The sequence below is a fragment of the Cajanus cajan genome, chromosome 10, assembly GCF_000230855.2.
Source record: "Cajanus cajan strain Asha chromosome 10, NIPB_CcT2T_4, whole genome shotgun sequence".
In the NCBI taxonomy this organism is placed as follows: domain Eukaryota; kingdom Viridiplantae; phylum Streptophyta; class Magnoliopsida; order Fabales; family Fabaceae; genus Cajanus; species Cajanus cajan.
The window spans coordinates 49,936,369-50,000,148 of NC_138526.1; the positions used below are offsets into that span (position 1 = coordinate 49,936,369).

General features: G+C 32.4%; 5 protein-coding genes across 5 annotated transcripts; 1 reads left to right on the forward strand and 4 right to left on the reverse strand.

The window, feature by feature from the left end:
• Nucleotides 1-23,393: 23,393 nt before the first annotated feature.
• Nucleotides 23,394-25,271, reverse strand: LOC109806647 (Protein kinase superfamily protein). Its single transcript, XM_020369118.3, has one exon. It carries the CDS (start codon nt 24,969-24,971, stop codon nt 23,541-23,543), a length of 1,431 nt encoding a protein of 476 aa, XP_020224707.1. The 5' UTR covers nt 24,972-25,271; the 3' UTR covers nt 23,394-23,540.
• Nucleotides 25,272-25,284: 13 nt separating this feature from the next.
• LOC109806646 (Pentatricopeptide repeat (PPR-like) superfamily protein) lies at nt 25,285-28,163 on the reverse strand. Its single transcript, XM_020369117.3, has one exon. It carries the CDS (start codon nt 27,572-27,574, stop codon nt 25,391-25,393), a length of 2,184 nt encoding a protein of 727 aa, XP_020224706.1. The 5' UTR covers nt 27,575-28,163; the 3' UTR covers nt 25,285-25,390.
• Nucleotides 28,164-29,413: 1,250 nt separating this feature from the next.
• On the reverse strand, nt 29,414-30,728 carry LOC109806053 (Late embryogenesis abundant (LEA) hydroxyproline-rich glycoprotein family). Its single transcript, XM_020368397.3, has one exon. It carries the CDS (start codon nt 30,415-30,417, stop codon nt 29,650-29,652), a length of 768 nt encoding a protein of 255 aa, XP_020223986.1. The 5' UTR covers nt 30,418-30,728; the 3' UTR covers nt 29,414-29,649.
• A 14,606-nt stretch (nt 30,729-45,334) lies between these two features.
• LOC145952533 (uncharacterized) lies at nt 45,335-48,037 on the reverse strand. Its single transcript, XM_083064916.1, has one exon. The coding sequence runs from the start codon at nt 48,035-48,037 to the stop codon at nt 45,335-45,337; it is 2,703 nt and encodes a 900-aa protein (XP_082921042.1).
• A 9,520-nt stretch (nt 48,038-57,557) lies between these two features.
• Nucleotides 57,558-62,521, forward strand: LOC109805433 (receptor-like serine/threonine-protein kinase ALE2). The gene is made up of 9 exons (XM_020367500.3): nt 57,558-58,070; nt 58,852-59,169; nt 59,277-59,384; nt 59,504-59,611; nt 59,724-60,098; nt 60,204-60,488; nt 60,663-61,064; nt 61,164-61,407; nt 61,580-62,521. The coding sequence occupies exons 1-9, from the start codon at nt 57,995-57,997 to the stop codon at nt 62,076-62,078; spliced, it is 2,415 nt and encodes an 804-aa protein (XP_020223089.2). The 5' UTR covers nt 57,558-57,994; the 3' UTR covers nt 62,079-62,521.
• The last annotated feature ends 1,259 nt before the right edge of the window (nt 62,522-63,780 follow it).

Genomic DNA, 63,780 nt, shown 5'->3' on the forward strand with positions numbered 1-63,780 from the left:
TTCTTTGATATATGGCCTCCAATATTGTTAATTTTTCATCTGTCCCTTTACCAGTTTTTACTGGTGAAAATTTTGATCTTTGGAAGCTCAAACTAAAGACATACTTTATCTCATAAAAACTGTAGGATATTGTTCAATCTGGTTATACAAAACCAGATAATACTATCACTCTGTCCACGGAGGAGCAGAAGAAGTTAGAAGATTGTGAACAAAAGGATGCCCAAGCATTATTTGTTCTTCAACAAGCTGTGGGAGAAACTATCGCTAGAAGGATCATGGACGCAGATACTGCAAAAAAGGCATGGGATATTTTGGAAGAAGAATTTGAAGGCAATGAACAGGTACGCTCCGTCAAGCTACACTATCTAAGAAGAGAATTTGAGACCATTAAAATGAAGGAATCTGAGACCATTGAAGAATACTATGGAAGAATAAAAGAAATAGTTAATAAAATGAAATTATATGGAAAAGAAATTAAGGAGAAGAGAGTGGTAGAAAAAATTCTTATCACTCTCACGGAAAAATATGATTCCATTGTAGCTTCCATAGAAACTTCCTCGGATCCATCTTCTCTATCAGTGAATAAATTAATTGGTCTCCTCGGAGTGCACGAAGCAAGATTAAATAGTCGTGCCGATACAAATTCATTTGAAAATGCATTTCAATCAAAGCTTAAATTACAGTCTAGAAATAAAGAAGATGGAGGAAAGAAAAATGTTGGAGAATATTCTAGAAACAAAGATTCTAGAAATTTCTCTAGAAACAAAAAAGATAAATACCTTTCATGTGGTATTTGTAATAAGCCGGGACATGCAGAAAAAGATTGTTGGCATCGTGGAAAGCCAATATGTCACTATTACAATAAACCCGGTCACGTGGAGAAGTACTGTCGTAACAAAAATAAACATCAAGCAAATTTTGCCGAAAAACATAATCAAGAGCAACGTCTGTTCTATGCTAACCAAGAATCTTGTGACAACGGAGATGGAAGCTGGTACTTGGATAGTGGATGCAGCAATCACATGGCCAAGGACCAAAGCATCTTCAAAGACATTGATAACTCCGTCAAAGTCAAAGTTCGACTGGGAAACGGCACCATGGTGGAGTCTCAAGGCAAAGGAACTGTCATGGTGGAGACAAAGAAAGGTACGAGACTCATCAAGGACATGTTACTAGTTCCCAATCTTAAAGAAAATCTTTTAAGCATTGGTCAAATGATGGAAAATGGGTATTCTCTTCATTTTGAAAGAGATATATGCAAAATTTATGATAGTAAAAGGGTAGAGATTGGCCAAGTAAAAATGGAGAAGAGAAATAGAAGTTTTCCTCTAAGCTTCAACCATGGCACTAATATTGCCATGAAGGTAGAAGTTGATGACTCATGGCTCTGGCATCGGAGATTTGGCCATTTCAATATTCATGCCTTAAAGCTTCTACATCAGAAAGGTATGATGAGAGATCTACCCAACCTAAAAGAAAATATTGAAGCTTGTGAAGGATGCCTTCTCGGCAAGCAACACCGATTGTCGTTCTCAACAAGCAAAGCATGGAGAGCCAAGGACTCGTTGGAGCTAATTCATACAGATGTTTGTGGATCGATGAGGACACCATCACACACCAACAACAGGTATTTCATCCTCTTCATTGATAATTTTTCTAGAATGACGTGGGTCTATTTTCTGAAGACAAAGTCAGAAGTCTTTGGAATATTTAAGAAATTCAAGGCCCTTATCGAAAAGCAAAGTGGAAAACAAACAAAAGTACTTAGAAGTGATCGTGGCAAGGAGTATACATCTCGCAAGTTTGACAAATTTTGTGAAGATGAAGGCATAGAGCGACAACTTACAGTCGCATATACTCCATAACAAAATGGTGTGTCAGAGAGGAAGAATCGCACAGTCATGGAGATGGCAAGATCGATGTTGAAGGAGAAAGGACTGCCAAATACATTCTGGGCTGAAGCAGTCTACACTGCAGTCTACCTACTCAACAGACGTCCTACTAAGGCAGTTCGGGACAAGACTCCAATAGAAGCTTGGAGTGGGAAGAAGCCATCAGCTAAGCACCTAAGGATCTTTGGATCTATTTGCTACATTCATGTTCCAGATGAAAAAAGGCATAAGTTAGAAGACAAGACCGTACGAGGCATATTCTTGGGATACATCTCACAATCAAAAGGCTATCGAGTCTACAATCTTCAGACAAAAAAGCTAACAATCAGTAGAGATATTGAAGTAGATGAAAATGCTACTTGGAACTGGGAAGAAGAACGAATTGAAAAGAAGACTATATACATGCCCATCAATCAACCAACTACATCAAGTCTGGAAGACAACAATCAAGACATTGTTATCTCTCCAGAATCTTCAATAATAGTTCCACTACAAGAAGAATCATCACCTGAGTCTACTCCAAGACGAGTTAGATCACTAGTAGATATATATGAAACCTACAACTTGGCCATACTTGAACCAGGAAGCTTTGAAGAGGCAACAAACCAAGAAGTATGGGTCAAGGCTATGGAAGAAGAGATTAAAATGATTGAGAAGAATAATACATGGGAGCTCGTAGATTGCCCTCATGGAAAAGATATCATTGGAGTAAAATGGGTATATAAAACAAAGCTTAATCTTGATGGGACTATACAAAAACACAAAGCAAGATTGGTCGCTAAGGGATACTTACAACAACCAGGAGTGGACTACAATGAGACATTTGCTCCAGTCGCACGCCTAGAAACAATAAGAGCTCTAATAGCTCTTGCAGCACATAAAGGATGGAACATCTATCAACTGAATGTCAAGTCTGCATTCCTCAATGGCGTACTCGAAGAAGAAATCTATGTGGAGCAACCACCAGGATTTGTGATGAAAGGCCATGAAGGCAAAGTGTTGAGACTGAAGAAAGCTTCATATGGCCTGAAGCAAGCTCCTCGAGCATGGTATAGAAAGATCGACCAGTACTTCACTGATCATGGATTCAGGAGGAGTAAGAGTGAGCCTACACTATACATCAAGACTCAAGGTCAGCATACTCTCTTACTCTCTCTGTATGTAGATGATCTTATTTATACTGGAACCAATACAAACATGATGATGGAGTTTAAAAAAGACATGATGAAGACCTTTGAGATGACTGATCTTGGCTTGATGAGTTACTTCCTCGGTATAGAGGTAAGTCAGAGAAATGATGGAATATTCATCTTAAAAAAGAAATATACAGAAGCTTTACTAAAGAAATTTAATATGTACGGATGCAAACCTGTAAGTACGCCGCTAGTGACGAATGAGAAATTACAAAAGGTGGATGGAGCACCAGAAGCTGATGCATCCCAATATAGGAGTCTAGTTGGAAGTTTACTTTATTTGACAGCTATACGACCAGACATCATGTTTGCTACAAGTCTTCTATCAAGATTCATGCAAAAGCCAAGTCAAATTCACTATGGAACAGGAAAAAGAATATTGAGATATCTACAAGGCACAAGGGAGTTTGGTATATGGTATAAAACCATGACCAAATCAAGGATGATTGGCTATACCGACAGTGATTGGGCAGGATCAATAGATGACATGAAGAGTACATCAGGATATGCCTTCTCACTAGGATCTAGATTTTTCTCTTGGGCATCAAAGAAGCAACCAACAGTTGCACAATCAACAGTAGAAGCAGAGTACATAGCAGCTGCTGAAACTACAAGTCAAGCAATATGGCTACGAAGAATACTTGAAGAAATGAGTGAACAACAAGATGGACCGACAATTATATACTGTGACAACAAATCAGCAATAACAATGGCAAAGAATCCAGTTCATCATCAAAGAACGAAACACATAGCCATCAAATATCACTTCATCAGAGAAGCAGAGACAACTAAGCAAATTCAACTTGAATACTACTCAACAGAAGATCAAGTTGCAGAAATATTTACAAAGGCACTACCAAGAGCAAAGTTTGAACAACTACGAACTATGCTTGGAATTACTGAAATTTGCATCAAGGAGGAGTGTTAAATTATGATGCAAATTCTAGAAAAGAAAAGAGTATTCTAGAAACATAAGATAATTTGTATAAGAAAGAAGAAGAAAAATCTAGAAAGATAAAGATAAGATGTATAAGTCTCTAGAAAAAACTAAAAGAGTGTAGAGACTTAAATAGTATAGAAAATTCTAGATATTTCCACCATCATCTAGAGATGGAGCACCATGCCTATAAATAGGCAAATTGGGACTTCATTATAATAACAACAACATCAACAACAATTACCACAACTACTACTACTCTCTAAATACAAATAAGTTTCTATTATTCCTCCAACTATTCCCTTGACAACTATCATATACTAACATTATCTAGTATCTGCACTTTGGGAAAGAAAAAGAGAAAAAAAAATTATATTTGTAAAGAATAATAGCATAGTGTGAAAAGTGTAAAGTAAGTTGAATTTTATTAGGTTGACCACACATTTTTGTAATTGGGTCACCATGTTTGTAATTATCATTTAATAACATAATTTTGTTTCCTTTAGAAAAAAAATTGAATTTTTTTGTAAAATTACATATTCACTTGTATATATCAATGATAGTCCCATTTTAACTTGTGTTGAAAATGTAATCACACTTATCATTATGCAATAAATGTAATGGAAATGTGTAAATGTGGTTTGATGTTGTGTTTGGTGAGAGTGAAATAGGATGGAAGATAAGATAAATTTGTGAAACTTATTATACATTCATGATGTGTTTAGATGAGAAGAAGCAATGAAATGTAAAGTTGAGTCGAATCTTGTTCAATAAATTTCTTTTAAAACATCATAGATTCAAAAAGAAAAAACACTAGATATATTTGATTCAAAAAAAATTGAATTTTTTTGTAAAATTACATATTCACTTGTATATATCAATGATAGTCCCATTTTAACTTGTGTTGAAAATGTAATCGCACTTATCATTATGCAATAAATGTAATGGAAATGTGTAAATGTGGTTTGATGTTGTGTTTGGTGAGAGTGAAATAGGATGGAAGATAAGATAAATTTGTGAAACTTATTATACATTCATGATGTGTTTAGATGAGAAGAAGCAATGAAATGTAAAGTTGAGTCGAATCTTGTTCAATAAATTTCTTTTAAAACATCATAGATTCAAAAAGAAAAAACACTAGATATATTTGATTCAAAAAAAATTGAATTTTTTTGTAAAATTACATATTCACTTGTATATATCAATGATAGTCCCATTTTAACTTGTGTTGAAAATGTAATCGCACTTATCATTATGCAATAAATGTAATGGAAATGTGTAAATGTGGTTTGATGTTGTGTTTGGTGAGAGTGAAATAGGATGGAAGATAAGATAAATTTGTGAAACTTATTATACATTCATGATGTGTTTAGATGAGAAGAAGCAATGAAATGTAAAGTTGAGTCGAATCTTGTTCAATAAATTTCTTTTAAAACATCATAGATTTAAAAAAGAAAGAACACTAGATATATTTGATTGCGGGATATTACTTTTAAAAACTTTCACTTTTTTAAAAGTAAAGGTGTCAATTTGAGCTAGTCCATTATGAGTCAACATATTTTTGGATTGGATTAAACTAATTAATTTGACATTGGACTAAAATAATTTTGATATAGTCCTACCTATAACAAGTTGTAAGACAAATATCAACTTATGAATTAGTCAATTTTCAAAATATATAAATAAATTAGTTTTTTATAATAAGCTAATAAAATATTTTTAAATCACTATAAACTAAAATAAAAAAATATGAATTTTTGTTTATACCATAAAATAACAAAAGATAATACATGATAATAAAAATAAAATAAAATATATTAATTGAAGCAATACGTGAATGTCAAATGTTACTCCCTCTAAACCTATATATAAGCAAAAAAAAATATCATACACATTAAAAAAAAGTAGTTAAATGTATTTAATTTTCAAATTTTCATATAAAATATATATTACATTTACTAAAATATCACTAATCTCATTTATTGTATATATTTCTCATTTATTGTATTAAAAATATTTTTTAATTAAGAGCATTAAATAAAGTTAATTTTGTTGAAATTTACTTATATTTAAATATAAAAAATCCAATATTTTTTATTTATATATAGATTTAGAAGGAGTATAATAAAGTATATTAATATGTAATAATACATAAATTTATAGTCTAAACTATAAATTGGAGTGCATCCTTATCAATCTCTTAGTCATGCGTATAGAGGAGCTATAAAGTAACTAATTTCCTACCTGTTCATTGGGTGCTTAATCCTCAACCACTTTGTACTTTTGAGAATTTTATTCTCCTCACCTAGAGAATCTCCTTCTCAAGGATAGCATAGGGTAGTTTGTCTTTTTATTCTTCTAGAGAATTAAAAAATATATATGCTAAAAATTAATAATTAAAAATAAAATTTAATATGCATATAATGTTAACTTTAAAATGGATATTAAAATTATATATAATATTAAATATATAATTTATTATCTTAATAATTATTAAAAAAAATTGTTATAAAGTGAATTTTGAAGTTTAATGAAAACACACAGAAGGGGGGTTGAATGTGTGTGAACGAAAGATTTTAAAATCGTTTTCACAAACGTGCTTCTTTCCGTCTGAAAGTAAGGTTATAAATGCTTTGACGAGAATGCAGAATTGGTTAACAGAAGCCTTGCGTCTAAAGATCTATCTTCTGCTCAAGAATGGTTTCTTGAACTCAACAAATATAACTTGGTTTATATATGATTTAAAAATTAAGAAGTAATAAACAAATTTTGATAGATCAGTATAAGCAAAAACTACGGTTTTTTTTAACATAGATAATAATGCACAGTTTTTATACTGGTTCACTCGTTCTGAGCTACGTCCAGTCTCATTCAACTGAAGGGTTCCACTAATCACAACGGATTACAAGTATTCTTAATCACTTCTGATTCGTCAACATCACTTACTGACGCTAGTATTCTTAAACCACTTCTGGTTACACAAGTATTCTCAACCACTCTTGGTTCGTCAACTTCACTTGCTGACGCTAGTATTCTTAAACCACTTCTAGTTACCCAAATATTCTTTCGCTAGCCTCTTCAGGCTTTACAGACGATAATTATTTTGAGTTTGTTTGTAACTCTCACAAAGAGAATGAAATAGTTTCAACACTCACTAAGGTTTTCAACCCTAGTTTTACAAAAATGTGTTTAAAGTGTGTATGTAACTCTCACAGAGAGGATAAAATGATTTCTACACTCACTAAGATAGACTATCTTAGTTTTACACTAATATTCAACTTTTTCATAAGAAGAGAAGTAAGGTTGTTTTGACACTTGTTTTGCCCCCTTTTTTTTGTTTGTTGTTGCTCTCTTCTACTTCTTTTCTTTTCGAGTCTTGATATTTATAGCCTTGTGATAGATCTGCCCGTTATTTGAATTTGAATGTGTTCATTGAGGCAGTGCTTTCCGTTGGTGCAGATAAGCATTCGTTCATGGCTACAAAGATCTTCTTCATTTAATGCATTTGATTTTGCATTAAATGCTTTGCTTGTTTAATCTGTGTCACGTGAAGTTCTTTGCATAATTTGTTTCCTTTTATTTCTGACTTCAATCATGACCTAAGTATGTTTGTCATTTTTTTTGTCGTTGTAGTTGTGGAGGCGTTGCCTTTCTCTGAAAAGTAGGTGTACTTGCCCTGACACACACAACTTTGACTTGTGAATTCACGCTCTTGTATTTTTCTTCTTTCTTTTTATATCTTTGATAACTCCATGCACTTTTCTTATAATTGGAGATGATGTATGATCTTCCTCGTTGTGACTAGCGAATTCTAGATGCTTTTCATCATGCTTCGTTTGCGTCTGGGAGAATGAGTCTCCGTCTAAGATTTAGACTTTAACTTTTTCATTTCGTCTAATTAGTCTTGAGGATGAACAACTCTTATTCTGTCTTAAATGCTTCTTTGTCTTGGATTATCCAACAACTGATGCTTGTTTTGTTGACTTGAGTATGTATGATTGACCTTTTAACTTCGTCTGATGTTTATTTTTGTTGTTTTAGCCAATTTTGTCTTGGTCTTTCTTTGCTCTTGTTTTTGATTTATACTGCGCTCTGGATTGTTCTTGACGTATCTTCGTATGGTATGTATTACCGTCTGATATTGATCCTTCTATTATTTGGCTTTGTTTTGTCGGATCCTTATTTTGCTCGACTCTACTTTATGCTTTAGTTTTGCATGTTCTATATCTGAAACACTACTTCACAGATTAGTAATAACAATATGTATTATATTTGTCATATTTAAAACCTTGCTAGGAATTGTTTCGTCTGACTTAACAAATTTGGTCTAGCCCACTTCCAAAAAGTAAAAATTCGAGTGGCTTAGGCCAAAATGACACGTCTGTCACTTTTCTTTTACCTCATAATTCATAATAAATTAGTGATATGAGTTTGTTTATTATACAATTCTATTTTAAGGAAACAAATTTATAAGTTAATTATAATGACTTATTAAAAATACTGCGCATACAATTATGATAAAATAATAATCTTAATTTTTCACACTCTAGCTTTAATATTTATCTTATGTAATCCAACCATAACTAGATCATCGTTTTCACAAGAAATCGTATTGCCACAACATATTTAAGATATAATAATTTAGATCTATTAAAATAATTTAACAAATAATTATTTTTAGGATAAATATTTTTACTATCATCTAATTTAACTAAACTACCAATTGATTATTTGACAATCAATGCTACATCAAATAAATAAGAATGCATTAATCTAATCAATGCTAAAAGATTATTTGGTACCAATGGGCTTTCATAAATTGAATCTCATTAAAAGAGTAAGAATAAAAATTTAAAAATAAAAAGGTAGGTTGATTTATGCTAATTTGGAGATTAATTCTATTGAATATTATTAATAAATATTTTCTAAAATATTAGGTTATGTTAATTTAACACCATTAACCTTGGGCTCAAAAGAAGGCTTTGAAGCCCAATGTCTTATGAGATAAAACTGAACAAGAATGGGCTGAATAAGGCTCAACCCAACTTGTATTGGGTCTATACAACAAAAGAAGATATTGTTATAGGTTGTTATTATTCTTGATCATAAAATAAGTATAAGAGTGATGGGTTGGGTTAAAGTATGAATCATAAATTTCACTCTAAAGTCTTGTAGGAGGTCACTACTCACTACATCTTCACGTTCTTGGAAGCAAAAAAGGTTTTGACTTCACCTTTTCCTTCGGTGTCTTGCTTCTTTCTAACATAAATTTGTGTTCTAAGAAGCAGGCACCGAAGGAAAATGTAATGTCTAATCTTTCCAAATATCAAAGATCATCATGCGCAGTGATATGTTCACACCTTGGTGCCACATTACGTATGTAGAAACATTAAGTTTTTTTCTTTCTTGTGATTTTGTTGGCAATGAATCTGGTTTATCTTTTCTTTTCATCTTTTATTTTGTTCGCTAATCCATATCATGATTTTAGTCATGTCTTCATTAAGTTCCTCTTCGTTGCATAATAACTTTGATTTATGGACAAAACTTTTACATTTTTCAGTCCATGAAATTGTTGATCATTCTAATTTGATTTTAAACAACCCAATCTCCATTTATTAAAGGTAAGTATTTATGACCAAAGCAAAAAAAATTTCAAGAATTCTTTTCTTTTTCTTGTACGTGGTATCTCTCATGTTATTCTTTTGTATTTTTTTATTTTCAAACATTATTATTATTCAAATTCAGACCATTCTAATTAGACATTAAATTACAGTTTTAAAATGCTTATTTTTGTACATTTTAATAAAATTTTAAATTATCAATTACTTTTAAATTTTGCGTTTAAACTTTTCTTTTTTATATCTCAAATCTTAATTATCTCAAATTACTTATAACTTTTTTATATTAACAGTTTATTTCTTATTTAAATCATTCTTTACTTATTATTTAAATTAATTTTTTTATTTTCATAAAGAACACTTTTAAATGTAAGTATTTACAGCCAAAGCAAAAAGAATTTCAAGATTTATTTTCTTTTTCTTGCACGTTGTATCTCACATGTTATTTTTTTTTATATTTTTTATTATTTTCAAACATTACTATTGAAATTCAAACCATCCTATTTTGACTTTAAATTAAAATTTTAAAATACTTATTTTAGTATTTTTTTAAAATAAATTATATATTACTTTCAAATTTTATGTTTAAACATTTTTTTTATCTCAAATCCTAATTTTCTCAAATTACTTTTTTATATTAATTTTTTATTTTTTTATTTAAATATTCTTTACTTATTATTTTAAATTAGATTTTATTTTTGATTGGATAAACTTAAATAAATAAATAATATAATTAAATTGAATTTGACATAACTTACACTATATATTATCATATAATAAAAGTGAATTTGAGAATTCAAGTTGTTAACTTATTTGATTGTTGTTAAAATAAAAGTAATTTTTAATATTATTTTTTAATTATTTAAATATTTAAGAGTAAATAAAGATTTATTATAATGTGTGTTAAAATAATAGTAGGATTTGTGATATTTCGTATTTCTATGTAGTTTGTTTAAAAATATTATAATATAAAAAATAAAAATAATAAAAGTTAAAAAATGTAAATCGAGATAATATATAATTGAAAAAGAGAAAATAATTTTAAATAAAATTAGAAAGCAAATGTGATTACAAAATAGTTATTATTGATAGAGTTAGTAATTAATTTTTTTCATACATTATTTTTTTCTTCTATTTTACTATGATAGTAGGAGAATATATATATATATATATATATATATATATATATATATATAAAAAATAAAAAGATATAAATATTTTTAAAAATGTGAAAATCAAATGGATGTATCCCTTGTATATATAGTATAAACTAGTAGGGTTACACTTTATATTTATATTTAATAGTTACATAGGAAGTTAGATTTTTTTTTATATAAATAATTTTTTTTTTCATTTTATTTTATGCAAATACATTGTTAAATAGAAGTTGTTGTATAATTGAGTGGGTAAAAAAATTAAAGAAAAATAAAGACAAAAGTGATTATTAAGAAGAGTATTCACTTTATTATTATTATTATTATTTTATAATCATTATATTAATACAAAATATCTATCATCGTTAATAATAATTAATCTTTGTTAAGGATCATAAGTACATATGAGGATTTCCCTTTTAACATTATTTTACTTCATACCTAAGATCAAGATTCAAATGCTAAATATTTTTATTAATACTCATTATTAATTGTTAGTTGGTATTGTTTTAAAATTACTAAAATCAAGTCTTTCTCTTCTCTTTGACATTAAAAGAGGGAAAAAAGGGTTTGAAAGGAGTTATCAAATAAGTTGGCATTCTTTTTTCTTAGAAAAGATAGTCCCACCCTCTATGTAACACACTCTTTGAAAACTCTTTCACATAAAAATAAACATTGGAGAACAAAAAGAAAAGGCCAGGAAATTATCAAAGATTTCTACGCCACCATAGAATCAAGGAAGGGAAGGAGAGGAGAGAAGAAAAGAGAGGATTGATTAAAGGAACCTTCAAGGTTGTATTATTGATACAAGTAAGTTTCCAAATTCTCATTGAAATTATAGAAATTAAATACAAATTATATTATCTAAAATTTCTTGTATGATGAACCTTAGTAATTGTTTATAATAGTGTATCTGGCTTATAGAACAAACTTGAATACAAAAATAGATGCAAAGTAGTAAAGGGGTTGTTTTATTGGGGATACGAAGACACCTTGTTTCATACATGCTATCAATATGTCTATCTAGTATCTACACTTTAGGTAAGAAAAAGAAAATAATAAAAAATGTATTTGTGAAGAATAATAGCATAGTGTGAAAAATGTAACGTAAGTTGAATTTTATTAGGTGGCGCATGGTTGACCACACATTTTGTAATTGGGTCACCATGTTTGTAATTATCATTTAGTAACATACTTTTGCTTCCTTTAGGTAAAAAAAACTTAAAATTTTTTTTTTGTGGGATTACATATTCACTTGTATATTTATCAATGATAGTCCCATGTTGATTTGTGGTGAAAATATGATCACACTCTTATCATTATGCAATAAATGGAAATGTGTAAATGTGATTTGACATTGTGTTTGGTGAGAGTGAAATAGGATGGAAGATAAGATAAATTTGTGAAACTTATTATACATTTATGGTGTGTTAGATGAGAAGAAGCGATGAAATGTCCAGATGAGTCAAATCTTGTTTAATAATTTTTTTTTAAAACATCATAGATTTAGAAAAAAAAAAATACTAGATATATTTGATTGTGAGATATTAATTTAAAAAAAAAATAACATTCTCAAAAGTAGAGCTTTGAATTTGGATTAACCCATTATGAGTCAACACATTTTTGGAGGTTCATGATATATACACTTCTTTTTTTCTATAAGTACACCTCCTTTCAAAAAAAAATAATTAATTTTTTAAAATATTTCTAATTTTTTTAAACTTTTTAATTTTACACTCACAACATTTAGTTTTAGTACTTTTTTTCACACATTATTCCTCTTTTTTTCAATTTTTTCATGCACCTCCTTTACTTTTTTTTCACCCCACCTATTTTGGTAGCATGTGAAAACTAAAAGAGAAAAAAAAATGTGTGAAATAAAAGAAGAAAGTAAAAAATTAAAAGTTGGAGGTGTAAAATTAAAAAAACTAAAAAAATTATAATATTTTATAATTTAAAAAAAATAAAGGAGGTGTACTTATAAAAAAAAAGGTGTATATATCATGAGCCTTTTTGGATTGGATTGTATCAACAAATTTGACATTGAACAAAAATAATTTTGATATAATCCAGCTCATAAAAAGTTGTGAGTCAAATATACCAATTTATGAATTAGTCAATTTTAAAAATATAAAAATAAATAGTTTTTTATAATAAGTTAATAAATTATTTTTTAATCACTATAAACTAAAATAAGAAAATATGTATTTTTGTTTATACCGTAAAATAACAAAAGATAATACATGATAGTAAAAATAAAATAAAGTATATTAATTGAAGAAGTACGTGAATGTCAAATGTTACTCCCTCTAAATCATAAGCAAAAAAGAATCATACACATTAAAAAAATAGTGAAATATATTTAATTTTCACAATTTCATATAAAATATATATTACATTTACTAAAATATCATTAATGTCATACACGGTATATGATATTCTCATTTATTGTGTTAAAAATATTTTTAAATTAAGAGTATTAAATAAAGTTAACTTTGTTAAAATTTATTTATATTTAAATAAAATAATAATATTTTTTATTTATATATAGATTCAGAGGAGTAGAATAAAGTATATTAATTTGTAATAATACATAAATTTATAGTTCAAACTATAAATTCGAGTGCATCTTTGTCAATCTCTTAGTTATGAGTATAGAGGAGTTATAGGGTAACTAATTTTCTTCTTGTTAATTGGGTGCTAAATCCTCGACAGCTTTGTATTTTTTTAGAATTTCCTTCTCCTCACCTAGAGACTCTCTTTCTCAAGGATAGCAAAGGGTAGTTTGTCTTTTTATTTCTCTCTCTCTATATATATATATATTATTTTATTTTTTATTTTTTTGTGTACTCGTGTATGCTAAAAATTAATAATTAGAAAAAATTCAATATGCATATAATGTTAACTTTAAAATGGATATTAACAATATATAATATTAAAAATATCATTTATTATCTTAATAATTATAAAAAAATGTTATAAAATGAAGGTTTAAATATATTTTTAGTCCCGCAAATTTAAGACAAATTTGACTTTGTTCCCTCAAATTTAAAATTGTTAATTTTAGTCTCTGTAATTTTTAAAAATCTTGTTTTAATTCTTATATTCAAATTTTGTTAAGAAATTTATCAAACATTATTGCATAAAATATACCTATTAGTGTCTTTATTAGTAAAAATATTACCTTAAATCTAGTTGATATTGTATAACCGTCTTAATTTGTCACTTTCAAATATGTTATTGGTGATCTGAGGGACTAAAATAAGATTTTTTAAAATTATAAAGATTAAAAATAATAGTTTTAAATTTGAGGAACCAAAAACAAATTTCACTTAAATTTGTGGACTAAAAACATATTTAAGCCTAAAATGAATTTGGTCTGACCCACTTCAAACAAGTAAAACTTAGGGTGACTTGGACCAAAATGACACGTTTGTCACTTTTTCTTTTACCTCATAATTTATAATAAATTAGTAATATGAGTTTGTTTATTATACAATTTTATTTTAAGGAAACAAAGTTATAAGTTAATTAAATGACTTATTAAAAATACTGCTCATATAATTATGGAAAAATAATTTTAATTTTTCACACTCTAGCTTTAATATTTATCTTATGTACTCTAACCATAAGTGATCTCTATATCATCATTTTCACAAGAAATCGTATCGTCATAACATATTTAAGATATAATAATTTAGATCTATTAAAATAATTTAACAAATAATTATTTTTAGAATAAATATTTTTACTATCATCTAATTTAACTAAACTACCAATTTATTATTTAACAATCAATGCTACAACAAATAAATCAGAATGCATGAATCTGATCAATGCTAAAAGATTATTTGGTACCAATGGGCTTTCATAAATTGAATCTCAATAGAAGAGTAAGAATAAGAGTTTAAAAATAAAAAGGTAGCTTGATTTAGGCTAATTTAGAGATTAATTCTATTGAATATTATTAATAAGTATTTTCTAAAATATTAGGTTAGGTTAATTTAACACTATTAATCTTGGGCTCAAAAGAAGGCTTTGAAGCCCAATGTCTAATGAGATAAAATTGAACAAGAATGGGCTGAATAAGGCTCAACCCAACCTGTATTGGGTCTATACAATACAGGTTTAATATTTATCTTATGTACTCTAACCATAAGTGATCTCTATATCATCATTTTCACAAGAAATCGTATCGTCATAACATATTTAAGATATAATAATTTAGATCTATTAAAATAATTTAACAAATAATTATTTTTAGAATAAATATTTTTACTATCATCTAATTTAACTAAACTACCAATTTATTATTTAACAATCAATGCTACAACAAATAAATCAGAATGCATGAATCTGATCAATGCTAAAAGATTATTTGGTACCAATGGGCTTTCATAAATTGAATCTCAATAGAAGAGTAAGAATAAGAGTTTAAAAATAAAAAGGTAGCTTGATTTAGGCTAATTTAGAGATTAATTCTATTGAATATTATTAATAAGTATTTTCTAAAATATTAGGTTAGGTTAATTTAACACTATTAATCTTGGGCTCAAAAGAAGGCTTTGAAGCCCAATGTCTAATGAGATAAAATTGAACAAGAATGGGCTGAATAAGGCTCAACCCAACCTGTATTGGGTCTATACAATACAGGTTTAATATTTATCTTATGTACTCTAACCATAAGTGATCTCTATATCATCATTTTCACAAGAAATCGTATCGTCATAACATATTTAAGATATAATAATTTAGATCTATTAAAATAATTTAACAAATAATTATTTTTAGAATAAATATTTTTACTATCATCTAATTTAACTAAACTACCAATTTATTATTTAACAATCAATGCTACAACAAATAAATCAGAATGCATGAATCTGATCAATGCTAAAAGATTATTTGGTACCAATGGGCTTTCATAAATTGAATCTCAATAGAAGAGTAAGAATAAGAGTTTAAAAATAAAATGGTAGCTTGATTTAGGCTAATTTAGAGATTAATTCTATTGAATATTATTAATAAGTATTTTCTAAAATATTAGGTTAGGTTAATTTAACACTATTAATCTTGGGCTCAAAAGAAGGCTTTGAAGCCCAATGTCTAATGAGATAAAATTGAACAAGAATGGGCTGAATAAGGCTCAACCCAACCTGTATTGGGTCTATACAATAAAAGAAGATATTATTATAGGTTGTTATTGTTCTTGATCATAAAATAAGTATAAGAGTGATGGATTGGGTTAAAGTATGAATCATAAATTTCACTCTAAAGTCTTGTAGGAGGTCACTACTACGTTTTTGGAAACAGAAAAGGTTTTGACTTCACCTTTTCCTTCGGTGTCTTGCTTCTTTCTAACATAAATTTGTGTTCTAAGAAGCAGACACCGAAGGAAAATGTAATGTCTAATCTTTCTAAATATCAAAGATCATCATGCGAAGCGATAACCTATGTTCACACCTTGGTGCCACGTTACGTAGGTAGAAACATTAAGTTTTTTTCTTTCTTTCGATTTTGATGGCAATAAATTTGGTTTGTCTTTTCTTTTCATCTCTTATTTGTTCGCTGATCCATATCATGATTTTAGTCATGTTTTCATTAATTCCTCTTTGTTTCATAATAATTTTGATTTATGGACAAATCTTTTACGTTTTTAAGTCAATAAAATTGTTGATCATTCTAATTTGATTTTTAAAAAGTCAATCTCCATTCATTAAACATAAGTATTTACACCCAAAGTAAAAAGAATTTCAAGATTTATTTTCTTTTTGTTGTACGTAGTATCTCTCATGATATTCTTTTGTAATTTTTATTATTTTCAAATTTTATTGTTCAAATTCATACCATTCTAATTAGACATTAAATAACAGTTTTAAAATACTTATTTTTGTATATTTTTACGAAATTTCAAATTAATTACTTTCAAATTTTGCGTTTAAGCTTTTCTTTTTTATATCTCAAATCTTATTCATCTCAAATCTTATAACTTTTTTATATTAACAGTTTATTTTTTATTTAAATCTTCTTTACTTATTATTTAAATTCATTTTCTTATTTTCATAAAGAACACTTTTAAAATGTAAGTATTTACAGCCAAAGCAAAAAGAATTTCAAGATTTATTTTCTTTTTCTTGTACGTGGTATCTCACATATTATTCTTTTATATTTTTATTATTTTCAAACATTACTATTGAAATTGAAACAATTCTAATTCGACTTTAACTTAAAATTTTAAAATACTTATTTTTGTATTTTTTTTAAAATAAATTTACAATTACTTTCAAATTTTATGTTTAAACATTTTTTTTTATCTCAAATCCTAATTTTCTCAAATTACTTGTAATTTTTTATATTGATTTTTTTATTTAAATATTCTTTACTTATTATTTTAAATTATTTTTTATTTTCATAAGGAACACTGTTAAATAGTTAGAATATATTTAGTATGAACTACACAAAAAGGACGTGTTCGCATTTGATTGGACAAACTTAAATAAATAAATAATATAATTAAAGTGAATTTGACATAAATTATACGATATATTATTGTATAATATAATAAAAGTGAATTTGAGAATTCGAATCGTTAACTTATTTGATTGTTGTTAAAATAATAGTAGGATTTGTAATATTTTGTATTTCTATGTAGTTTGTTTAAAAATAATATAAAATAAAAAATAATAATAATAATAATAAATGTAAATCGAGATAATATATAATTGAAAAAAGGAAAATAATTTTAAATGAAATTAGAGATCAAATGAAATTACAAAATAAGCGAGTAGTTAGTATTGATAGAGTTGGTTAATTTTTTCATACATATTTTTTACTTCTATTTTACTATGATAGTAGAAAGAAAGAAAAAAAAAATATATATATATATAATAAAAAGATATAAATATTTTTAAAAATGTAAAAATCAAAGGGATGTATCCCTTTTATATATAGTATAAATTAGTAGATTACACCTTATATCTGTATGTAATAGTTACATATGAAGTTAGATTCTTTTTTATATAAATAATTTTTTTCATTTTATTCTCTGCAAATATATTGTTAAAAAGAAGTTGTTGTATAATTGAGTGGGTAAAAAAGTTAAAGAAAAATAAAGACAAAAGTGATTATTAAGAAGAGTATTCTCTTTATTATTATTACATTTTTGATAATCATGATATTGATATGAAATATCTATCATCATAAGTAGCGGTTAATGTTTGTTAGGGCTCATAAATGCACACAAGATAAAGATTTTCCTTTTAACATTAGTTTACTTCATAGCTAAGATTAAGATTAAAATTCTAAATATTTTAGTTAATTATCATTAATAATAGTTATAGAAATATAGAAGTATAAATATTAAAAAAATATAAAATAAATAAATAAAATATATTAGGTTATGTTAATTTAACACCATTAACTTTGGGCTTAAAAGAAGGCTTTGAAGCCCAATGTCTTATGAGATAAAACTGAACAAGAATGGGCTAAGGCTCAACCCAACTTGTATTGGGTCTATATAACAAAAGAAGATATTGTTATAAGTTGTTATTGTTCTTGGTCATAAAATAAGTATAAGAGTGATGGGTTGGGTTAAAGTATGAATCATAAATTTCACTCTAAAGTCTTGTAGGAGGTCACTACTCACTACATATTCACGTTCTTGGAAAAAAAAAAAGGTTTTGACTTCACCTTTTCCTTTGGTGTCTTGCTTCTTTCTAACATAAATTTGTGTTATATGAAGCAGACACCGAAGGAAAATGTAATGTCTAATCTTTCCAAATATCAAAGATAATCAAGCGCAACGACAACCTATGTTCACACCTTGGTGCCATGTTACGTACGTATAAACATCAAGTTTTTTTCTTTCTTTTGATTTTGTTGGCAATGAATCTGGTTTGTCTTTTCTTTTCATCTCTTATTTTGTTCGTTGATCCATATCATGATTTTAATCATGTCTTCATTAAGTTCCTATTCGTTGCATAATAATTTTGATTTATGGACAAATCTTTTATGTTTTTAAGTCAAGAAAATTGTTGATCATTCTAATTTGATTTTAAATAAGTCAATCTCCATTTATTAATGGTAAGTATTTACAATCAAAGAAAAAGAATTTCAAGATTTATTTTCTTTTTCTTGTACGTAGTATCTCTCATGTTATTCTTTTGTATTTTTTATTTTCAAATTTTATTGTTCAAATTCAGACCATTCTAATTAGACATTAAATTACAATTTTAAAATACTTATTTTTGTATATTTTTACGAAATTTCAAATTATCAATTACTTTCAAATTTTGCGTTTAAGCTTTTCTTTTTTATATCTCAAATCTTATAACTTTTTTATATTAACAGTTTATTTTTTATTTAAATCTTCTTTACATATTATTTAAATTCATTTTCTTATTTTCATAAAGAACACTTTTAAAATGTAAGTATTTACAGCCAAAGCAAAAAGAATTTCAAGATTTATTTTCTTTTTCTTGTACGTGATATCTCACATATTATTCTTTTATATTTTTATTATTTTCAAACATTACTATTGAAATTGAAACAATTCTAATTCGACTTTAAATTAAAATTTTAAAATATTTATTTTTGTATTTTTTAAAAAATAAATTTACAATTACTTTCAAATTTTATGTTTAAACATTTTTTTTTATCTCAAATCCTAATTTTCTCAAATTACTTGTAATTTTTTATATTGATTTTTTTATTTAAATATTCTTTACTTATTATTTTAAATTATTTTTTATTTTCATAAGGAACACTGTTAAATAGTTAGAATATATTTAGTATGAACTACACAGAAAGGACGTGTTCGCATTTGATTGGACAAACTTAAATAAATAAATAATATAATTAAAGTGAATTTGACATAAATTACACGGTATATTATCGTATAATAAAAGTGAATTTGAGAATTCGAATCGGTGACTTATTTGATTGTTGTTAAAATAATAGTAGGATTTGTGATATTTCGTATTTCCATGTAGTTTGTTTAAAAATAATAAAAAATAAAAAATAATAATAATAAAAGTTAAAAAATATAAATCGAGATAATATATAATTGAAAAAAGTAAAATAATTTTAAATAAAATTAGAGATCAAATGAAATTACAAAATAAGCAAGTAGTTAGTATTGATAGAAATCATACATATTTTTTACTTCTATTTTACTATGATAGTAGAAAGAAAGAAAAAAAAAATATATATATATATATATATATAATAAAAAGATATAAATATTTTTAAAATGTAAAAATCGAAGGGATGTATCCCTTTTATATATAGTATAAATTAGTAGATTACACCTTATATCTATATGTAATAGTTACATATGAAGTTAGATTCTTTTTTATATAAATAATTTTTTTCATTTTATTCTCTGCAAATATATTGTTAAAAAGAAGTTGTTGTATAATTGAGTGGGTAAAAAAGTTAAAGAAAAATAAAGACAAAAGTGATTATTAAGAAGAGTATTCTCTTTATTATTATTACATTTTTGATAATCATGATATTGATATGAAATATCTATCATCATAAGTAGCGGTTAATCTTTGTTAGGGCTCATAAACGCACACAAGATAAAGATTTTCCTTTTAACATTAGTTTACTTCATAGCTAAGATTAAGATTCAAATTCTAAATATTTTAGTTAATTATCATTAATAATAGTTATAGAAATATAGAAGTATAAATATTAAAAAAATATAAAAAATAAATAAATAAATAAAATATATTAGGTTATGTTAATTTAACACCATTAACCTTTGGCTCAAAAGAAGGCTTTGAAGCCCAATGTCTTATGAGATAAAACTGAACAAGAATGGGTTGAATAAGGCTCAACCCAACTTGTATTGGGTCTATACAACAAAAGAATATATTGTTATAGGTTGTTATTGTTCTTGATCATAAAATAAGTATAAGAGTGATGGGTTGGGTTAAAGTATGAATCATAAATTTCACTCTAAAGTCTTGTAGGAGGTCACTACTCACTACATCTTCACGTTCTTGGAAGAAAAAAGGTTTTGACTTCACCTTTTCCTTCGGTGTCTTGCTTCTTTCTAACATAAATTTGTGTTATATGAAGCAGACACCGAAGGAAAATATAATGTCTAATCTATCCAAATATCAAAGATCATTATGCGCAGCGACAACCTATGTTCACACATTGGTGCCATGTTTTAAGTTTTTTTCTTTCTTTTGATTTTGTTGGCAATGAATCTGGTTTGTCTTTTCTTTTCATCTCTTATTTTGTTCGTTGATCCATATCATGATTTTAATCATGTCTTCATTAAGTTCCTATTCGTTGCATAATAATTTTGATTTATGGACAAATCTTTTATGTTTTTAAGTCAAGAAAATTGTTGATCATTCTAATTTGATTTTAAATAAGTCAATCTCCATTCATTAATGGTAAGTATTTACGATCAAAGAAAAAATAATTTCAAGATTTATTTTCTTTTTCTTGTATGTAGTATCTCTCATGTTATTCTTTTGTATTTTTTATTATTTTCAAATTTTATTGTTCAAATTCAGACCATTCTAATTAGACATTAAATTACAGTTTTAAAATACTTATTTTTGTATATTTTTACGAAATTTTAAATTATCAATTACTTTCAAATTTTGCGTTTAAACTTTTCTTTTTTATATCTCAAATCTTTAATTATTTCAAATTACTTATAACTTTTTTTATATTAAAAGTTTCTTTTTTATTTAAATCTTATTTAATTATTATTTAAATTAATTTTTTTTTTCATAAAGAACACTTTTAAATATAAGTATTTACAGCCAAAGCAAAAAGAATTTCAAGATTTATTTTCTTTTTCTTGCATGTGGTATCATACATGTTATTCTTTTGTATTTTTATTATTTTCAAACATCACTATTAAAATTCAAACCATTCTAATTCGACTTTAAATTAAAATTTTAAAATACTTATTTTTGTATTTTTTTAAAATAAATTATCAATTACTTTCAAATTTTATGTTTAAACATTTTTTTATCTCAAATCCTAATTTTCTCAAATTACTTGTAATTTTTTATATTAACTTTTTATTTTTTATTTAAGTATTCTTTACTTGTTATTTTAAATTAGTTTTATTTTCATAAGGAACACTGTTAAATAATATAAATATATTTAGTATAAACTACACACAAAGAACGTGTTCGAATTTGATTGGATAAACTTAAATAAATAAATAATATAATTAAAGTGAATTTGACATAAATTACACGGTATATTATCAAATATATTGTTAAAAAGATGTTGTTCTGTAATTGAGTGGGTAAAAAAGTTAAAGAAAAATAAAGACAAAAGTGGTTGTTAAGAAGAGTATTCTCTTTATTATTATTACTTTTTTGATAATCATGATATTGATATGAAATATCTATCATCATAAGTAGCGGTTAATCTTTGTGAGGAATCATAAACACCCACAAGATAAAGATTTTCCTTTTAACATTAGTTTTACGTCATACCTAAGATCAATATTCAAATGCTAAACATTTTAGTTAATTATCATTAATAATAGTTATAGAAATATAGAAGTATAAATATTAAAAAAAACAAATAAATAAATAAATAAAATATATAAGATTAAGTAATAAAATGAGTGGTTAATAATTTGAAGATTTGAATAATTAACTTATTGAGTGGTTAAAATAGAAATAACTTTCAAAATCATTTTTTTATTATTTAAAGATTTAAATATAAAATCATCAAAAATAAAAGTGAAGATAAAAATCGATCATAAACTAATTTATCTCCATCATGCATATAATAAGATATATATAAATTTAAAATTTAAAATTCAATAAAAGAATAGAAGTAATAAAATAAATGGTTAACAATTTAAGAATTTGAATAATTAACCTATTTGAACAATCAAAATAAATGTAACTTTCAATATTAATTTTTATTATTTAAAGATTTGAAGATAATATTTTTTTTTAAATAGAGATAATTTAAAGATAATATTGTTTAAAAAACAGAGATAAAAAAGTTATAAATTCATCAATCCTCTTTATATATAAACATAAATTATGTATAGGTACATATGTTTGAAATTTATACGTATATTAATTATTTCACTCGTAACATAAATTTGTCTTAATTTTAAATAATTTTTTAATCTAATTAATTAACAATCTGAATTATATTTTCTGTAAAAAAAATATTAAAAAAGTAGCTTTGAATGTATGACTATTTCTCTCCTTTATTTCTTTTTACAGAGAATATATTGTTATCTAATTAATTGATTACAATTATTTTATCTATTAATCACTCGACTGTGTGATCAGCCATTTTAATCACTTATTACCTAAGGTCAAATCATATATATTATTGACCCGTATTATTTATCTTATTTTCTCTTTTATCTCACTTTTATTTCCATCATTATCACCCATTACTTTATCATTTTTTTTCCTTTATTAATTTCTTTATTTTCACCTCAATTCATTCTAAATTAAGATGAGTATAATAAAAGAGGAATATCATAATACACCCTATCCGTCACAAATTTAATCCTTTCATTAGAGTAAATATATTCATGTTTATATTTTATAAAATTTAGAGTAAGATGATTACTAAGGTGATAAAAAGAAAAAATACTATATAAATTTTATTGCAAGAATAATATTAAAATTCTTTAAATAATCTTGTACCACCCTAGCATGAGCAACAAGCAAGTACATAAGAACAAGTACACGAGCATAAGAAAAGTTGAGAAGTTGAATCAGATTTTACTTGGAAGTACTAAGAGAAGAAAGGTGGAGCTTGCAGGTGTGGAGCTGCAACTCCAACTGCGTGTTCTTCCTCCTCTCATTCTCCAACTCAGCCCTCAGCCTAGAAATTTCTTGCTCCTCGCTATGATCACCACCAACCACTTGAACTTGATGATGAGTCTCCTCTCCTTGTATCGTGCTCACCAGAAACTTAACTTGCCACAGCTCTTGCTCCAAACTCCCCTTCAACACATTCAGAGTCGCCAACATTCCTTCCCTGTTCACAACATGCTCCCCCGTTTGTTGGACAACCGTTTCCCCTCCAAACCGAACCTCTTTAACCTCATCATTCGGGAACACAGGCTCAAGCTCCAACCCCTCTTCGTTGAAGTTCCACCCACTTATCCTTCTCTGCTTCCCCTGCACGGAAGGGTCATCATCATCACCATCACCATCATTATCACCACCTTTCTCCCCATCTTCATGCACACTACAAACCTTGCTCTCCTTATACCTCTTCTCCACACTGGGCAACCCTTGGAGCACATTCTTCACCAAACACTCAGAGCCCTTGCAGTTCTTAAAGAAGGGGTGTTTGAGCAACTTGTCAGCAGTAGGTCTCTTAGAAGGGTCTTGGTCGAGGCAAGAAGCAACCATGTCCTTGAAAGCCTTGGAGAATTTCTTCCCATTTCCCTTCCTATACTTGTCAAAATCAGAAAAACGAAAGCGTTTTGTGATCTTGAGCATCATGGACTTGGAAGGTGGGAGGTGAGAGAGAGGAGGCCTTCCATGTGCAAGCTCCAAAGCTGTTATCCCAAAGGACCATATATCAGCCTTGAAACTGTACCCCGTGTGGGAATGGATCACCTCAGGAGCCATCCAATAGGGAGTGCCTGCAACATCAGTGAACTTGAGAGAGGAACATGTGGACTCGTAGATGGAAGCAGAGACACCAAAATCTGCAAGCTTGACTTGGCCGTTTGAGTCAACGAGAATGTTGCCAGCTTTTATGTCTCTGTGCAGATGGCCCTGAGCGTGGAGGTAAGAGAGTGCGTTGAGGGAATCTTTGAGAACTACTGCAATGCAGGGTTCGATTAGGCCGTTGGGGAAGGAGTGAGAGATGATGGATTGCAGTGATCCTGCAGCCATGAATGGCATCACCACCCAGAGGCGGCGGTCAACAGTGAAGGAACAGTGTGCTTTGAGAATGTTAGGGTGAGAAAGGAGGGATAGGGTCTTGGCTTCGCGCCGAACATCGTCCAAGTCGAGCCGGGAACGGTCAAGGTCTATGGATTTGATTGCTACGGCGGTGGAGTTCATGGGGATGCACAGTGCTTTGTAGACGACGGCACTCACGCCGGCACCGATCTCGTTGAGTAGCTTGTAGGAGGAAGAGTCCAGGGGGTATTGGACCCTTTTGGCTGCTTCTTCTGCTTCGGTGGTTGCCATGGAAGGAAGGGAGGATGGTGATAGAGTGTGAGCTGGTTGGAGTGATATATAAGTGATGATGAATATAGAGATGGAGGAATTAATATTGGAGAAGAAAGGGTATGGTTTAAAGCGGTTTTCTTGTGAGGGTTGAAGGAAAAGAAAGTGTCGTCGTGATATATCCGTGCATGCATGTGAATCAACACAATGTATAAGGCTGCATGGCCAATCACCTTTTTCTTAGCAAAAAGGAAATTAATTACTGCTTTCTTTTCATGTCCTTCAATCAGTTGGAATCACGTGAATGGGTGGAGGAACTCCTAAAAGCCAGGTATCTTTCCATATATGATACTATTACATGTGATGCGTGATAATGAATTACAATTTTGTTTTTTTTAGTTTTCTTGATAACTCGGATTCAGAGTTATCAAAGAAATAAGTCATGGCATGACATAATATCTAGCCTCTCGGGTCTCAGTTTGCAACAAGTGCTTTGATTGGTCGTAAACAAATTCTTGACTAAAGCAACTATTGAGTTTATAATTTTCACTCCCCATGTGAAGTGCCAATTCTTCAAGGATCGTATAAACTTCTTCCAGACCCAAATGGACTAGATTCCCTGCCGAGAATGTGTAAACTTTCTTTCTCACCTCAATCCAACTTTGACCAGGTATTTTTTTCAGACCTTTTGTCCTTGCCGACACTCTCACTCTTGCAGAATCATCCCATCTTCCATTAGCAGCATAAATATTGGACAGCAGCATGAAGCTCCCAGTTATTTTTGACTTCAGGCTTAGAATTTGTGATGCTGTTTCTTCTACATTGTCTGTGTGTCTGTACATTCTACATGAGTTTAGAAGAGCCCCCCAAACATATTCATTAGGTTCAATTGGCATGTTTCGCACGATATCAGTTGCTTCTTTCAAAAGTCCCGCACGACCAAGGAGATCAACCATGCACGCGTAGTGCTCTACATTAGATTCAATCCTAAACTCTCTGACCATCTTGTCAAAAAGGTTTCGACCAGCGGCAACAAGTCCAGCATGACTGCAAGCAGATAGAATAGCAACGAAAGTGATGTTGTCTGGCTTCATTCCGGCTCTAATCATCTCATCAAAAGTTCTTAAAGCGTTCTCACCAAGCCCATGCATTCCATAACCCCCAATTAATGAGTTCCATGAGATTAAATCTCTACCCTTTATGTTATCAAACACCAAGTGTCCTTCCCTGAAATCCCCACACTTCATATACATGTTTATCAGACCATTGCCCACCAAAATATTGTCAACCATCAAATTCCTAACGGCAAAACCATGGAGCTCCCTGCCAAGGTTCAATGCTGCTAACTCTGCACAAACTGATAAAACGCTGGAAATTGTCACACAATTGGCCATTACTTTTGCAAGCTGCATTTGCCTAAAAAGTTCCAGTGACTTCTCACCATGCCCCTTACAAGCAAAACCACCGATCACTGCACTCCAACTTATGACATTGGGCCTCACAGGGGACTGACCATCTGAACCTGATTTCTCCATCTGTAAAAATGCTGCATAGGCCTCCTCACATAACCCAGATTCAGCATATGACGATATCAAAGCATTCCAACTTACCATATTCTTGTTCTTTATTTCCAAAAACACTTTATGAGCATCCCCCAGATGCCGGTGCTTCCCATAAGTACCTATCAGTGCATTTTTCACAAACAAATAATCTTCATATCCACCTTTAACAACAAAACCATGGATTTCTTTACCCCAGTCGACTTCAGCCATATCAGCACAAACCGATAACACCACAGCCACTGCTTCAGCACTGATTTCAACTCTCCTTTTCCTCATCCTCTTAAACATCTCAAGAGTCTCATCATAAAGCCCACATCTAGCATGGCTCGACAAGAGCGAGGTCCACGTCACAGAGTTCGGCTGCAAACCTTCCAACTCCATCCGCTTAAAAACCCCAGAAGCACCAAGAGAATCACAGTTGAAGGCATAACCCGAAACCATAGTATTCCACGACACGACACTTCTCACAAACATTCCATCAAACAGTTGGCGCGCATCCTCCATTCGCCCAAGCTTCCCATACATCCCCACGAGCTCGTTCACAATATGAAGATGATTCCGAAACCCCATTTGCAGAGCATGACAATGGACAACCCTGCAGAGGTCAGCGCCACCCAGATTCGAGCAAGCGCGAATTATCAACGGAAGAGTGAACCCATCGGGCAAAAATCCAAGCTTTCGCATTTCAACATAAAGTTGAAGCGCGTGTTCGTGGTAAGCGTGAGAGACATTGGCTCTGATAATTGAATTCCACAAAAGAAGATGGTGGAGCCCCTCAATTGGTATTGCATCAAACACTTTCCGAGCGTCGGAGAGAAAGCCAAATCGAGCGTAAACCGCTATGAGCCTGGCGGCCAAGAAGGGTAAACGGTGCGCGGCGGTGAGAACCAATTGGGAGTGAAGTTGGCGAGCTTGTTGGAGAGTGAAGCAACGTTGAAAAAAGGCGTCGAAGGAATCAAGAAAGTCGTCATTGTGGACGCGGCAGATTGAACGAGAGATGAGAAAAAAGGGTTGGAATCGTGAAGAGAGAAAGCGGAAGCGCTCAGAGGCTGCATTGAGCATGAATGAAGCTTTTGAACTCTGTTACTCTCTCACACTACACAGATCAACCACTTTGAAGGCTCAGAGGCTGCATTGAGCATGAATGAAGCTTTTGAACTCTGTTACTCTCTCACACTACACAGATCAACCACTTTGAAGGCGGGGTTTTCACTTTTCAGGGAATAGGAGGTGCTTGTTTGGGTTCTCTCTGGCCCATTTACAAGGCCCAATACACAAGTCTCACTGTAGATTCATTTATTTAATAAATGAGTTAAAATATTATCATATTATTGTTTCGATATTTCATGATGGTGCAGAATAGTTTCCATTCCTTTATTTGGAATGACAATGATATCAGCAATGAGTTTATTTCATTCCATATTTTAGGAATTAGGATGGATGGCTTCGAAACACCTAAAGCATTAGTGTTCTTTTAGACCTAAAGCCTTTTCTCTTGCTCTAGATTAAAATGCCTCATTCCTCTTAAATTTCCCACCAAAAAAATTTAAAAGCTTTTTCTCCAATCATGGATAATCCATAAGTTAGTAACAAAGCATTTGGTTGGAAGAGCAGTACAGTTATTGCCTTTTAGTACGACGAGAATACAGTTTGTCGATTTTATACCACCTGTACGACGAGATTTGTAAATTGGATCATTCATCCATTTCCGTTTCTTTTGGCAGGGTTGTAAATGTTTACTATCATCCAATATTAGATGAGATTCTCATATTAGGTAGATAAGGCTGTCTTTATATTCAATAAGAAGTTTCCGTTAACTAAATACTAAAAATGCGATAATCTAATTTTTATTTGTGAACTCTCATTATATTTTATCTAAGTTAAAACAGTCTCCTGCTAGTTAAGAATATTCTTTAAAAAAAATGAGTTCTTGATATTTTACTTAGAACCTCTTTGAGTTTTTGATATTTTAATTAGAGCATTCAATATCAAAAAATATGAAATAAAACAATTTTACTTTTGTTGAAATGTGAAATAAAATAGAAGAGATAGATAATTACATCTTTGCACTTTGTGTACATGCTAATTTTAAAGAATTTTGTAAAGTTAGTGGCGCGGAAGGAAAAGGGCACCTGAATGGGAAGGTGGTCCCGTTTGGAATTAGGTAGGAAGACGATGAAGAGGTCAATAATTGAAGCCCGATAAAGAGGGAAAGAGTGTATGTAGCGACAACCATGTAAAATACAACAAAATTATGCGGAAATTTATGAAGTAAGTTGAACACAATAATCAGCGCACCCACCATTCGCGCTTTTCAAAGCGAAAGCGATTTCCATTATTTGTATTTCGTGGCATCGCCATACAACACGACGTGACCACACACCTCACCCACTCAAATCACTTCTCATTTTATTCCAATTTAAATTACTACTGTACTTAGCTAATCAAAATGATCAATCTTTAAGTCAGTAAAAAAAAAACATGGTTACTCAGTCCTTTTCTGTCTATTCCTTCCTACCATCTTAAATCAATCTTGTTTATTTCGGGTCAACATAATTACACTCTTCGTATAAAAGCCAAGATCCAAGTAACAAGTGTACGCCGGAATACCACTACACAATTAAAATTAATTTTGTCAAGATCAAACTTCATTGTCGGTACAAGCCACGTAAGTAAACAAACAAGTCGTTGAAAAACAAAAGAACAAAAAAATGTAAATTTCTACCCGCTTCAAGTATTAAACCCGTCCTTTTTATTAAACAATAACTTGTGCGATCCCCCTAGAAATATATAATAATTACAACCAGTGCGTACCCTTTTAACATTATATAAATGCAGCAGATTAAAATAATGGTGCCATCAGCCATCATGCAATGCAAAAGAATAAAAGTGCAGAGAAAATAGAATAGAAAAATACAACTGTGTCTAGCAAAAAAAGATATATAGTATACAAAAGATGGTAACAACTGTCACCGACTGAAACCCCGGCAGCCCTCGTTGCCATTTACATGCATTCAAGTAATTATGATTTATGAGTATGGACAAATTCTCCAAAAATATACCAAAATTAAAATTAAAATTAAAACCAAAGCCAAGAAAGAACAGAACACACCTAAGTTCTGTAAAGTGGATGAAATTCAAACGGTCCACTTCCAGATCTTGAAGCGAACATCGACGTGACACTTGGCGTTAGAAGTGGAGGCCGTCGCCGGTTTCTTGCCGGCGGGGAGGGTGACTCTGATTCCGTCGCAGGAGACTCTGATTCCGACCTTGGGGGTTTTCAACTTCCCCATGGTGGCCTTCACCTTCGTTTCCAAATTCACCTTCAGAGCCAAACCCTTCTTGCTCTTCATTGAGCCCTTCAGGGTCGAGGCCTCGTCGCCGCTGAGGGCGTGCCCGGCGGCCACCATGGAGGTCTTGATCAGCGTCGTGTTCTTCTTCGGGTGGCGGAAGGCGGGGACGGTGGCGTCGCCGATGTCGACGTCGCCGGAGAGGACGGTGACGGCGGTGGGGTCGTAGGCGAAGAGGATGTTCTTGTTGGGGTTGGTGGCGGAGACGGCGAGGTCGAAGCGGGAGTTGAGGGTGGAGGAGGATGTGAGGTTCAGGTACGACAGTTTCAGGGAGGTGACGGTGAAGGAGGGGCGGTGGGGGCGGTACAGGAGGTAGAAGACGGTGCCGGCGACACCCGCCAGAAGGAGGAGGACGAGGATGGTGAGGGTCAGCCAGAAGAAGAAGGTGCAGCAGCAGCCGCGGCGGCTCCGGCGACGGTGGTGGGGCTGGGGGCGGTAGGTGGGGCGGGTGGCGCCGTAGAGCTGGGCCTTGGTCGCCGGGAAAGATGGGTTGGCGGTGGCGGCAGCGTTGGCGTTGGGGAGGGGCTTGGCGGAAGGGTAGACTCTGTCGGTCATGGCGGTGTTAGTGTGTTTTGGTTTGTTTAGCTTACGTTGTTGTCGGTGAGGGTTGTGTTGTGAGAGAGAATGAGGGAAAACTTAAAAGGGGGTTGCTTTTTTGTTTTGTTTACTAGAGAGAGAAAGTGGTGGAGCAGTTTGTGTGTGTCTGTGTGAGTTTATTAGGTTATTATGAGGTTTTGTATTTGTATGGAATCAACAGTGATTAGAAGTTGGAGAGATTTCAGATGCTAACCTTCTAACCGCTGCGTTTAGCTGTATCCAGCTCTATGCTCTCCCCTACGTACAAAATCCCCAAATTTCTCCTCATGCTCCAATTCTCACTCTCATTTATCATGCTTTAAGACTTTAAGTTTAAGGTCAACTTGTTTTTTCTTCCAACCAAATAAATATTTCAATTCGTCTTTGACAAAACAAACCAACTACTTCCTAAATGTATTCTTCCATTCTAGTATTTTTCTTTTAATCCAGTTTAAGAGAATTTGTTGTTTATGATGAGTCGAAATAATGTTAATATTCTGAATTTAACTTGTATTGTTTTTATAGGCCAAAATTTTAAATATTGTAAAGTTACTTGTTTCGGACATAAAATCTCTTTAGGTGATAACTAAGATTATTTGCATATAAAATAATTTAATTAAATATATTTATAAAATGGTTACAATAATGATTATAATGATTAAGATTTATGGATCATTAATATCATTAAAGACACAATATATTGAGATAAGAAACAATATATCTTTGTTTAAAAGATGAAATTAATATATGTTATCCGAAAAGGTTCTAAGAATATAGGTTAACCCTAGTGAATATTCTACATCAAAATAATAATTAAGTTTCATCGAAATTCTTAAGTGACCGTTATATTTACCAGATAATTAAAATATTTCACTCTCTCTCTCTTGAATGATAATATGAAATAAGAAATTTAAATGAGTAATTTTTTAATATTATAAATTATAATAAATAGTCTTTCAAGTGATAAAAAATATTATTTTATCACTTAACTTGTATTGTTAATATTACAAATTTAACTTGTATTATTCTCATCTCTTATATATTAGGTCAAAATTTTAAATTATAGTAGAGTTGCTTGTTTCGAACATCAAGCCTTTTCAAATGATAACGAAGATTATTTGTATGTAAGATAATCTAATTAAATATATTTACAAAACAATTACAATAACAATCATATTGACTAAGATTTATGGGTCATTAATATAATTAAAGACACAACATAATTTATAGAATTAAGATAAGAAACAATATATCTTTGTTTAGAAAATGAAATTAATATATGTAATCTTAAAAAGGTTTTAAGAATACTAAATATTCTAGGTTAGAATAATAATTAAGTTTCATCGGGATTCTTAAGTGATCATTCCATCTACTAGATCACTAAAATATTTCACTCTCTCTTAAATGGTAATATGAAATAAAAAATTTAAAATAAGTAATTTTTTAACATTATAAATTATAATAAATAGTCTTTCAATAGATAAAAAAAATAGTGAAATATACTAATTTAGAGACTTAGACTAGTAAATATCAAATACCTGAAGAAATAATTATATAATTTTATTATTTTAAAAACTAAATAGAACAGAAAAAAAAAACTAAATTGATAATTTATTCAGTTGGAAATTAAACTCCTGCATTATAGTTTTAAAAAAAATGGGTTATCTACTGACTAGTATACTCCTTAGTATTTCTAACATCCAAATTAAATGACATTTACGAATTAGTTTATTACAGATCGATTTCCATTTTTAAATTACTCACCCACTTGCCAATCGAGCATGAAGTTGGTAGCTAGTTCAATAAATATTAAATGTATATAAATTTAACATTCATTTGCGAATTCATCACTTAATCTTTTAATTATTTGGAAATAATTTAGGATCTTTAACCTAATTTTATTAGGAGAATTGTCCTTTGCGAGGGACGTGAGTTGTATACTCGTATTCATAATATAATAACTTTTATAAGTGTGGATGATTGACTTGTGATTACAGCTAGAAGAATGAACACACCTCCACAATAATGGGTTTTATATATTAGTTGAAGTGAAGGAACGCGCGTATGTTGAGAGTGGATCTATCAGTGTATATGTGATGTGAGATGCTACCTCTTCTCCTACTCCGAACATGTGTATGCCGGTGACTTCATTAACTTAATTATCTTTCTCTCAGTTAATTACAATTTACAACACTTATCTTCACACCCGGAATTCCTCTTTAGGACTATGCGCTACTTCCTATACTACCAAATCATTCTATCCATTACTCAAATATACAAAAACGTCATAATTTTATCTGCAACCCTCTTTCAATTCAATTCTATTACTTTTTCTAAAATTAATTAATAATATTAATAATATTCAATTTATCAATAATTCAATTTTTTAAAAAATATCCTAAAAAACTTATATATAGAATTTGTACCTGTATAAGGATACACCAATGATCTTCTTGTATTCTGAAGGTCGAACGAGTGTTCTGAACGAGTATTCCGATCCAACGTGAGTAGACGGGTTTGTACCTGCAAAAGGCACTCCGATGCTCAAGTCAGCACAAGCACGGAAATCTAGAGTAATTAATGAACAGTGACGTTACCTTTTGACCTGAGCTATTTATACTGACAATCGTGGGCCCTGGACCTTATGGGCTCTGTAACATACTTACCGTATTAGGTAATATTTCTTAATCAGCTAATTAACCCTTAATCATTTATTAAAGATAATTAATAAAGATAAGCCGAACCAGGTGACCGATTGGCAATCGGCCACCTGGTTCGGCCATTCGGCGGCCGATAAGAGGGTGGCTGAACGCCCCTACCCGTACACTGCCCCCCAGCCTTGAAGAAAGGCGAAACTTTCTTTAAGGGTAAATTGGAGATGGCGGTTAGGGCAAGATGAAGAGGCGCGCGTTTATAACCGTTGGATCTCGGAAATCCAACGGTTACAATTTTCCAACACTTTAAATTTTCCCGCTTCTCTTCGATTCTATAAATAGGTTAGATGGTAGGGCCATTCGCATGTATTATTCTAATCCGACTTGTGCTAGTCCGAACGCTTAGAGGCCGATCCGATTATCCATTGTGCTTTTGTGAAGAAATTGGTAAGTTTCTATTACCATGGTTGATACTTCTTCAAGTTCTTCGGCTGGCAGCTCTCGGTCATCGTCCTCCGAGGGGTCCTCGTCCAGTACATCAAGTCACTCCAAATTGTTTCAGTCCCCTATTGATGCCGAAAGGCCAGATGAAGGTGACGATTTTTCAGAAGAAACCTCTACTAGTGGAAGTGAAGTCGAAGAAAAAACAAAACGGGTAGCAACTCGTCAACGACACGGTCCCTCTGATGTGCCTGGATACGAGTGGGTGAACGGGGAAGTCACTTCCTATTATTCTCGGTATCAGGATACACAAATGATCACTAATCTTCTGGACTACACTAACTGTCTGAACTTTAACACCCACGAAAATCCCTACCCGATTGGGATTCGGTCATGCCGAAATAATGCCTTTCCAAATCCTGACATGGTCTGCCTTGATCAAAGTGGTGGGAAGATGGAATCATTTTACATGTATGACTGTCTTCTTCGGGATCTCAAAGTCAAATTGCCATTTGATGAGTTTACTATAGGAGTGCTGAGAGTGTTGAACGTGGCCCCTACTCAATTGCATCCTAACAGCTGGGCGCAATTACAGGGCTTTAAACACTTGTGTAAATGTCTCCATATTAAGCCTTCTCCACTTCTCTTTCTATACTTCTATTCGTCCCGGCCGACTATTTTGGCAAAATGGCACTCCTTAAGCCGAGTAAGTGATCGACTATTGTTGGATAGTTTTACTTCATCATACAAGAATTTCAAGGCCGGATTCTTCCGAGTGACCATACGGCCGAACGGGCGACGCTTCTTCTTTGATAAGGATGGGAAGAGTTTATTCCCTTTATACTGGACCCGTACCCCTCGGCCCTACGACGTAGTACCGAAAAAGATGCTGACAGCCGAAGAACGAACAAATTTAAAATTATTAATGTGCCTTCCTCGGCGTTTGCCAACTAGATCTGTTATCAATTTGATAGTGTCTCCTCATTGGTGGGCCGACCTGATAGGTATGCTGTCTATCCTATCTCCTTTACCATCTTAATTCCTATTGATGTTTACTTAACCTTTTTTGCAGGAATCATGGTTAAGAGTGGTGTTGATGACTTGAACATTCGCCATCTTCTTGCTGCAAGAGTGAAGGAGGCTCGGCAATCGGGGGAAATGGGCACTTTGGCTGTTGCATCCTCCCCTTGTCCCAACACTAATAGTCGTCTGCCCCCTCCTCCAGAACGCAAAAAGAAGAAAGGCAAAAAAGGGAAAGAAACTAACCAAGAGCACACCAAAAGGAAGAGCTCTGATGATCAACCAGAGCAATCAAAGAAAGCCAAGTCAATGCCTGAGTCATCCCCCAATCGTACCATTATAGTGGTGCCTCCTCAACTGATGTCTCGGGCCTTTCTCAGTGAAGATGCTCCGGCGGAATCGATGATTCGGCCTGATATTGTTTCTCCATTCGGGCAAGAATTTTTGGCCAGCTTAGATGTGAGAGCTAAATGGAGGTTATTCTGCGAGGTACAAACTCGCTCATTGGCTTTAGCTCATCACCTTGCCATGGAGCCTCTCGGCGAGGTCATGAATTTGAAGCAAAGTCTCGAGGAAGCCGAGAAGACTGCAGCCGAAGCAATTTCGGCCAATGAAGAGGTGATTGCTAAAAATAAGGATATAGCTGCCGAGTTAGATGTCGTTCAGCGAGACAATGATACTCTGCGCTTGGATCTTCAAAAAATGACTAATGAAGGACGTCGCCGGGTGGAAGAAGCTGAGGCTGCGTATAATGCCCTCAAAGAGCAAGCTAAAGAGAAGATAATTTCTCAACATGAAGCGGGGTTTAAACAGGTCGTTCGGCAGGCTAAGCACTTCGGCCAATTTGAAGAAGGTTTTGAGTTTGACATGACTCAAGATTTCTATCAAGGGTCCCTCATGTCTTTTGCTGATATGCCTGAGGAAGGTGAGCCTGACGATGCTGACCCAGGTGTTGCCCCCGAGCAGAGGATGATGCTGAAACCTCTAAAGAGAACACGATGGACGAAGAGAACCCTGGGCCCGATAATGAAATCGAGGGAAATCCCAAAACCGTCATCCAAGCTGATTCAACCCACACTCCTGAAGAGTAGCGTTTAGGTTTTTCGTTAATGCAATTTTTAAACTTCTGTAATTTGGAGGCTGTTGAGATTTCCGTTGAAACACTTTTGTTAATATTTATAAATTCGTTTAATTCTATCAACGGTCTCAAACACGGCAAGTATACCGGCCGTTCAAGTAGTAAAAATATCGTATCCACAGGGATTAGAAGGTAATATAAGCATTTATTGACTATTCGTGACTAAAGAATAATTCCAATTTCATAGTTTGTGCAGTGAATGCAAAGTTGTGACTATTGGAATGAAAGCTGTAAATAAATATTGTTTTGTGAGTGGAAAAGGTAAGGAATGGTATTGTGGTATTGTGAGGTTGTGGGGGTCAGATTTCACCAAACGTAACACTAATGTATCCTTAATCTCTTGTTGAATTCATTGCTTAGTCAACCCAAGAGTTTACTCAAACCTAATCCCTTAGAGAAAGAGCCTAGGTGCGGATATTGAATATCAATCCCTTGAGTACCCAATATCTACACCCGCATTACGGGCTAGGGTTTAAGACTACTAATGGGTCAAGCTCTATCCCTAGATACAATCACCACTAGGCATATGTTTCAGAACTAGTTTCAAAGGTTATTTTCCAATACCCATGGAACCTTAAATCATGCAAAGGGTGATCAATCCAAAGCAAGCATTACGAATAGAAACAAACACAACAAAGAATAAAACAACATGTATATATATCATTAAAACCGTAAAGATTACAATAGAGTACGTTGGTTACATCTAACCCCACAAAATGGGTGAAACCACTCAACAAAGAGGGCAAATACAAAATAGAGATGAAAGGAGGATGAAGAACCGAAGGAAAGATCCGCACACGGACGATCCCAAGCCCTGGGAATCCCTTTCGCAGCTCCTAGAGACGCCCAATGTGAGAATCGAGAGAAAGATCCCCGAAAATGGCTTCAAATACGAGCCTGGGAGACCAGATTAGGGTTCCGCGCCCGGCGCACAATTCTTCGCGCCCGGCGCAAGTTCTTCCAGAGAAGTCAAGCACTCTCTGTCTCAACACAAGCCCGGCGCAATTCTTTTTGCGCCCGGCTTAATTCCTTTTGCGCCCGGCTTAATTCCTTTTGCGCCCGGCGCAATATAACTGGCAGAGATGAAATACTATGTTTTTGTCACGCCCAGCGCAGGTTATATTGAGCCCGGCGCAGAACCTCTTCTCTGCTCCTTAGCTTCTTAGGTTTCCAATCCTAAGAGTCTTCAATCCTCAAGTCACTAGCTCAATACCTGCACAAAAAATGAGGTGTATTAAGGTATTGTTAGCTGAATTTGGGTTAGTTATATCTGCACACAAAATGAACCAAAAAGAGAACAATTATATTGCAATGGTTCAAAGGATGAGTGGAATTTGTTCAATAAGTCTCATCCAAAAAGAGGTAAAATTGAGACTTAACAACTCCCCCAAACTTAGAACCTTGCTTGTCCTCAAGCAAAAGGTAATTAATCTAGCAGATAACAAGCAATGCAAGTGAGTCAATTTCTACATCCTAGTTCACTTGTATCTTCTTTTCGCAAGCATGAACCTCAGATGAATTTTCAATCACAATTATTGCAATAGAACATGACAAGGTGCAAACAAAGGTTTCAAAAGAGATCAAAGAGCTGAGAAGAGTAATGACTATCTGTGTATGCATCCTCACTAGGAAAATGTTTTTCTCTATGCACACTAGTGTATCAGGGTGAGTGTTTCTCTCTAGTCTACTACTCACGCCACATAATTCAACTTTGCTCTTCGTTTCCAAATGAAACCAGTGGTAAAACAATTGCAGACACTTATCACAAGGTCTTTATTAGGGCAATCTGGGTCAAGCAGGGTCAAGCGGTAGCAGTTTTATGGTTTTTCAAGGATTGAAGGTGCTATAGCTTAAGAGAGCAAATAAGATTTTACAATGATGTCCCTCTCCATACCCCATTACAACAATTTGGCATATGCCCTTTACCTGATCCAAGCCATTAGCCTTTATGAGATGCATATTTATATTTTTGCATCTTAATATTTTTGTTTTTGTTTTGCTTTGTTTTTCTCTTTTTTTTTTTCTTTTTTTTTTGTTTTGTAATGGCTGACCACATACTTTCTTCTTCCCAAAATTCCCCATTCTTCAACTCCCCCAAACTTATTTGATGTCATCAGTTTGCTCTCTTAACCAAAGCAAGGGTTATGGTTAATTTTTCATGGTTTGGGACAAGTGGAAGGTGTGGTGTTTAGGCTTAGAAAGGTATGGGTCAAGTGAAGAGTGGAGATGGCTTTTTGGCTTAGATGGTTACAAAATAGAGGAGTATGAATGCCTTGATCATATAAGTGCACAACATAAGCAAACCACCAGGGAAACTCAAGCAAAGTCTATCATGCAACTTAAGCGTAGTTCACTCATAAGTGTTTTAGGCTCAAACCTCACCCGGCTATGCATCCACAAACTATCAAGCTCAGCTCAGTTCTATGATCAACATTGAAACCCGTATGCAACTAGTCATGAACTAAAGATCTAATGTGACTTGAAAATGTCTAGGGTACAAGCACTATAAACATCAAGCAAACTACAATCCAGAATCAACCACAAGCAAAGCAAGTATCAACAAGATTAAAAACCATGCTAAAGCAGAATATTCACAAAAAGAACCAACAAAGTAATCACAAAAAAAACTATATATAAAAACAGTTAAATACTGAAAATAAAAGACAGAAGAATAAATTGCAATAGACAAAGGTAAACTAAGGTAGGCTCCATCTGTTTCCATCTATGGGGTCTGGTCATCATCATCTCCAAGAGCTGCTCCACCATCATCAACTCCATCAACCTCAGCAGCTCCACTCCCCCAAACTTAGGAGCCTGGTCCCCAGGCCAACCAGTATACGCCTGAAAGTCCTGGTAACCATAAGTGATTGCAGAGTGTACTCATGAAAGAACATGGTGAGCACAAAAATTATACACAGTGATGACCAAGCAAATATAGCAAAAATGGAGAATATCCTTAGACCAAAATTAAGCACAACATGCATGCACACGGAAATGAACTATAACAATGCAACATAAAGCACACAAACATACAACATACAACAGAACATAAAGAAACATGATTGAAAACAGATAAATATGGGCTGTCAGGAATGTGGTGCGCCGGGCTTAACACAGATGCGCCGGGCTTAATATCAGTAAAAATCAACGAGGTTTCAAAATCTGATATCGCGCCGGGCGTGCGTTAAACGCGCCCGGCGTGGTGGTTCCAGAGACCAAAAATTGAGTATTAGGCCGGGCGCAAAAGAGTCACGCCCGGCGCGTAGTCACTTTAAAAGGTCAATTTGCCCAGGTTTTAAATTAGAATCAGGCCTTATTTCCACCTAGACACAGAATTGCCTCATTCCTCACATTCCAAACAAAATGTACCCTATATTTACCCATTCAAACATGATTCTAACAACTAACACATAACACAAACAACATATACCACAAAACATATAACACAAAACACAACACATAATACAAAACAACACTTATAACACAGAACAACATGCAACAAAAATCTAAAACACAGTTCAGATCTCTGGGTTGCCTCCCAGGAAGCGCTTGTTTACTGTCCCGAGCCTGACAGTGACCAACTTGAAGTGCTCTACTCTCCTTCTCCTCCTGTTGCTCTTGTTCCTCCTTGCTTTGTGCTCAATCTGAGGATTGCTCAGCAACTGCTCAGAGGAATTGGTCAATCTAGTTCACAGTTCCTTGCATACAAGAGAAAGCAGAGGACTAGAGCGCACGGGTTAGCTTCAACAATTCATTACCAACACACAAATAAAAATAACAATAAAAACAAAGAATAAGTCACAAATAGCTACAAATACTAAATCGCCATTCTAATCCCCGGCAACGGCGCCAAAAACTTGTTGAGATTTCCGTTGAAACACTTTTGTTAATATTTATAAATTCGTTTAATTCTATCAACGGTCTCAAACACGGCAAGTATACCGGCCGTTCAAGTAGTAAAAATATCGTATCCACAGGGATTAGAAGGTAATATAAGCATTTATTGACTATTCGTGACTAAAGAATAATTCCAATTTCATAGTTTGTGCAGTGAATGCAAAGTTGTGACTATTGGAATGAAAGCTGTAAATAAATATTGTTTTGTGAGTGGAAAAGGTAAGGAATGGTATTGTGGTATTGTGAGGTTGTGGGGGTCAGATTTCACCAAACGTAACACTAATGTATCCTTAATCTCTTGTTGAATTCATTGTTTAGTCAACCCAAGAGTTTACTCAAACCTAATCCCTTAGAGAAAGAGCCTAGGTGCGGATATTGAATATCAATCCCTTGAGTACCCAATATCTACACCCGCATTACGGGCTAGGGTTTAAGACTACTAATGGGTCAAGCTCTATCCCTAGATAAAATCACCACTAGGCATATGTTTCAGAACTAGTTTCAAAGGTTATTTTCCAATACCCATGGAACCTTAAATCATGCAAAGGGTGATCAATCCAAAGCAAGCATTACGAATAGAAACAAACACAACAAAGAATAAAACAACATGTATATATATCATTAAAACCGTAAAGATTACAATAGAGTACGTTGGTTACATCTAACCCCACAAAATGGGTGAAACCACTCAACAAAGAGGGCAAATACAAAATAGAGATGAAAGGAGGATGAAGAACCGAAGGAAAGATCTGCACACGGACGATCCCAAGCCCTGGGAATCCCTTTCGCAGCTCCTAGAGACGCCCAATGTGAGAATCGAGAGAAAGATCCCCGAAAATGGCTTCAAATACGAGCCTGGGAGACCAGATTAGGGTTCCGCGCCCGGCGCACAATTCTTCGCGCCCGGCGCAAGTTCTTCCAGAGAAGTCAAGCACTCTCTGTCTCAACACAAGCCCGGCGCAATTCTTTTTGCGCCCGGCTTAATTCCTTTTGCGCCCGGCTTAATTCCTTTTGCGCCCGGCGCAATATAACTGGCAGAGATGAAATACTATGTTTTTGTCACGCCCAGCGCAGGTTATATTGAGCCCGGCGCAGAACCTCTTCTCTGCTCCTTAGCTTCTTAGGTTTCCAATCCTAAGAGTCTTCAATCCTCAAGTCACTAGCTCAATACCTGCACAAAAAATGAGGTGTATTAAGGTATTGTTAGCTGAATTTGGGTTAGTTATATCTGCACACAAAATGAACCAAAAAGAGAACAATTATATTGCAATGGTTCAAAGGATGAGTGGAATTTGTTCAATAAGTCTCATCCAAAAAGAGGTAAAATTGAGACTTAACAGAGGCCAATAGAGCCTCCTTCTTTTGAATGAAATGATATTGCTCTTCAAAAATTTGCCTTACTCAATTAATTTTCAAGTATTTGTCTATAATTAACAATAAACCATTCGTACTTCAAATTTTTATCTCAGTTACTTTTTAAACAAAGCCGAACGACTTTGCCTCGAATGTACTCCTTTCTAAACAAAACCGAACGACTTTGCTTCAAATATATATTTTGTTGGTAAAACCGAAGAGATTTGCATCGGATTTGTACTCTTTTTTGACCAATCCGGACAGGTTTGCTTCGGATTTGTACTCTGGTTTGACAAAACCAAACAGACTTGTTTCGGATTTGTGCTCTTCTTTAACAAATCCGAACAGGTTTGCTTCGAATTTACACTCTTTTTTGACAAATCCGAACAGACTTGTTTCGGATTTGTGCTCTTCTTTAACAAATCCGCACAGGTTTGCTTCGGATTTACACTCTTTTTTGACAAATCCGAACAGACTTGTTTCGGATTTGTACTCTTTTTTGACAAAACCGAATAGACTTGTTTCGGATTTGTGCTCTTCTTTGACAAATCCGAACAGGTTTGCTTCGGATTTGCACTCTTTTTTGACAAAACCGAACAGACTTGTTTCGGATTTGTACTCTTTTTTGACCAATCCGAACAGGTTTGCTTTGGATTTGTACTCTGGTTTGACAAAACCAAACAGACTTGTTTCAGATTTGTGCTCTTTTTTGACAAGTCCGAACAGACTTGCTTCGGATTTGTCCTTAGGCAAGTTGATCAACTCGGGAGGGAAGCCTGTTGCGAAATTTTTAAGGTAGACTTGTTTCGGATTTGTGCTCTTCTTTGACAAATCCGAACAGGTTTGCTTCGGATTTGCACTCTTTTTTGACAAAACCGAACAGACTTGTTTCGGATTTGTACTCTTTTTTGACCAATCTGAATAGGTTTGCTTTGGATTTGTACTCTGGTTTGACAAAACCAAACAGACTTGTTTCAGATTTGTGCTCTTTTTTGACAAGTCCGAACAGACTTGCTTCGGATTTGTCCTTAGGCAAGTTGATCAACTCGGGAGGGAAGCCTGTTGCGAAATTTTTAAGGTAGACTTGTTTCAGATTTGTGCTCTTCTTTGACAAATCCGAACAGGTTTGCTTCGGATTTGCACTCTTTTTTGACAAAACCGAACAGACTTGTTTCAGATTTGTACTCTTTTTTGACCAATCCGAATAGGTTTGCTTTGGATTTGTACTCTGGTTTGACAAAACCAAACAGACTTGTTTCAGATTTGTGCTCTTTTTTGACAAGTCCGAACAGACTTGCTTCGGATTTGTCCTTAGGCAAGTTGATCAACTCGGGAGGGAAGCCTGTTGCGAAATTTTTAAGGTACGTCCTTAGCCGGTTTGAACAACTCGGGAGGGAAGCCTGTTACGAGATTTTTAAGGCGCATCCTTAGCCGAGTTGAACAACTCGGGAGGGAAGCCTGTTGCGAGATTTTTAAGGCGCATCCTTAGCCGAGTTGAACAACTCGGGAGGGAAGCCTGTTGCGAGATTTTCAAGGCGCATCCTTTGCCGAATTGAACAACTCGGGAGGGAAGCCTGTTGCGAGATTTGAGCAGCTGTTAAGAATTGACAAACTAACACAATAGAATGGAAGAACTGAAGTAATTTCATTAATGGGTGCCTCGTTAAAAATCTTGTCGGCCAAAACCCCTTTTCACTTTTTTACAAGGGGAGAAAAGACCGATCAAGGAAAAGAGTACACCCTCTGTTTACACAAGGTCTTTTTACAATGTATACTAGCTATAATATGTATTCAAATGAGAAGCGTTCCAAGTTCTGGGAATGACCTTGCCTGAGAGTTCTTCCAATTTGTATGCACCGTTTTCCAAATTATGTCAGACCCGAAATGGGCCATCCCAATTAGCAGCCAACTTGCCTTTTTTCGAATTACGCCTTGCCGATCCTTGCACTCTCCACACTAAGTCGCCTTCCTTGAAACTTCTTTTAATAAGGTTGGAATTAAACCTACGAGCCATCCTCTGTTTACAAGCTTCAGCTATAATCTCTGTTCTGACACGTACTTCATCGACCATGTCAACCTCAGTTCGGAGAGATATATCATTGGTATTTTCATCAAAATATTGTCGCCGAAAAGATGGTTCTCCTACCTCAACAGGTATCATGGCATCAGTGCCATATGTTAGCCGAAAAGGTGTTTCTTTAGTCGTGGACTGAGGCGTGCACCGATAAGCCCATAAAACCTCTAATAATTCTTCCGCCCAAGCTCCCTTAGCGTCTCCCAATCTTTTCTTCAATTCACCAAGTATTACTTTGTTTGCTGCTTCGGCCTGCCCGTTAGCTTGCAGGTGTTCTACCGATGAAAACCTGTGCTTGATGCCGAGATCCTGAATGAACCGATTAAGTTTTTGATCGGTGAATTGCAAACCATTATCAGTTACGAGTGCATATGGAATGCCGAAGCGAGTAATGATGTTTTTCCATAAAAACTTTTGAACATTGGCAGCTGTGATACTGGCAAGTGGCTCGGCCTCGACCCATTTCGTGAAATAATCTACAGCAACTAGCAAAAATTTGCACTGACCCTTGGCAATCGGGAAAATATCCATACCCCACATTGCAAACGGCCATGGTGAACTAATATCATGAAGTTCTTCAGCTGAAGCGTGAATAAGGTTACCGTGCCGTTGGCATGATACACAATGTTTTACGAACTTTACACAATCTTCCCTAAGAGTAGGCCAATAGTATCCTGCCCGAAGCACCTTAGTGGCTAAAGTTCGTCCTCCCGAGTGAAAACCGCATATCCCTTCATGCATCTCTCTCAATATATAATTAGCTTGCTCTTTATCAACGCATTTCAGCAACGGAACCGGGAATCCTCTTCTATATAGCTCTCCTCCAACCACAATATATATGGCAGCCTACGTTCGGAGCTTTTTAGCAGCCGTTGGATCAGACGGTAATTTACCATGTTCAAGATGCTCCATTATCTCAGTGATCCATGTTCGAGCAGACTCCTCCACTACCAAACATTCGGCAGCTACCACACTTGGTGCTTCAAGATCCAAGTGAAGCGTGGTTCTCAACTGTCCAGGTTTTCTGGTACTGCTTGCCAACCGAGCCAACTGATCCGCCCTCGCATTGTGTTCTCTTGGTGTGTGCTTTACTTGAACTTCTTCAAACATATCACGCATTTTTTGAAACAAATGATAATACTTTAACAAGTTTGCATCTTTTACTTAAAAATTATCGTTCACCTGCTCGGCTACAACCTTTGAATCGGTCCAGCATTCCAATCGGCTAACTCCGATCTCTCGTGCAAGCCTTAAACCTGCCAACAACGCTTCATACTCGGCCTGATTATTTGAAGCTTTAAACGCAAACCGTAATGATTGCTCTAGAATCAATCCTGTTGGTCCTTCCAAAATTATACCAGCTCCACTACCCTGATTGTTTGAGGAACCATCCACGTGTATCGTCCACAAATCATTGACAAAACAACCTCTCGGCTGCAACTCATTGATAAAATCCACCAAGTACTGGGACCTGATCGGCCCTCTAGGCTGAAAACCAATGTCGAACTCCGATAACTCAATACACCAAGCCATCATTCTTCCTGCCAACTCAGGTTTACGCAACACTTTAGCTATCAGGCAATCAGTTCGAACGACAATTTGGTGACTCTGAAAATACTGCCGGAGGCGCCGAGCGGTGTGGACTAGCCCCAGTGCCACTTTTTCCAAGAGCTGGTACCTTATCTCAGCCTCTTGTAGCATGCGACTGATGAAGTAAATAGGTTGTTGTCCTTCCTTTTCTTGAATTAAAACTGTACTTATTGTATCGTTTGATACACACAAATAGACCACAATTGGTACTTCTGGATCAGGCTTAGAAAGTATAGGCGGCGAACCGAGACGCTCCTTTAAAGTCCGAAAAGCCTCTTCACATTCAACAGACCATTCGAATTTTTTCGCTTTTCTCAACAATCCCACCATAGGTTTCGTTATTTCAGCCAAACACGGAAGGAATCGTGACAATGCTGTAAGCCGACCTGCTAGCTGTTGAACTTGTTTAAGGTTCTGAGGGCTTATCATGTTGACGATTGCCATACATTTGTCAGGATTAGCTTCAATACCCCTCGCCGAAAGCATGAAGCCAAGGAATTTGCCCCCGGAAACCCCAAACACGCACTTCTCCGGATTGAGCCTCATATCATACTTGCGCAACTGTTGGAACACTTCCGAAAGATCCGTGACATGCCGATCAATGTTTCTGGATTTTACGACCATATCATCCACGTACACCTCCATATTCTTGCCTATTTGGCGTTGAAAAACCTTGTTCATCAATCTTTGATACGTTGCCCCTGCATTTTTCAATTCAAACGGCATTACCTAATAGCAGTAATTGGCCGAATCGGTTATGAAGGCCGTCTTTTCCTCGTCACGGGGATGCATGGGAATTTGGTTATACCCCGAGTAAGCATCAAGGAAAGATAAAACTCCATGATCCGACGCACCATCAACTAACCGATCTATATTCGGGAGCGGGTAGGCATCCTTAGGGCATGCCTTGTTGAGGCTAGTATAATCAGTACACATTCTCCATTTCCCATTTGACTTTTTCACCATCACCACATTCGCCAACCAAGTGGTATAATGAACCTCCCGAATGAAACCAGCATCTAGCAATTTGGCAACCTCCGTTTCCACTGCAAGCTTCCTTTCCGTTCCCATTTTTCGTTTTCGTTGTGCAATTGGTCTTGCTTCAGTACAAACTGATAATTTATGACACATGACCTCAGGATCCACACCAGGCATATCCGAAGGGGTCCATGCAAAAAGATCTTTATTTTTCAATATAACCTTGCACAGGGCAGAACGACCCTCTTCGGTCATATCGGCACCGATGTATGTAACCTGAATAGGATGTACACCGATTTGAAATTGTACTTTAGATTCTACTGGCTCCACCCGTTCCTCATTGTTCATTCTTGGATCAAGATCCCAAACAGGTTCCTCCCCGAGTGCCGAAGTGTTAACAGTATGAACCCTTTTTGATTTTGATTTTTTCTCTTCCAACGGCGCGATCCGTAAGCTAGCATAATAACACTCCCTAGTAGCCTTTTGATCGGCATGAATCGTAATTATTGTCCCTTGATCAGATGAAAACTTCATCGCTAAATGAGGTGTTGAAACGATAGCCCCTAATGCATTCAAGGACGGCCTGCCAAGGAGGATATTATATGAAGTGCTAGCTTCCACCACGATATACTTCACTTGAACCTCTCTACTCTGTTGTTCGTCAAAACAAAAACGTGTAAAGAGTTTAATATAACCTCGGGTACTGACCCTTTCTCTTGCAAAACCGACCAACGGGTCATCATAAGGGAGCAATTCTTTTTTCGAAATGGCCAACTGCTTGAAAGTATTCCAATATAATATGTCTGCTGAACTACCCTGATCAACCAATGTTTTCTTGACAATGCAATTGTGAATTTCCACGCTAATAACCATCGGGTCATCTTGCTCTGGATCAATGCCCTTGAAATCAGCATCGGTGAAGGTTATTGCTGGTAACCTCCGTGAAGACTGTCTATGAACAACGTTAACCGATCGAATTGCTCTAAGATGCCTCTTTTGAGCCGATGAAGTTGAGCCTCCACCAGCAAACCCTCCTGCAATAGTATTGATCACCCTCCTATGTGATGGTGCCGAGGTATCCTTTCTTTCTCGCGACCTACTTCTTTCTCGTGACCTGCTTCTTTCACGAGGGGCTCTATCGGAACGGTCTTGTCTGCGCCGATCTTGATACCTGGGTTGATATGAGCGAGTTTGCGACGACCCTGTTCGATCCACAAAATTATGCAACTTGCCTTGCTTAATCAAATCTTCAATTCTGTCTCTAAGGGCTGCACATTCATCAGTAGAATGTCCACGATTGCGATGATACCGACAAGATTTACTAGTATCCGCACGTGGTGGTGTAGCTGCTCTTTTTGGAATTGTCAATACTTCCGAAGCTAAAGCTTGTTCAAGTACCGCCGAACGGCTAGTGTTGAGGTGAGTATATTGATTGTACTTCGGACCCCGACTAGGCCGATCCCGAAGAGATATCTCCTTTCCTCTCCCCCTGTATGACTGTTCTGCTTGCTTTTCTACCTTGCTCGACGACTCAGCTCGGGCCTGATTACGATATTCTGCCAACTCTTCCATTTGCATATACTTATCAGCCCTTCTCCTTAAATCACTCATGTCCAAAGGAGGCTTTTTACAAATACTATTGACAAACGGCCCCGGTTTTAAGGTTGTTGTGAGATGATGCAATGCTACAGCGGGGTTAAGATCTCGAATTTCCAGAGTAGCCTTGTTAAACCGATCCATAAATGCCCACAAAGATTCCTTCTTGTCCTGCCTAATACCAACCAAAGATAAAGACGTTAGATTATGAGGACGACTTGTTGCAAATTGAATAGCGAATTGTGAAGACAATGTGTTGAACGAGTCGATTGAATTGGGTGGAAGACGAGTAAACCAACTGAGGGCTCTGCCTTTGAGAGACGTAGGAAAGATCCTACATAACGCAGCATCATCCGTTGTGCTCAGAGTTACCTGCGTAAGAAAAACATCCAAATGCTCATCAGGATCTGTCGTACCATCGTATTTATCAATAGGTAAAGCTTTCCAATTATCCATTAAGGGGAGTTGCATAATGGAGGGGGTAAAAGAGTGTCGATGCGATCCAACAGTCATCATATCTGCAGGACGACCCACAATTGGTAAAGCCGAGGGGAACTTCTCAGGGACTGCTGCCGAAGCATGGGGAACCGAAGTATGTATCGCGTGAGATTGATACGACCCTTGAGTTTGTGTGTTGGTGGCATGAGTAGGTTTCCAAGAATTATCTTGACTTTTCAACACCTCATTCTCAGCTCTCAAGGCCGAAAGCTCCCTTGCATCTCTCTCTCTTTGTTGCTTCATCAACTCCATTTCTTGCTTCAACAATCGCACCGTTTCAGAAAGATCGGTTTCATCCACGACTTCAACATGCTCTTCATTGGGACGATCCTGAGTGTTTGTTCTCCGAGTTACCGGCATTGTTCTTCTTAGTTAAACTTCCAATTAGCTTCGTTCGGCCCCACGGTGGGCGCCAAATGTACCTGTATAAGGATACACCAATGATCTTCTTGTATTCTGAAGGCCGAACGAGTGTTCTGAACGAGTATTCCTCTTTAGGACTATGCGCTACTTCCTATACTACCAAATCATTCCATCCATTACTCAAATATACAAAAACGTCATAATTTTATCTGCAACCCTCTTTCAATTCAATTCTATTACTTTTTCTAAAATTAATTAATAATATTAATAATATTCAATTTATCAATAATTCAATTTTTTAAAAAATATCCTAAAAAACTTATATATAGAATCAATAATATATAATAATTTATATTCTATATTAATTTTTTTAACGTAAGAATTGAAATTTTTCTTTAATTTTTCGCATCAACTTATAAAAGTTAACACGCTGCAATTTTGTGAGCATAATTATATAATCACCAACCTATCATTTATACATTTATCTTTTTTACAAATTGCAAAGAAGAACATGTGACTTATCTTGATTTATATTTGTACCCTCCTGAAAATTTTCTAATAAGGTATATTGACATTTTTTATCTAGAAAATACTTCATACTAACCTTTATGCCTTTTTAGACTCAGAGTTGATAGACAAATATATTATTTCGATAATATTTTGATAGAGTATACTAACATTGTTTACTTGAAAAATGTTTTGTACTAATCCTTGGACCTATTAGGTTCAAAACTAATAGACAAGTGTATCATTCGAAGGATATTATGAATGGATATACAACATTGTCTATTTGACTAAGAGCTGATAAACTAGTATACTCTTCCGAGAATATTCTAATAAGATATACTAACATTGTTTACTTGAAAAATATTTTGTACTAATCCCTACACCTATTAGGTTCAAAACTAATAGACAAGTGTACCCTCCTGATAACATTATGATAGGATACACACATTGTTTATTCGAAAAAAATGCTTCATACTAATTCTCAAGCTTTTTAGGCTCAGGATTGGTAGACAAATATATCCCCAAAATGTTTATTGAGTTGGTATTGCTAGATGAAGGTTAAGAGCATACATCGATAATAGGTTGGCAATAATCCAACCTCTATAGTCAACACATAGCCAACCAAATTGACATTGGTTTAATTGGGATTAACCTTATTCATGCATCTATCACACACTTGCTTGAGAACAATTAGAATTGTCTAACTCTAACATTTCACAATTGAACTTATGGTGTTGAACCAATCAAAATATATCTGACTATATTCAGAATAATATTTTATCATTAATAACTAAGATCACAACTAATATATAATACTTAATAATAAGTAATTAATTATCCTATCCAATTCCAAAATTTTCGAGATTCATAAACCCATGATAATCAATTATAAAAATTATATTCCTAAAATAAGGATGGACAAATTTATACTTTTAAATGTTATGATTTTGATTTAAGGGGTTATATTAACCTTAAGAGTTAATCACTTATACATTGTGTAAAAAAATTTTATTAACATGACACAATTAAAAGATATAATTGGTTGTCAGTGTAAAAATTTTTTACACTGATAATATATAAATGATTAACTCTAACCTTAATGCGCTTTTCAAACGGTAAGAATATCTATGTATAGTAATTAAAAATTTGTTTATAATAATTATAATAATAATTAACAGCAAAAAGAAGGAGGTTGTTAAGTCTTTTTCGTTTATTCATTGAAAGCAAATGACATTTATTTTTTAGAACTCCCACTCGGAGATTTTCTTTTTTGCGGGAGTTGCAAAAGTCAGAGTTTCTTAATTCGTTTGGCAACGAAAATGTTGTAATTCTAAAACAACACTTTGTATTGGACATATGGCGTTCATGGTAAAAATAAATTTATTTGCAATTGAGCGTAAGTGGACAAAGCTGATTTAGATTACGTGTTTTAGACACAATAACCTTTTTTTTTAAGTATTATTATTATCATAGGTGTTATAGGATATGAGAAAGGCACGACCACAATAGTAGTATTTAAAATATTTTTCAGTAAAAAGACCTATGCAAATAAACACCGAAAGAAAATGACAAAATAATTAATCCAAAAGTACTACGCACTTTAAGACAATTTGTTCACAAGTTTATTCAGTTTGGATAGATTATGTGGGAGGGTCACCTGCAGTTTAGGAAAATAAATAACTGAACGGTGGTGCAGTTGCATCCGTTGGATGTGTGAAATTTAAAAATGTATTTTTAAAATTAAAATTATATGAAATAATATTATCTATGGCCTATATTTTATGCAATGGTAGAGAAACCTGATCCGATTATCTGTGCTTGAGTTCTGAGAAATGACATTAGTTTTGTCATGTTCAAGTTTTAGGCAGGGTGTTAAAAAAATATTTTAAAAATTAAATTAAATTAACTATAAAAAATTAAACTAATTTTTTTTATTTATAAAAATTAAACTATATTTTAAGTTTAGTATAAAAAACTAATTTGCTATAAAATATAGTTTAATACACTTTAGTAATAACTTTTTTTTTCATAATAAATTTTGCATAATTTTTATATTCAATTTACACAGGTAATGAATTTTATTATAAATATGACTATATATTTTAAATATTTTTTTAATATTGGTATCTAATTATATATTAGCATAAAATAATTAAAATATTAACCTTTTAATAATTATTTGATAGATAATATTTAATGATATTATCCAATCGATTCGACAGTGTAAATAATATATTAAAAATAAACTTTTTGTTAAAACACGTCATTATAAATCAAATTATTTAACATTTAAAAAATATTACAGTAATTTTAAATCATTTTTTTCATTTTGTCTTATTTATGTATGGCTTGTCTCTATTAGTTTTAGTTAAATATAAAGAAGAAGAAAAATGATATTTCTCTTAAGTCTATATGTTTTTTTCTTTAAATATTTAACATAATTACATATTTATAACTCAAGTTCGAGATAATTGATTTAGTTATAACAAATTTTTATTGTTTATTTCAAATTAAATTATTAGAAAACTAAACTTAACTAGATTATAAAAATCATTTAACTATTTTTTTTTATATAAAAATTAAATTAAACTTAAGCTCAATTTTAAGAACTAAATTATTATAAAAATCAATTTGACTCAATTTAAATTATTTTTAATTTTTTATTTAAAGTATGAAAATAATTTAATTCGATATATAGTTTAAATAATAGTTCTACAATTACTATTTTATGTAAGTTTTAACTATTTTATCTTAATTTTTGATAAACGATTTTGGTTAATTTATGTTCTTCATTAGTTAAGTTGATGAAATTTTTGATATGGATTAATTATCTTCAATTATGTCTAGTTAAACTTGCCTTGGTAAGACAATAGTTTTGATGCATGTGTAGATGTGATTAATTAAATTTATGGTTAAAAAAAGTTTTGTTAAATGCAAATTATAATGCAGTTCAAATTTTTTGGAATCATAATTTACTAAATTAAAAAATGGTTTAGTTTAATTTTTCTTAAATATTTTATAGCTTAGTTTAAATAAACTCCTTTTTTAGTTCAATTTAATTAATAAATAATTTAGTTTAATTTAACCTTTTTTAACACCCTCAATATGAATAATACTAGGGGTGGGTATACGGATCGGTCTGCCTCGTTAAAGATCTGGTCCGTAAAATCAATGTTTTATACGGGTTGGATAAGTCCGATTCGTAAAATAAATGGACTAATTTTTTAAGTTCGTATTCAGCTTGCCAAAATTCGCGGATAACGGACCGGTCCGCGGACCTAAATAATAGTTCAAAAAAATAAATTTTTTAAAAATAAAAATACATCAAATTAAAAGAAAAAAATATTTGTTTTATTTATAAGTTAAATTTTATAATACTAAAATTTATCAATAGCTAAAATAATTTAAAATACTAAATATTAAAATATTAAAATAAAAATAATTACAAATATTTAAATAATAGTACCAAACTTTCAATAATAAAAGTATCAAAATGTCATGAAAATAATTCAAATGACAAATACATACCAACTAAACATAATTTTAATGTCATAATAATTTAAAAAATTAAATACACAACTTATTATTAAAATCATAATATTTAAAAATATTAATAAGTAAAGTCCGCGGACTAGCCTGCGAGCCCGCAGATTAAATCTATCAAGTCCGCGAACTTCACGAACTGGATTCAAAAATTAAACATAATTATATAGATTTAAAAAAAATGAGTTCGTTATCCGTAAAATTTACGAGCTTACAGACCGGTCCGCAGACCGAGATCCATTTACCCACCCTTAAATAGTATACGTATTATGTATATTATCTCATTCTTTTTTCAAGATTATTAGTGCCGTGCTAGTGATTTTTTACCTAACTAACACTAATATATATATATAATAAGAATTTAAATATGATTCCTACATCAGATAAAGTTAAATATATTAAATAATTTATAAGTAAATATCATCATTATTTATTATTGAAAAAAAATATTTGTAAAATTATCACATCACCTCAAAATAAAAATACATGAATTATCATTACTTGAACATTATAATTAACATAAAAATTATTATAATAAGAGTTTTATTGATCATAATGGTTTTATCATACTTAAACAAGATTGTTTCAAGCGGAGGATGATTGTTAAAAAAAAATCACTAAGAATAACATAACATTAAGAAATAGAAAAATATATTTTTAATAAATACTTTATATATATATAGACTCTTTGCCCTCTGTAATACAAAGATACAACGAATAAGTAATGAGTTTTTATAACAATAATAAATAATAATCAATTTATTTTACTACATAAAGAAAACTGAAAAATGATCACGCGACCTGCTACAATTGAGTGATTAACTACAATAATTAAATACTGTAAAAATTAGAACTTAAAAACATTAGATTTTAAAAACTTACACAGCAAGTTATTCACATTAAAGGTAAATATGAAAATGAATTAATTATTATATTTTTACCTATAATTTTTTTAGTTCCTTCAACTCTGGGCCGGGTTAGAGTCTGTTGCTTCCTTTACCTGCTCTTGATTGCAAATGTTTGATTTGATGGATCATTTATTAATCAACAATCTCGTATAATTAAGTAGTTCGTATTAAACCTTCTTCATTATTTTAAATTTTTATATATACTTATAAGAAACCCTTTACCTTTCTTCATTGCGTAGTTTTTTTTTTTTTTTTTTTTTTCTGACTTATAATGTATTAAAAAATTGCTGAAACAAAAGAATACAACTTCACCGACACATGTTAAAATTTATTATTATTTTATTGATATTAGCATTATTTTATCTGTTCGTGGGTACCAAGTGCCCATTCCTTGGGAACATTATTTTGATGGAGGGTAGAAGGTGAGAAGTTAGATACAAAATCTGACAACCATTTTAAAGCAACTACCAAATCTTGTGGGTCTTGTTTATATATATATATTACAACATTAAACACTCTATTACATATTTGATAATTTGAGTAAAAAAAAATATTGATAAAACCTAAAGTTGGGTTCCTAAAATATTAAGGTAGTTAGTTTAAGAACTCATTTATTTATCTGTTTTTCTTCCTTGAGGATTTTTCTAGTAGATTATCTTGGAAAACTTTAAGGAGAGTAAAATTTTAAGAAATTACTACTGTTCTCTGTTTATTATTTAACCTACACTATAATATATCTAAAAATATTATTTTATTGTTTATGCGTCGATGATGTTCATGCACAATTGAAATTTTGGTTCCCATTTATCATTAAAAACTTCATATAAAAATAATATTATCTCCATCCCATAATAAATGTTGTCTTAAATTATTTAACACAAATAAAGATAAATTGATAAATAAATAAACAATAATTTTAAAAAATTAATTTTATAATTAACTCTTTTATGAAAAATGATGTAACAGAGGATCTATTTTTTTAAAATGAGTCTATTTATTTAAATTTCTTTCTTCTAAAAGAACTTCTTTTTAATAAAATAAATACTTTTTTTAAGTGTTTCTCTAAATTTATTTTTTTAAAGAATTTTTATTTTTTAAAAAACACAACTCCTATTTATTTCTTAAAAAATTATTATTTTTTAAACCATTCGCTTAGAAACATTTATTTTGAGTTTAGATAAACAAACTAAATATTACTCATGATAAGTACATATTACTTATTAGAGATTATATTCAATAATAAATTAATATAAATTATAGAACATTAATTTGGGTAAATTTTTAAGTTATAGCAAAAAATGATTATATTACGTGTGTTACTCCATGCAAAGCTTATAATTAATAGGTAAATGATAACAATTCGTATATAGACCTTATATATGATTACTTAATTATATAAAAATGTTTTCGAATAATAAAAAATACTGGTTTAAATTGATTTTGACCATAAGTTTTTATTCGATTTTGATAGGGTTTTGTCGATCTTTGGTCGATACATTGCTTACCCGAAGCATTGTCTAACAAATATTGGCCAACATATTAAAATATTGTCAATAATTGAAATACTGTCTAATAAATATTGGCCAACATATTAAACCTTGACTAATTTGAGTCAATTCGGATAGACCAATTAAAAAAGACTTAAACTCTCTCAATACTTTTTTTCCCCATTTATAATACAATAATATTGGAACAGAAGATCTTATTTAAGAGCAAAATCAATTCTTATCACTTACCAAAAGACATTAATGTCATCATTATTGTGTAAAGTTATCTCAAATGTGTTTAACATCATAAAGGAAGTTGAAGTTTTTTTTTTGACCTGTGGTTATAGTTATCTTATTATTCAAAATGTGTTTAACATCAAAAGTGAAGATCAAATCAAGTGGTCCTCACACTTGTAGTATCTAATTCATAAGCAAAATAGACCATTACCAAAAAAACAAATAAGAAATCCCACTTCATTAATCTTAAATCTAAAGCCTTTTTATTTATTGTTCTCAAATTTTAATGCAACCCAAGTTTTTTACTTGTACTACTTTAGTGGTGTATATTAAATTAAGAGTTAATCACTTATACACTGTCAGTAAGTTTTTTTTACATTGGCAACCAGTGACGGATCCAGAAAATTTAAGTAGTGGGGTAATATTTAAATATATAAATTTGTCAAAATATAAAATAAAATTTCTATAAAGACAAATACATATCATAATTGTTCTTTACGAGTTTTCATAGTTCAAAAATATTGAATGATTTACTCATTTTCAATACTATAAAAAATATCTCTCTTTATATAAGTAACTAAACAATCATTTAATCATTCATCTCTCATATGATTTCGCATCCGATTCTTGATGATATTCATAGCAGAAAAAGCTATTTCAACTAATGCAGTTGTCACTAGTAGTATCAAGGCTAGCTTTAAAAGTAAATATACCAATGGATATACAACATATTTTCTTGTCTTCACAAACTTTATAGAAATTAAAGATCACCAATCCCTTCTAACTTCATCTCTATCACTTGGATGATAATTTGAAATTTTTGACCTTAGACAAGGATCATCAGGAAGTCTTTCCAAATCACATTCTATAAATCTCTTTTTGGTTGATGGACCCAATTTGACTTCTTTTTCAACATGTATTAAAGGAGAAGATAGTTGCTCTGAAGATGATTTTCTTTTAAAATACTTTTTCATTACTATAACTAAAAGCAATATAATTTTAATTAATGTAATGTTCATAACATACAATGTTTTTTCTAAACATAAAAATAGAATGAGTAAATAAAAATTAAAATACTGAATTTCTCATTGAAAATAAAAAATAATTCAAATAAAGTAATATAAAAATAATAACTTTAAATACACTAACCTCAAAGATCATTTTAAATATATAGTTTATCTATTGAAACATGAAGGAGTAGAGATGAATGAAGAAGTTTGTTTGTTTTTATTTTTTATTTTCCAATTTCACATCTTTACACTTTAAATTATGTTAGAGGTAGAGGAGAATCTCAAAATATGAATAGAATTGAAAAAAGTAAAAATAAGATAGAAAAAAGATATAAAACATCCAAAAAAGAAATTAATAACAACTTACTATTTTTTTTACTTAAAATATATATATTATTATTTTATAATTTTTTATCTTGATTTATAATTTAAATAATAACAACTTTTTTTTTTGAAAAATATAATTTATTGTTAATTTTTATAACATATTAAAATATATTATTTTAAATCTTTCTTCTCACACAAAAATAAGTGTAACAAAACTTAAATTCAGTTGTAATTTTATAACTTTTTATTTTTTTTAATTTTTTATTTCTATTTTTAGATTTTAAATAAAAATAATATAATATTATATATATTAAAAAGGAAAAACGGAAAAGTTAGTGGGGGCAACTGCCCCCACACGGATATACATGGATCAGTCATTGTTGGCAACCAACATATCTTTTAATAGTGTCATGTTAGATTTTTATTTAATGAAATAAAAATAAAATAAAATAATTTAAAAGATATGATTGATTATCAATGTAAAATATTTTAGGCTTAATTGCATTTTTTATCTCTCAAGTATTACAATTGTGCAATTTTGATCCCAAAATTTTAATTGGGTAATTTTAGTCCCTAAAGAATTGCAATTGTGTGATTTTGGTCTTTCAATTTTTAATTGAACAATTTTAGTCCATCAAATATCATAATTGTACAATTTTAGTCTCTCCCATTAAAAATTTAATAATTTTAATATATATATATATATATAATGTTTTAAAATTATACAATTATTTGTCTATTTAAGTTAACACATATTATAATTTTATTCAATGTATTAAATGATATATATTTATTTTTAATAAATAAATAAAATTTATATATTAAGAGATAGACATATTTCTAATTAATATACTTATATTTTGTAAAAGTATATTAATATATAATAATTTATATTTATCAAATTATTAGTTTATCTATAAATATACTAATAATATTATTGATATTAATTTATCAGTAATATTATAAAAATAATAATATATAAATTTTATTTATTTATTAAAAATAAATATATATCATTTGATACATTGAAGAAAATTATAATATGCGTTAATTTGAATAGATAAATAATTGTATAATTTTAAAACATTATATATATATATATTAAAATTATTAAATTTTTAATGGGAGAGACTAAAATCATACAATTATGATATTTGAGAGACTAAAATTGTTCAATTAAAAATTGAAGAACCAAAATCACACAATTACAATTCTTTAGGGATTAAAATTACCTAATTAAAATTTTAGGGATCAAAATTGCACAATTACAATACTTGAAGAATCAAAAACGCAATTAAGCCAAAATTTTATATTGCCCGTACATGAATGATTAACTCTTAAATTAAACCAAGAATCATAAGTCCTTGGTCAATGATTTTGCCTCGATAAACTATATGCAAAGTCAAACATTATGGTAATTCAATTTCAATTACTCTCTTCCGTTCAACCAATGCACATGCAGTTCACATTCACACGGTTAATTCAACTAGTCTCTCTCCTTCATTCAATGTTTGTGTCGCTCACTCTTTCTCTCTCTCTCAAAATGAAGCACACTAACACAAATCCAACCCCACCAACCCTCTTACAAAGAAGTTACTCTCTTCTTTGCTTTGCTGTTCAGATTGTACTGTGGTGTTTCTTTTTTGGTTTTATCTCTTCTTAGTTCTCACTGCTCAGTGATTCTGAAGAACAATGAAAGTGTCATTTCGCAATCATTAATTAAGAAAAGGAGGAAGCATGTGTGTCTCCTTCCTAAACCATTAATCTGGTTTCCTATTAATTTGGTTAGCATTGTCGGTCTGCTTTTATTCTAGTCTTTCTCATAGGTAGCTGTCCCTTACAGTGCCTTCACCATATTATGCTGCTTCTATCTTCAAACTCTCTTCAATTTTATTCTCTCCTTGGCTTGTCACTTGTCGGTGAAAGATCTTCACAATGAGATTGCAACTTATTTTCCTGCTAATTAAGCTACATTTTGTTATATGTACACCCCAGTTTCATGAATATGCTGGTATGTGCTTAATTTAGATGTTCTTAGTTAGTATACTAGCATGTATGATCCATTTGAGTAGCCCCATAATTTATTAATGAATATGAAGTGTGGTTCGTTGTTCATGTAGTAATATGTAGGGCATTTGTTTGTTTGGGGAACTGTTCCCTTGTTGAAAATGAAACTATATCACAATAGTAGCTTACTAACTATAATCACAATAACTATTCTGCATATTTGTTTGCTTGGGGAACTGTTCCCTTGTTGAAAATGGTTGTGCAATCATTAATAGGACACCATGCTATGAATTGTAGAAGCAGCGAGTCTCTTACTTTTTTTGGGGGGCACCATGTCAATAATTTAGCATTTTTTACAATATATGCAAGTAATAGGCAGGAAACTAGTTCTTTTGTTATGGTTTTAGAATTGCCTAGGGAAGATAAAAAGAGTTTCAGATATATGAATCTAAATAGTCTTGGTAAGTTAGCTTTCTTAGTAACTCGCTACATCCTTGGCACAGGTTGAAGATCATGAATAGAGTAGAGACAATCGATGAAATCGATTAAAATATTATTTTTGAGTAAGATATACAGGGTAGGTGATGCATTTTCTCTCTGCTTTGAAAGGCTTTAAACAAGCAATGCAGTCGAAGTACTTTCACAAAACTAGCCCCATTATTCACAAAAGTTAGAGCCAGCTGGGCAATTTTATTATACCAACTTAGTTAATAGTTTATATTTATAACTTCCTCTCCACAATGTTCAAACTCACAATTATCCAAATTTAAATTTAAATTCTGTAGCCACCAATCTGCACCGTTGGAGAATCAGAGGCCCTTCAAGCATTGCATTCCCACCATTAGAGTCATCTTCTGGAGTTCCTGCTAGTATTGGACTTCCACCTTCCAAGGCATCTTCTAGAGTTCCTGGAAATATTCCACTTTCACCTTCCAAATCATTCTTCAAAATTCCCATAATGAAATGGATGCACAATTATGTGGACTCTCCAATATCACACCATCATAAACATAAGCATAAGCATAAGCATCACTATTCCAAAAGCAAGTCCACCAACCAAGTTCCTGGGCCAATCTTTCCAGTCCATCCTCATACTCATCAAGGTTTGATTCTCTGAAAAATAAAGTTCCTTGCACAATTTTAACATTTCTTGACTTGAACAGCCCAAAATAAATTACATTTATTCTGTAAATTTCTCTTGAAAATGAAGGTCCTCCAGTCTTCAAATCAGAACATCCATTCTCTTCACCCATGAGCTGGGATTTTCATGCACCAGCACCAGCACCAGCACCCGCAATTCTATCACACCAGTTGAATGGTATTAAACATTCATTTTGGTCATTTCCTTTACATGTTGTGTTATTATATCTTTTCTACCCTGATAGCTAACTAGATTTAACACCCCACTCTGTGGGATGCTTTATCCATCACCATCAGTGCCCTCTCCTTCACCTAGAATTTCACCTCTAGGTCCATCATTAAAGAAGACAAAGACTCCACCACCAGCATATGCTTTGGTTCTACCATCTCCACCACCTAACAAAGGTATTATTCTAGAGTCTAGAATCCTCAACTGTAAAATTTGGTTCCTTTTTTTTCAATAATCTCCGAGTTATGTGATATATGTGTATTGATCCTATTCCTACCTGACCTTTAGATTGCATGTCTTTGACTTGCTCTGAGCCCTTGACATATACACCTCCTGGATCACCTTGTGGTTGTGTATGGCCTCTTCAAGTTAAACTTCGCATCAGCATTGCAATATACAAGTTTTTTCCTTTGGTTTCCGAGCTGGCAAAAGAAATTGCAGCCAGTGTTTTGCTGAACCGTAATCAAGTACGCATCGTGGAAGCTGATGCAATAAGCCACCACCAGCTCGAGAAAACCAATGTTCTCATAAACTTGGTACCCCAAGGAGTGAAATTTGATGAAACAACAGCATTTTTAATATATAAGAAATTCTGGCAAAGAGAGATTCTCAATGATGCTTCTGCCTTTGGTGCCTATGAAGTACTCTATGTTCATTATCCAGGTTAGATATTAACATTAGTTTCTTAAGCTCATTTGTGTTTGTGCTAATGAAGTCAATAAGTATAGTATATTTGGTTTCATTTATCCTTTTGTATAACACACGCAGGTCTTCCACCATCGCCTCCTTCAAATGTTTATGGTATAGATGCTGAACCGTACCCTGGTCGTGGCAACAATGGAACAATGGTGAAACCTTTTGGAGTAGATGTCTCAAGGAAGAAAAAAGAAGAGAATGGTGGAAGGGTGGTTATTATGATCGTGCTAACATCCTTTACTGTCTTTGTTCTATTCATGGGAGTTGCCTGGCTTTGTCTCTTGAAATGCAGTTTCTGTAATCTTGAACCTGAACAAGTTCCAGATGTTCAAATTCCATCTTCTTCGAAACAATCAGGTAACTTAAAAGTACTGATTCTGTCAAAATCTTGATGGTACTTTAGATACAGTTGTAGGGAAGCTTTTGCTTTGAAAATCTACATCTTAGCTATGTATTTGAGAGTCTTCATCTTCAAGTACAAGTAGTTGCACATGAAATTCACTAAAAATATAAAACTGAATATGTTCAAAGCAGGGACTGCCAGTACTAGGTCATTGACTTATGGGAGCATGCCGGGTTCTAGATCAATGTCCTTCAGTTCTGGAACAATAATGTACACAGGATCAGCTAAAATATTCACTTTGAATGAAATAGAGAAAGCAACAAATAACTTCAATTCTTCAAGAATATTAGGAGAAGGTGGCTTCGGTCTTGTTTATAAAGGTGGCCTACAAGATGGCAGGGATGTGGCAGTGAAGATTCTCAAAAGAGATGACCAGCATGGTGACCGTCAATTCTTTGCAGAAGCCGATATGCTTAGTCGCTTGCACCATAGAAATTTAGTTAAATTGATAGGTGTATGCACAGAGAAACAGACTCGCTGCCTAGTCTATGAGCTTGTCCCTAATGGCAGTGTGGAATCTCACTTACATGGTAAGCATTAAGCAAAGTCACTGATGATGAAAGTCATAAACACTTATGGCAGCCAATTCACAAGAGTTTTAACTTTTGAAAGCTCTAACTTGTTCCTAGGTGCTGACAAGGAAATTGAGCCACTTGATTGGGATTCCCGGATGAAGATTGCACTTGGTGCAGCTAGGGGTTTGGCTTATCTGCATGAAGATTGTAATCCATGTGTCATACATAGGGACTTCAAATCCAGCAACATCTTATTGGAATATGATTTTACACCCAAAGTTTCAGATTTTGGATTAGCTAGAACAGCACTGAACGAGGGAAGAAAGCACATCCCAACTCATGTTATTGGAACATTTGGGTAACAATCCCTTCCTAGACCTTTTATATTGATACTTAATGCTTTTATGCATCACAACAACTTTCTAAAAAATATTATTCGAGATATAAATATAAAAAAAACAGATGTATCACTTTTGTGCATTTCCTCAACATGAAAACTGATTTTGTTTCGCTGACATCTTATTTTGCAGCTACCTTGCTCCTGAATATGCAATGACTGGCCATCTTCTTGTCAAAAGTGATGTCTACAGCTATGGAGTTGTACTCCTTGAGCTCCTAACTGGAAGAAAGCCAGTGGATTTGTCACAGCCAACAGGTCAAGAAAACCTTGTTGCATGGGCTCGTCCATTCCTTACAAGTAAGGGGGGTTTGCAGAAGATCATAGACCCAGTTATAAAGCCTAGTGTTTCTGATGATACCATGGTAAAAGTAGCAGCGATTGCATCCATGTGTGTGCAACCAGAAGCCCCTCAACGTCCTTTCATGGGTGAAGTTGTTCAGGCCTTGAAGCTGGTATGCAGTGAGTTTGAGGAAACAAGTTATGTGAGACCAAAAGGTTCTCTAGGAGATGGTCTTGTAACTAATGTAGAAGGGAAATTCTCCAGTGTTCTTGGTGAAAGAGTGGACTTTTCTGAGTGTAACAAACCCCTGCCTCAGCCTGGTTATCAACCTAGTCGAGAACCCAGGTAGAATTATCATCATAAGAGATGTTCAGTACGTTGGGCAAGAAATTTGAGTCGTTCAGGATGTTTTTGAAGAGTGAGCATGATATTTTAATTAAATAATGTCCTGGATCCCATTAAGCTTTTGCCATAGCCAGAATGGAAATTCTATTGACAAGGCAAATATATTTATTGTTACTCATTAGCAAAGGATTGCAAGTTGGTGTCAAAGACTCAACCTTCCGGAGAAAAACGAGTAAAACCTGTCCTTGAAATTGTTTGAATTATTTTATGATATTTATGCGAGGTTACATAATTTCATAACAGTGAGATATTATCCATTACATTTTGATTATCATTTCAAAAGACTCATATATGTGTATTTTATATATTTTTCTTTTTTTCTTTTATTTTATCGATTTGAAATCTTGTCAGTATCCTAACAGAAATGAAGTAATATGTTCTTGTTAATTGTTACGTTAGAGTAGAAAAATTTATGATCTATTGTTTCTTCGGCAGTTGAAGAAAAAATTTGACATCAAACTGGTGCAAAGCAGAAACAGTATAGGTAATAGTACAGTAATCACTCGACGAAATGAAGAGAAACGTGAGTATTTCTGTAATCTTTATTCAAATGTTCATAAAGGTGAGTAATCAAAAATATATTTTATCCTTGCAAAAATATCACTTAATTTTCTATTTTAAAAATTTTGAAGGCAAACCAACAAGCAATGTTGTATTTTTTCACACCCAACTGTACTTTAAGATGATGGAAAAACTTCTCCTTATACAGTAAGATCTTTTACATGTCCAAATATTTTAAAAAGAAATAATTTTATTTCTTTGCTCAATATATATATGATGGGAGTTATTTTTATGGTATTTGTCTGAGAGGATATTATTACACAAACATACTCCACAATGATGAGATATTATCAGCTTTGGGACTTAGCCCTCACGGTTTTGCTTTTTGGTCATCACCCAAAAGGCCTCTCAATCATTGAAGTATGTTTGTATTATATAAGTTGTTATTTGTTGTATTATTTTATCGATGTGGGACTTGTTTGAATCCCAACAATCCTCCTCTCAAGCAAGGGACCTAACCTTTCATGCAGCGGTGCGGCTCTGATATCAGAGATGAGGTTATTTTTATGAGATATTGTCCGCTTTGGGCCTTAGCCCTCGCGGTTTTGCTTTTGGTCATCATCCAAAAGGCCTCTCAATCATTGAAGTATGTTTGTATTATATAAGTTGTTATTTGTTGTATTATTTTATCGATGTGAGACTTGTTTGAATCCCAACATATATATATAGTAAAACTAAAATACAAAATTTGAATACTATAATCTTTCTAAAAAATTGAAACAAGTCCCTAAAAGATATTAAAGGGTGTATTGGATTAGGATTATAAAAGACAATAATTTTAGCATGAAAAAATCTTATGAATTTTAAAAGATTTTGTAAAAATGTTATGACTTTTTAAGAAATTTTTTGAAAGACTTTTAAGGGAATTTTAATCGAGACTTCATAATTTAGATTTTAATAGATTTTGATGAATTTATATCATAAGATTTTAAACGATTTTATAGATTTTATGGGAAAATGTGGATTAATACTATAAGATTTAATTAAAAATATATATAACATAAATAATAAAGAAAAGTAAAATCAACACAATTTTTTCTATATTTTGATAAATAATTATCTTTATCTTTTGATAAATAATTGAA

Bases quoted from the DNA above. Each gene is read 5' to 3' on its own strand.
- LOC145952533 (XM_083064916.1), bottom strand. From the start codon at position 48,037: ATGCCGGTAACTCGGAGAACAAACACTCAGGATCGTCCCAATGAAGAG.
- LOC109805433 (XM_020367500.3), top strand. From the start codon at position 57,995: ATGAGATTGCAACTTATTTTCCTGCTAATTAAGCTACATTTTGTTATA. The intron at 59,385-59,503 runs GTATTAAACATT...CATCACCATCAG, and splicing joins TCTATCACACCAGTTGAATG to TGCCCTCTCCTTCACCTAGA. The intron at 61,408-61,579 runs GTAACAATCCCT...CTTATTTTGCAG, and splicing joins CATGTTATTGGAACATTTGG to CTACCTTGCTCCTGAATATG.
- LOC109806053 (XM_020368397.3), bottom strand. From the start codon at position 30,417: ATGACCGACAGAGTCTACCCTTCCGCCAAGCCCCTCCCCAACGCCAAC.
- LOC109806646 (XM_020369117.3), bottom strand. From the start codon at position 27,574: ATGCTCAATGCAGCCTCTGAGCGCTTCCGCTTTCTCTCTTCACGATTC.
- LOC109806647 (XM_020369118.3), bottom strand. From the start codon at position 24,971: ATGGCAACCACCGAAGCAGAAGAAGCAGCCAAAAGGGTCCAATACCCC.